Raw genomic sequence first — 72,089 nt, 5'->3', positions numbered from 1 at the left:
TTTCTTATGACAATTTAACTCTCAGTGCATAGGAACGAGAATAACATATCTGCTGAGCTTTACATTAGCATTCTTAAGTTATTTTTAATCAGTACTTTCCAAAGCAATTCGATTTTGACCCAAGAACCAATAAGGTACCAACCTTTTTTTACCTAACCCAAAGTATAAATGTCTAGTTCGCTCGTCTAGATCCCTAATAATATTATTAATAAATGAAATAAAATAATGTATTATTTAATCCCCTAGCCTTCTAGTACCATTCACTAATCAAATAGTAAAAGTTCATTTAGTTGAAGATCGAAATTTGGATATTTCTAAACCCCCTCATGCTTGAACCACCGAACAATCAGAATTCAGAACAGAGAGGCCTCTCGAGATTGAGCCGGTTTGGGCGACATACATTTTAAATATGGCCTTGTCTGAATTGAAATTAGGAGGCAAAAATCACAGAGTTTGTTGCATTATAAAATCCAAATAACCTCAGATAGGCTGAAACACTGTCTCCAGTATTCAAAAGTGGAGAGGATGGTTTCTAATTCAAAAGTGTCAAAACTTTCCCAAAACATTTAGATGTGTATTTCATTCAATTTTTGTTGTTTCAGTCACCATCTCTTCAAGAAAAATACAAAAAGAACAAAGAGGTAAATGATGTCAGACATCTTAATCAATTACTTCAAGAGGAAAACGCTGAATTGTTGTCAGAACGAGACCTTCTGTCAACAAAGAATCAACAACTTGATTCATCTGTACAAAAGCTTCGTAGGTGGACTTAAATTTGTTATAGATTTTAAGAATGAACTTAAAAAGTGTTGGCTCTAATTAAAGAAGGTACCTCAAAGGGGTGTTGATGATTTTAGAGTGAGTTATTTCTTATATTTTATTAGCTTATGAAAATTCCTTCATTCAAAGAAACCCATGTTGGATAACAGATTCGACAGATTAAACACATAAAACCACTTTGTTGACATGTCTAGAGGGTTGCTTTGTATTTTTACCTGTCTTTACTCATGTGATATTAGATACACTATTCTTAGCAAAAATAAACAAATTGTTTATTGTTGTATGTGCCATATTTTACAGAAATTCAGCTGAGCGAAAAAACGCAAGAAATTATTTCCTTAAAGGAAGAGTTGAAGCTGCATGAAGACAGAGGCACCACTCAAAATGCACTCAATAAAATTGAAAAACAGTTTAAAGAAGAAATTGATCAACTTCAAAAAGAATTAAAAGAAATGCAATCAGAGCATGAGCATTTGCAGAACGAAAAAGAAAAATACATTTGGCTGGTTAGTCGTGTAGTACATACTTTTATTTGTTATTTACTATTCTCACTGTTTATTTTCTTTACTTTACTTACTTACTTTACTTACTTTATTTGGTACTTTCCTGTTAAAGGGAACATTCATTATTATCTATGATTTTTTCGATATATCGATATTTTTGTTTTCCGATCCATTACAAATTGACAACTGATCTTGTTTCTAGGCTAAAATAGACTAGGTATTATATGGATTAATGAAACTGTTCCAAGCTAACCTAACATAACCAACCAAACTTGTTGTGCTATTTAAAAATTCCTTTTGATAACAAAAAAGGCAACTTAAACATGGATTTTTTAAATGTTACACAAGTTTGGTTAGTTATGTTAGGTTATTTATTTAGAACAGTTTCATTTTATTATTGTTTGTTGATACTGAACAATATTTATCGTAGTTGTCAGCTGATATGTTTCAATTTGTTAATATCGATCGATATATCGAGAAAAAAATCATTGATAATAATGAATGTTCCCTTTAACAGGAAAGTACCCTTTATTTTCTACAAACTTAAATTGTTTGTTAGCAATAAAAATAATTGTTTTTCTTAAATAATTTTAATACAAAGGGATTAACTATAATTGTTGTGAATTAATACTAAAACTATTGTTCAACAAAATAGGCTTATTAAAATTATTCACAACTTTCATCCACAAAATTAAGAATAAAAGTTATCTACACTTATGTAATATGTAACTCCTAAAATGTGTCAAATCATTTAAATCAATCCACCACTGAAAAAATAATCATAAAATGTTATTAATATAGTGAGTGGAAGAAAGCTAATGACTCTTTAACCTCAATCAACTTACTTTTCAAGATATTTTACATTTTAAAGTTTATTTTTATTTCAATTTTGATCATAACACGTAAGTTTGTATCCCAGTATTATTCATGGTGTCTACTCTCCAGGAAATTCTGGAAAACCGGAAAGCCTCCTGGAATTTGATCGTACCGTGGAATATCCTGGAAAACTCCAGGAATTAACTCAAACCTCCGGGAATCCGGAGCCAGGTCATCGTAAACGTCGGTTAAACGAAACCCTAACAAAACACTACCGCTGGTGTTGCCGCGATCGCGGAAAACAATTATCGGTGTTGCTGAAACCGAAAGATATGCTCACCGGAATTGCCACGATTGCGGGAAACGATTATCAGTGTTGCCAAAACCGTAAAATATGCTCACAGGTATTACCACAATCGCTGAAGAAGATTATCGGTGTCCCCGAAACCGCAAAACATGCTCCCGGTTGTTGCTGCGATGGCGGGAAACGATTACCTGTGTCGCAGAAACTGCAAAATATGCTCACGGATGTTGCCGTGATTGAGGTAGATGTTTATTGGTGTCAACGAAACCGCAAAATATGTAAATGTGAATGTTGTGTTGTGTAGTATTGCCACTATTGCGTGATACGGTTGCCAGTGTCGCCGAGACTACAAGATATGCTCACAAGTATTCCCATGATCGTGGGAGATGATAACTGGTGTTGCCTTACCTACCAGTTATACTGTTTTAATATGTTGTATAAAACGTTATTCTTTAGAAAAGTTTTTTTCTAAGTTATAGTGATTGATTACCAGTTATTGAAAAAATAAAATACAATTACTAACTTACTATTTCTGAAGTTTCCTTTTTAAATAAATTAGTTAAATGCATTAGGTACGGTATGTAATAAAAATTGTGATTTCTTTTTTAAATCTTTTAAAAGTTTTTACTTAATATAAAACGACATGATAAAGCTTAAAGTAGGATTCCGGTAGTAGTTCTTAAAATTTAGTAATTTCTCTTGAATTCTCCTGGAAAACTTGAATTTTTCAATCCAGATTTAGTAGACACCATGTTATTGTTTCTGTGTAACCTAAGGTGAAAATAAATTATTACCTAATTATTGACTAACTGGATACCATCCACACTGATATTTTCTCAAATGTGTCAGCAACTATGGTGCATTGAAGACTTATTTTTTAAATCATATGTCAATTTAAGTATGTTAATTTTTTAGAATAGTGACCTGAAACAAGCATTGAAGGAGAGAGAAGATGAACTTGTTGAAAACTTCAAACTAAATGATCAACTACAACTCAAGCTGGAAGATCTAGAATCAAAAAACAAAGCCCTTGAAACTTCAGTTAAAGTAAGATGAATTGTTATATATAGATTACTACGATATTTTAGGGGCAGTTTGGGAGCTTGTGTCCAGGTAGAACGTGCCCAGTGTTAGACGCGCCTCACTTTAGTACATGGATCAAAAACTAGGCTTGGGAGCTCGCGCCTAAGTTGTAATGGTCGTAGAGCAAGTATAATCATAGTACTGGCTACGATGGTATTCCTGTGGTTCTTTTTGAAAAAGCAAATTCAGTCCTAGCCTACTTAAACCAATAACCCATCTCACACACTGAATACACGGAACTGGAAATGTCCGGTTCTTAGATGCAGACTAGCGCTAATACCGAGCTCCCAAACCGCCTCTCAGTGTTTTGTGCCTGGTTATTGCAATTTCAGTTGTAAATTTCCCGTTATCTAGTTTGAATGTTAAGTGACTAAACAAAATACAACTTTATTTTTTTGGACATTATACAAGTCATTTGTTTATTATTACTGTAGACCTACTTTTAAATTCTTATTTTAATATTTAATTTTATTTCGGCTACATATGTTACGGTTTACTTAAATCATTACATTTTGGGTAAAAAGAACTTTTAATACCTATGCCTGCATAAAGCCTTGTAAAAATTTAATTTTTTTTTAAAATTAACTCATTAGGTCTATTTTAAAATTAAGTTTTATCATAAAATTAAGTCAGTGAAAGTATAATTTATGCACTGCCCAAACTATAATGCCTTCTAGAAACTTGAAAGAATTGCATAGGTTAAATGAACAATGCAGTATGAAAGAAATTTTCAAATGTTCCATAAGGCTCCGCCTCACATTTCACCCAAGTTTAATTTGCTAATATTATGAACATTTGTAATAGTGTTTCTTAACTATTCCAGGATCTCAACCAAATTATAGAACAGCTTGAAGAAAAGTCCCCTCTAAAGGCCTTGAATATTTCTGGTCCCAGGGTAGAAGAGAACCTTGGGCAGGTTCTATGTGATTTAGAGCTTAAAGAGAAAAAAGTAGAAATCGAACAACTTAAGAAAAAACTGGATTCGTTAGAACTTGAGTGCAGACAAAAGGTGAGCATTTTATCATTCAATCCTGATTCCTTGAATCACTATGAACAAAAGCCTTATATTTTATTGAGTCTTTAATAATGCAACTTGCTATAAAATTTAAGGTTATGTCAGCATATGTGTTTCAGCATAATGCATTGACTTCAATATTATGCCTTTAACGAGAAAGTTAATAGAAAATCCCCTTTCTGTAGACATTACTCATGGTGCCTATTGTTGGCACGGAAAGCTTAACAGTTTACAGTAGAACCCCTCATATCTGACCTCTGCATGACCGACGATTCACAATTTCACTGTGATTGCCAACAATGTTCTTGATTTTGTCATCACTCTGGAAGGAGTGGAAGGTGTTCACAATTTCACCGCGACCGGGGGAGTCGTTCTCATATTTGCTGTGACCACAGAAGACATGATTTTCTGTGACCAAAGACAATTTTTTAACAGAGTTGGGTTTCTCATATGCGATAGTGAACAGAGATTTGTGAATGTTTACGCAAGCAAATTCAGTACCTCGTTTGAGGCGAAAGAAATCCTTGTAAATTCGTCCTAAAACCATATTCCAACAAAATGGCACTAAAATCAAGTTTTCCCAGTTAAATTTCACGATTCACTCACAAGTCCAGGGAGTTTCTTACTTTTCTTGTTAAAGGAATTTTTTTTCTCCTCCTGATAGCTGACCTTTTGATTGTTCCGACTATAATGGTAGACAAGCTTATTTTGTGTTTGGTCTTTCATGGTCGGATATGAGGTGTTATACTGTATATAATATAAAATCAGTGATCCAAATTTCCATGTACCATACTATAAGTTTAAAAAATCTAACTTTCAAAATATCTTATAATTAAGTCATTGTCCAAAAACTTAATATATATTAATAATACATAAATTGGATGTTTCCTGAAATCTGGGGCACAGAAGGTATGCTAGACCTCTGTTCTGCATGTCCTGGATCAAATCCCGCCAATAACCAATTGTTTTGGCTTGGAGATAATGTGTTACTTATTATTATTAGTGGATTGGAGCCCACCTTAGTCAAAATGATGGTTATGGTTTGTGAAGAAACCCATATAAAGATCGCTCAGTAGAATCATTTCATTGGAGAACTCTTGTCTCTAAAGCCTGGTTTACACGGGTCGAGTACGGTGGGCGAGTCAGTGTGCGAGTTGCCACTCGCTCTTTAGCTCGCTTGGTGTAGACATGCAGGCGAGTCGAGCAACGGGCGAGTTGATAAAAAGAGGTCAGTTGAGAGCGAGTCGAGTGATTTAGTTGAAAACCGAGTTGCTCGGCCCAGTAGCTACCCCCACCACCACGATTTGCCCGCAAAACATCTGTTTACTGCTCTCAAGTGAGTCCAGCGACCACAGAATTAAAATATTTCTTTTTATTTTGTGGTCGCTGACAATGAGTCGATCACAACGATCAGTGTTTTTGGAGTTAGTCCAGTAGTGTATGCCTAATCACCCTCGATACTAAACGGTTCAGTTGAATAGTTGGCCCTGTGTTGCATTGTCTTGCTGTTCGTAAATCTACTCACTCTTATAAAATTCAGTTTTCAAAATGGTTTTACAACTTAAGATCCACAGTTCTACTGGAACGATTTTATTAATCAATGGGTTGTTAGATAGCTCACTCCCTAAAAATGTTTTCTATCAGAAATACATTGAAAACGGTGTTTTCACATTTTTTTATTTGGAGGCAACTTTTGGTTGCCGCCTATATATTTTATTTTAAAGAAAAGCAGTACCGGTATAGTAATTTGTAACAAATCTTATTCTTTTAGTATATCACCTTCCACTTTGGTCTATCGTATTTGCAAAAAAAACTTTTAAGCAACCCCTGAATTTAATGGATGATTCAGTTTTAATTCTAATAATCTAATTTAGTGATTTAACCAATTTATAAATTCAGCATTAAACTCTTGAAGTACCATTTTAAACTCAAACAACATTTAACACGAAAGCTACGATATACGGAATACCCTATACCACAGAACACAGAGAAATTATAAAAATTACTTCTCTGTGCCTACACTGTCGCTGTTCGAAATAGGAATTCGTGTAGACAGTCTAGTCAAGTACCGGGCGAGTTGAACAAATCAACAACTGGGCCGAATAACTCGTCTGACATACTCGACCCGTTTAAACCAGGCTTAAGAGTCCAAGCATACTTAATTGATAACTGAAATCCATATATATTTAACAGTATGAAAATCATTGAAATGGTCTTATTTGTTTTGTAGGATTTTTATTTTTGCACTATCGAAAAGATTCTGATTGAAAATAATATTACAATGAAAAATCTTAGATGGGAAATAAAAGAACGGTCAGCTACTATTGCACTGATGGATAAGAGTTGTGCTGAGTTGAATGAAAAACTGATCGAAGCTAAAATAATACGTGATGGCCATGTTCAAATGTTAGAAGAAAGTTTTATCTTAGAAAAAGAGAAATGTAGAATATTGGTAATTTTGTTGAATAATTAAAATAAAATTGGCTAAACTTTAAAAATGCTTGAGGAAATGTTACGCTGTTCTATTATAAAACAAAGTGCTAAGTTTTTTTTCTTCATAAATCAACTCACTTAAACTAACATGTTTTTATGTGACATCTTTAAATTTTAGTTCACTGTAGTCAAAATTAAGATACAAATTACAAATTGTTGAAATTAATAATCAAATCCAGTAATGAAACATGAAAAACTAAAATAGTAAGTCAGATGTCCTATTAACAAAGCATATTGTATTGCACGGGTATACAAAGAAAATATAAACAAGTGGTCACTTGTTATAAAGCTTTCACGATAGTAGTAATATAATTCAGAAAATGTTTTTATAATTAATTGTAAAGGTAATACTGTAAAACTCCAACAATTCAAATCACGAACTAACAGAATCCTGAACACCTCGCACAGTCATGTAGGCATCAGCATCATTTCCCATAGTCACGAAAACATCATCATCGTCTTCTGTGTTTGCATACAAATTCTGAACATCTCCAACGATCGTGTGGATATCATGGTCTCCCATAGTCATGAAAACATAACTATCGTCGTCTGTGATTGCAGAAACTACTGTATATTTATTGTGGTCAAGTGGACATCATTATCACCTCCTGCCGTCACGTATTGTCTACCGTGATTGCAGCAAAATCCTATCTCCTCCGGTCGCGTTGACATCATCATCATCTCCCATTGGCACAGAAATATAATCATTGTCTTCCATGATCGCGGAAAATCCTTAACATCTCCTGTGGTTGTGTAAACTAAAGTAAATAACTTCTTAATCAGCATCGTACATGTTATTAAACTACCTGAAAGTACAAAAAAAATATGTTAAATAATAACACGTATTACAAGGGTTTTTTTCAGTTTTTTGACATATTTTCTGTACTTTCAGGTAAACTACGTAGCCATTCTACCCACCATCACTCTCATACTTCATGCATACTTCGTTTGAAACAAACTTTCCTGCTTCATCAATTCAATAAGTGATAATATTTTGCGATAAAATTAAAATTGTATTTAAAAGTCCTCTGCTTTTATTTATACGTTTCCTGATTTTAGGAAGAAGAGGTTTCTCAACACGTAGAAACTGAGAAAAAACTCCAAGATGAACTCCAATCCAAGTGTGAGACAATCGATATTCTGACTTGCACCCTAAATGAATTGAGGGACCAACTAAAAGTTTGTGAAAAAGAACTACAAGACCAAACAAATATTGCTAAAGATCTGAGAACCAAAAGTGAAACAACGGAACGAGATCTATTAGCAATCCAAGCTAAATATAACGAGCTGGAAGTACAGCTGGCCGACTCTTTGAAAATTGCAACCCAACTAAATTGTGAAATTGCTAACAAAGATGAAAAGATTGAGCAAATGAAGATGTCGATGGAAACTCTGACTGAGGAGAACAATGATTGTCAAATGAAAAATACTGAACAGGTAAGGATTTTTATTCAATTTACTGTTGTTGTGACTGGTCTAGTGGGTAAAGCAGGGGAGTTATGTTTTGACCAATGGCTCTAGTTATGTGAGAATGAAGTGACCCAAACGTTTGGAGCTCACTCTGAAATGTAAGTCCACCCACATATAATAATAAAGAGAAGTTGGTCTGTTAGAAGAGATGTTTATGTTTTAGAGTTCTCATTCCACAAAAAAACTTATATTCTTATCTCATGAGAGGGGTCAACTTGAAATTCAATTTTAAAACGTTTTTATTAGCTCGCTTTCTTGTCCGGTACAAATTTTGCAATCGATTTTATACTAATTTCCCGATAAGCTAGAGACTTGAAACTTGAAACATAGCTCACAAATGGATGACAATGCAATATTATATAATTTAATTTTCATATTTCCCTTGGGCTACGCCTCAAGGGCTTGTTTCTATTATCTCGCTTTCTTGCAAATTTTGATACTTCCCGATGAGCTAGAGACTTGAAACTTGCAATATAGCTCACAAATAGATGACAATGCAATATTATGTTATTTAATTTTCATATTTCCCTTAGGCTACATCCCATGGGCTTGTTTTTATTAGCTCGCTAGTCGCTTTCCTACAAATTTTAATATCAATCTTAAACGAAGTTCCCGATGAGCTAGAGACTTGAAATTTGAAACATAGCTCACAAATGGATGACAATGCAATATTATATCATTTAATTTTCACATTTCCCTTGGGATACGCCCCATGGGCTTCCACATTTTCCATGTTTACATTTTGAAAGAATTTAAACATATCAATTAATTTAAGTCAGCTGTAAATACTTCAATTTGACAGTTCGAAGAGCAGAGGTTAAGAGGTACAAGTTCTGCTCCGGATATATTCTAAAAATATAAAACAAGCATTTTAAAGTCAAGATAAAACATCTGTTTAGAGATAATAATCAGGTTTTGGTTATATATTAACAGGCCATATAAAATATATTTAACATATTTAAACATTAAAGACTAAAAAGTTGAAAATAATTTATAAATAAAAGTTTTTTTTTAAAACGTTTTTAAACGCACTGAAAAGTAGAAAATTATTTTTAAATATGTTGAGAGTATAAATACTTGTAAGATTTAAAACAAAAAACGTTGGGTGCATGCAATTAATTGATAATAATAAATTAGTTCAATAGGTGAAGGTAATTGTAAATTATCAACTGCATGCACCCCACGTTTTTTGTTTTAAATCTTACAAGTATTTATACTCTCAAAATATTTAACAATTATTTTCTACTTTTTTTTAGTGCGTTTAAAAACGTTTTGTTTAAAAAAAAAGCTTTTTATCTATAAATTATTTATTAATATAAAGTATTGTGTTAACAAGCCTTGGATGATTGGCTAAATTAAAAGGTTTTGTAGCGACTGCCATATCTACAAATTTATCCTCTTCTACAATTGGTTGTACTAGTGGCTTGTAGGGGCAATAGCCCCTATATTATGGTAATTATTTTGTACAAATTATTAGTCTCATGAATTACCCTACCTTGAATTATCATTTAATATTTTTGTAAATTATGATATGTAGGTATAATAGTTATTACATACCTGCATAATGCATTTTGATGTCTTGTAACATTCGCAATTTTATTGCTACTTTCAAATAATACAGAGGTTGGCCCCCTCATGTATCCCAAGAATTTATTCAGCTGTAGTGCTAGCCTACAGTCTGCTTGAAACCCAATACAGTGCATTAGTGTTCACCTTTTGCCTACTGAAATTGAAGGAACCACAAAATCCCAATACCAGCCCAGCTTAGCAAGTTCAATTGAAAGCGACCATCAGCTGTTTGGATGACTCATCAGTGCCTGCATCATCCTGTTAGCTGATATCAGGTGGACTGGGGTTTAGGTTTGTCTTGTTCTGGCAGTCTTGGAAGCTTAAGCAAATTATTCACCCTTCAGGTTTCTGGATTAATTAAGGTAAGAGTTTAAATAATTTTCATTGCAAACAAATTTAAATAATGAAATATTAAAAAACCTCAACCAATCAAAACAGATTATTGCTAAAAATGTGTAATAAGTTGTTAGATTAATATTTTCTAGTTTATTTAGTTAAATTAAAGGAAATGGAAGTTTTCAAGCCTAGTAGTCACATGTTTTCAGAGCTTAACTAAATTTTATTTATTTATCATTGTACATTTTAAAGTTGCTGTATATATAAAATAATTTGTTTGTTGTAATTCAAGTGTACTAATTTCATCAAAATAATCATGGTAAATATTTGTGTGAAAATATTACTTTTGATGATTGCAAAGCAAGTGCTAAAAGTTGTTTTAACCTGCAAAAGTTCAGGAAATTTCAGGATAACTAGATTTAGGAAAAATGTAGATTCCCATGTGTTTGTAATTATTAAATATTTTTTGTGTTCTATAGTGTCAAGCTGTTTTATAGTAAATTAATTCTGTTAGGTAATGACAGGAAAATCTTAGTAGAGCAGAGAGTAAATTTTTATCGCTTATCTGTAAAGACAGCCAAATGTTAAATTTGTCCTTAATTAAAATACTTCAATTTAAAGTAGACTATTAATTGTTTATTGCTAAGAATTACTATTTTAATTATTGTCTATTAACTCAAAATATTATCTGTTGCCTTTATTGTTTAATGTTCACTGTGTTGTTCAAATTGTTCATTATTATTGCTGTAACTAAAACAAATATTTTCCTCTCTGTAATTAATGTTCAAAAATTAGGTTTGTCCTTTTTGTATTTAGTGATTGCATATCTGAAAACATATTTTAACTTGAAACAAATATTTAAAGTATGAAATTTGGAATCAAAGATTATTAAATAAATATATTTGTGTTAATGTAAGTTTAAGAATATGTTACATTCTTATGGAATATCCTAGGGTTTTACCGCTACCGCTATCGCTGGATTCTGGACCTGGACCTGGACTTCCTGGTGTCTCGTCCTACCTACTATCGCTGTATCGACTATCGTTTCAACCTACCGAGGATCTACATTGTTGAAGGACCTCGTGTGTGCCTTAGCCTATGGACTATCGTGGGTCGACCCATTCGTACCAAAAGTAAGAATTTTCCAATTTGTACGATATTTATCTTACTCTGAGACCAACATAACTGCTGCAAACCTACATCATTGAGGATTTCGGACACTTAGTTCTTGGTTGAACGATTATTTTTGCAGTGAATTTGCACTAGTACTAGTGAATTTTGATAGCATCAATAACACAGACAGTGAGTGTGAGATCTACCTTCACCTGGACAGGACTCCAACTGATTTTGCCAGAATATCTAGCTGTAATTTTGTTTAGCTTAAGTATTGTTATATTTGTTGGGTATTATATTGTTTTATATGTCATAGTGTATGTAAATGTTCTTATGTGATTTTGATTCTTAGCTGGTGGCCACCGAATTTATTGAATTATATTATTATACTTGTTCTTGATTTATCAGTTGAATATTACAATCAAAATAATTAATCGTTAGTTTGTGTTAATAATTTTTACATTTAGATCTGAAACTGAATCAATCATTAAACTTAAATAATTCTTGGGTTAGATAACAAATATTATCTTGTGGAATAACTACTGTTGTTGGACAGTCCCTTTGTTATCTTGCTATATCAACTGAAATACTTATCTCTGATAATACATTCCTTGTTTATTCATTCAGTGTTATTTATTTAGTTACCTATGATCTAGACAGTTGGTTCATTTACATTCTTAGAAAATATAATTCAACTTTTTATCAATTTTCACAAATCAATACAGAGTTTATTAAGATTAGAAATTTGACTATACTGCAATAGTTCTTAGTTTGTGTTAGATGTATGCAAATTTTTGTCTTCTATTTTGAATGGTCGAGGTTCAATTTAAATTATCAAATATTCCCTGAATATCAGCTACGGGTTCAACAACTCAAGAGTGGAGTTTGACCCTCGCTTCGACTCCAGGACTTCTCCTTTAGCGAGGTGGCGCCCTCAAACTTTGACCAAGAGGAATAGTAGGCCTAGATTGACTATTAAAAATTGCAGGACCACTCCCATCACTGAGTTAGCGGGTAAAAATCGTCGCAATGGCGCCTGCCAACGTGGGGCAAAGAAATTTGGCATAAGCCTACATAGGAAAAAAATAATAAAAATAAAAAAAATAAATAAAGAAAAAAAAACCTATATATTGTTTATAGAGGTGTTGCTGGCAAATCGTTTGAATTGATTCACATTCAAATATTTGTGGATCTTGTTTGTATTATTTGGTCTTTGAAAAAAAATATATATATTTAGCACTTATTCAACTTGTGTGTTTTGGACATTAGGCTACTTTAATGATTTTATGCTGATTTTGTTACCATTGTCTACTGAAGAGTTATTAATTGTTGTATGTCTTTTGCTGGTTTACTTGGTTATTTGATAAAAAAAAAAAAATGAATTCTCATCGGTTACGCAAAACTGAAGTTCAGTATGAGTTAAAGATAAGGGGACTACGTACTGACGGAACGGCTAATGAATTAAGGAAGCGACTAACACATTGTTTCTCAAATAATATTAAAGTGGATGAGGCTGTTGTACTAAAGCTGGATCCTGAAACAGAACTTGAAGAATGTGAGGAAAAATATTCTGATCTCTCTTCATTAGTTGATGAGTATGATGGAAATGGGAAAGATAGCGAAGGTCAACGACTTATTGCCCGACTGGGACATCTTACTCAACGCATTGATAGAATTCCCTTAAATGAGACTAATAAGGAGGAATTTGAGGATAAACTTGTAGAATTATTGGCAAAAAGTAAGAAATTACTTGACTTAGTCACGAGTAAAGAAGATAAATCAAATGTTGATCCATCTAGTGAAGAGGAAGATCGTGAGAAGGAAGAAAGTGTCTCCATGGTAACAACGAAGAAAGAGGATACTGCAATGAATAATGAATGTTGAGGAAGGTGGACATCGTACTGCTGTCAAGGCTATAGGTGTTGCTGGGGCTTCTACAGCACTGAACTTAGAGAATTCAACTAAAACCGTTCAACCTACTGTACCTACTTCTGTGCCTGGTAATGACAATCCCCGAACTTCACACCAGACGACAACGCCTTCATATTCATCATCTCAGAACAAAACAAAATCCGTTCCAGTCTACAAGTGGGGACTTCGCTTCAATAATGAACAAGAACAAAGTGTAGCAGCATTCCTTCAGCGAGTAGAGGAACTTAGAAGAGCTAGAGGAGTTAGCCATCAGGAACTTTTCGATTCAGCTGTCGATCTTTTTGCTGGACCCGCACTGGTTTGGTATAGGTCAACAATAGGAAGGATTAATTCTTGGGAATCGCTTTGTGCAGAGATGAGGATTGTTTTCCAATCAGCAGACCATGATGTAAGACTGCAACAGGAAATATTCAACCGAACTCAAGGGGGGAGAATGAATCAATTGATTTGTTCATTGCGTGTATGGAGGGACTGTATGCAAGACTAGCAACCAGTGTTCCAGAACAAAACCGTCTTGAACAAATTTTACACAATCTCCATCCTCAACTGCAAGACCGACTTGCCTTGTTTGAAGTGAACAGTATAGAGCAGCTTCGCTTACTTGGACGAAAGGCGGAGATGGGCCGCCGTAGGGCGAATACATCTCGTCCTATCACCTCTAACAAGACCAGCATAGAACCTGATTTAACATACCGTGACTCAAACTTTGCAAAGCGATATACAAATGTAAAATTAGCCAGTCTACAATCAAGACCTTTCCGTCAGAACACAATTAAGTGTTGGAACTGTATTAAAGAAGGGCATCGGTTTACCTCATGCCAAGAGCCAAGGACTCAATTCTGTTATGGATGTGGAGCTAGGGATGTAACAAAGTCTACCTGTAGCCACTGCAATCCGTCAAAAAACGTGTAGGTTTGGGGGTCATCTTGGATCAGGCTGACTCCCAAGTAAAGAATATAATGAAATCTTCTGAAGAAACTTTAAGGGAAAATATTAAATTAGATTACTTGTTGGAAACTGTGGATAATGATTGCCGACCTCATCTGGACGTGAGAGTTTTTGGAAGAAAAATTAGGGCTCTTTTGGACTCAGGTGCATCTCGAACTATTATTGGAAACAAAGGCCTTTGGATTCTTGAAGACTTTCCTACTAAATTGTTGAAAACATCACAGCATTTCATTGAAACTGCAGACTCCAGCCAACACCAATAAAATTATATTGGTCGCAACCTCAATAAAATTATACATGATTTTAAAATCTAAAGTGGTAAGGTCGTGAATTGACAATTAAATCTAGATATGTTAATATATTTGTATGAACCAGCTCGACATTTCTTTTTCAAGTAAAATAAATGATAACACAAAAATGTATGAAAACAAATTTATTTGCCCTCGAAAATGTTGACTTTTTGGGGATAGGCGCCGTGTTTCTCTCCAGGTTGTCTTATGTCTTTGGATATTTCCTGGAGCTTCCACAGCAGTTTCACGGATATGATTTTATTATATATATTTAATTATTTAAATATTTAAATATATAGATGTCCTATAAAGGTTTTTGTTTTGCCATTTTAAAAGTACACCAGGTTAAAACCACGAAACCACGTGAGATGCCTACGGGTGTTGCCGCGATCGCGGGAGACGATTATCGGTGTCGCCGAAACCACGTGAGATGCCTACGGGTGTTGCCGCGATCGCGGGAAACGATTATCGGTGTTGCTAAAACCGCAAGATATGCTCACGGGTATTGCCGCGATCGCGGGAGACGATTATCGGTGTCGCCGAAACCACGTGAGATGCCTACGGGCGTTGCCGCGATATGCGCACGGGTATTGCCGCGATCGCGGGAGACGATTATCGGTGTTGCTAAAGCCGCAAGATATGCTCACGGGTATTGCCGCGATCGCGGGAGACGATTATCGGTGTTGCCGAAACCGCAAGATATGCTCACGGGTATTGCCGCGATCGCCAGAGACGATTATCGGTGTCGCCGAAACCACGTGAGATGCCTACGGGCGTTGCCGCGATATGCGCACAGGTATTGCCGCGATCGCGGGAGACGATTATCGGTGTTGCTAAAGCCGCAAGATATGCTCACGGGTATTGCCGCGATCGCGGGAGACGATTATCGGTGTTGCCGAAACCGCAAGATATGCTCACGGGTATTGCCGCGATCGCGAGAGACGATTATCGGTGTCGCCGAAACCACGTGAGATGCCTACGGGCGTTGCCGCGATCGCGGGAAACGATCATCGGTGTTGCTAAAACCGCAAGATATGCGCACGGGTATTGCCGCGATCGCGGGAGACGATTATCGGTGTTGCTAAAGCCGCAAGATATGCTCACGGGTATTGCCGCGATCGCGGGAGACGATTATCGGTGTTGCCGAAACCGCAAGATATGCTCACGAGTATTGCCGCAATCGCGAGAGACGCGTGAGATGCCTACGGGTGTTGCCGCGATCGCGGGAAACGATTATCGGTGTTGCTAAAACCGCAAGATATGCTCACCACGGGTATTGCCGCGATCGCGAGAGACGATTATCGGTGTCGCCGAAACCACGAGATATGCCCACGGGTGTTGCCGCGATCACGGGAGACGATTATCGGTGTCGCCGAACCCGCGAGATTTCCTCACGGCTATTGCCGCGATCGCGGTAGGCGATTATCGGTGTTGCCGAAACCGCAAGATATGCCTACGGGAATTGCCGCGATCGCGAGAGACGGTTATCGGTGTCGCCCAAACCGCAAAATATGAATACGGGTGTTGCCGTGATCGTTGACGGTGCGACGTTTTGTCGCTGATGTTGAAGATACTGCAAGATATGCTCACTGATATTCCCACAATCGCGGGAGATGATAACTGGTGTCGCCTTACCTACCAGTTATACTGTTTTATTATGTTGTATAAAATATTATTCTTTGGAAATGTTTTGTTTCAAATAATAATAATCATTATTAATAATAATAATAGCCTAATAATAATCATTTTCATTTATTAGCTGGTTGCGATTAGTTAAACGGGTTCCGATAGTAGCTCCTTAAAATTCAGGAATTTGTCTTGAATTCTCCTGGAAAACTCCTTGAATTTTTCAAACCAGGTTTAGTAGACACCATGACAGTTACCAAGCTTATATTTGTAAATAAGTTTGATTTTATCATTATTCTATTTACATCAAAACGGTTCTTCCTTAGTTTTTATAATAATGTATATAAACTACTTGGGAATTACATAGTGTAAAACTATAACCAATTAATTGTATTTTTAAAGAGTTAAGTTTAGCATGTATGCGATCGAGCGACCACAATGCTTGGGCTCGGAGTAGTGCAAATGTATTCATGATTGCGGAGACTTCATCCCAGTCTCCTGCGGTCGCAGCTATAGCCTATTATCAATTTGATCTTGATCGAATCTTAGCAGACACTTTTGGTAATGAGAATAAAAGCTCAGTTTAAAAATCAAACTCCCTAACAGAAAATTCATTCTTCAAGAGTAAAAAATTTTCTTTGAGCCGAGGAGGCAAAGGCAACTGCCATGTCCACCGTTATAAAAATTTCATTTATACTACACCGGTGCCTATGAATCTGCAGTTTTAACTAACTTATTATTTTATGTTTTACAAGTGCTATAAATATACAGAATGGTGAGGAGTATCGGTATGTATCAAGTTTGTCAACAGTCAGTTGGACAAAAGCTCTTTCATAAAAAACCACAGTATGTTTTAAAATGTTCTCCACCACATATTTCTCCAACTAAACTCTAAATTGAATATAAATATAAATATCAATATAAATATGTTGTTTGTTCCAGAAGGAAGAAAAAGATGGAAAGAAAAAGGAAAGGCGTCCATTTGATCGCAACATAGACCTGCAAGTTCACAGATTTGATGAGGCGCAGAAGAAGGCTATATTTAAAAAAGCTCAGCTTCTTGACACAAGATTTTCAACTGGTGAAAGCAAATTCTTGTAAAATTGAACAAATTATTCATAATTGTGAGTATTAAATAATAAATTAAACGGATTAACAAAACAACATAAAGCGTTTAGTTTTAGTTTAAACACAATTGAATTTTTTTTAAACTAGGGTTTTTAATTTTAATTCTTAATGGAAATGTTCAAAAAAAATATATAGGTAGTTACTTCAATTTTAGCACCTAAATGAGAGGGCTTTTAATATATAGGTAATTAATTGAATTATTTCTAAATACTTATTGACCAATTTGCATCTGGGTATTTCTGCGGTTTTGATTTAAAATTGTGGTTTTTCAGTTTTTATGTATTTATTTACTGATTGAGACATCCATTTATAATTCTCAACTAGCTGGCACAAGACCCACCAAAGAATGCAGAACTATTAGACCCGCAATGAGTCATGAGAGGTTTCGGTTGGATGCCTTTTGAAAAATTCAGATACTACATTTAAACTGTTTATTTTAATTTTTATAAATAGTTCACAATGTGTCAATTAGCTGCTCTCAAGAAAAACACTTGCTCACATCTGCGAGACATGCAACAATTGGTTATTAACTGGGGCAAATAAACTTTACACAAGATTTTCCCTCATTAAATGGCGCAATACACAGTTAGATAAAACAAAATAGGTAAATGCAATTCATTATGGGTTTCATCTTAATTAGGCCTACTTGCACACCAAGAAGAAAACAGTTCATAGTTAAGTGTAAATATTGTTGCTTGGATTCATCTGCAATTATTTTGTCTTAGTACTCTAGGTTCTAGCCAGGGGTTGCTTTTCATACTACAGTACTCCATTACTCCAGACTATATCTAGGGGTTGCAGCATGATAAAATCCATTGGTGATTTGGCGGGATTTGAACCCTGGTCTGAACTGCCACTAGACCAGCTCACTCTTTCAATGAATGCTAATGGCTTTAATGAAACCTTCTTGGCCTAAGCCATAAATTATTTTGTGTATTACTATAACTACTTCCATAGAAACAGTTAATATTTGTCATTTTACTCGACAAATCCAGCAACAAGAACAGTAGATCAGATTACCTAAAGCTATAGCCTTTTCAAAACAGTATAGCCCTATTTACAGTGTTGTCAAATTGTTTTCTGGCATTCATCACCTTGGTGTTTTGTGTTTTAAGGTTGAAAATCTGGATTGTAATGAAATAAAAAGATAAAAGAACCAACGTGTTTAAACAGAAAGGGTGCAGAAATCAGCTATTTTGCTGTTGTATTAATTGATAAAATAGTAGTTTACAGTTAATTGTAGGGGAAATGTATTAAGCAATAATCTAAACTTTTAATTAGTGTATACTTTATTCAAGAGACAGTTTCTGCTTGGTCCTCGACATGTTTCTGTTGCGAGCTGACCAAGGGTGTTTTGTTGAGCAGATCCAAGATCTCCTGGAGTGTAAGACCTCGAGTGTCTGGTAGGACGAAGATTGTGAACAGCAGTGCTGCCACACAGCAGGCTGAGAAGATGAAGAATGCGAAGTGTGCACCCAGATGGTCAGAGACACTGTTGAAGAACTTGGTGATGACAAAGCCAAGCAGCCAACAGAAGGAGGCCGTTATCGCAGCCGCGAGAGCCTTCACATTGGAGGGAAACACTTCCGCCATCACCGCCCAGGGCAGTGGGCCGAACCCTATAATATAGGCAATTATTCGGATCATTATTCATCAAATAATTGTTAAGTAATTGAATACAGAATTCAAATTCTAAAACAAAACCACTTTGTGACCTAAATTTTGTAGATGTATTATAAAATAAATATTTTTGGTATAAAAGGTGTGTATAACTTACCCATTGTGTAGCAAAAAATAAAAAGCACCAAACTCGTAACTGGTACATATCCGTAAGCCGACATATCGTGGCTTGAACTCATCAAGTAGAAGTATACTCCCAGTATTGCCTGAAATATAAAAGCATGGCATTAAATTAAATAACACATAGCCTTCTCTTTTATGCCATTTAATTATCAGTAAATGTAAAAAACTTCTTGTAGGAAAGGAAAATTCATAAAAACCCTGCAAGTTTCTAGATTTATAGTAATTATGTTTTAAATCAATTGTTTTACGTGCTCATAATGCAAAAAATTACCTACAGCCACTTTGAACAAATCAAAATGGAATTTAACAGTGTACCCTACTCTTAAAAAATCAAAAAGTAATGTTATAACCATACCTGGAAAATTGCCATTCCAACAGCAGAAAAGATAAACATTTTTTTCATTCCAAAATAACGAGAGAATGGTATGGCAAAACCTCCAGCAACAAACAGCATGATACCAAGGATAAGAGTAGAGACACTAGAGGAGAAAGAGGTGCCAGCCATGATGAAGATACTCTGACCATAGAACAGCACAGCGTTGACACCAGAGATCTGTTGTCCAGCAACCATGCCACAGGCTAGCAACAGACCCATGCGGTTGCCTCTTGTGGCCACCAGGTCTGACAGATGTGCCCTCTCTTCCATAGATCTGCGCACCTCTGTCTGGACATAACCAAGCATTAATGGAGATATTCTACCTAGAACAGGACAGCGTTGACACCAGAGATCTGTTGTCCAGCATCCATACCACAGGCTAGCAACAGACCCATGCGGTTGCCTCTAGTAGCCACCAGGTCTGATAGATGAGCCTTTTCTTCCATAGATCTGCGCACCTCTGTCTGGACATAACCAAGCATTAATGGAGATATTCTATCTAGAACTGGACAGAGTTGACACCAGAGATCTGTTGTTATCCAGCAACCATGCCACAAGCTAGCAACAGACCCATGCGGTTGCCTCTAGTAGCCACCAGGTCAGACAGATGTGCCTACTCTTCCATAGATCTGCGCACCTCTGTCTGGACATAACCAAGCATTAATGGAGATATTCTATCTAGAACAGCACAGCGTTGACACCAGAGATCTGTTGTCCAGCAACCATGCCACAGGCTAGCAACAGACCCATGCGGTTGCCTCTAGTAGCCACCAGGTCTGACAGATGTGCCTACTCTTCCATAGATCTGCGCACCTCTGTCTGGACATAACCAAGCATTAATGGAGATATTCAAGCTAGAACAAGACAGCGTTGACACCAGAGATCTGTGTCCAGCAACCATGCCACAAGCTAGCAACAGACCCATGCGGTTGCCTCTTGTGGCCACCAGGTCTGACAGATGAGCCTTTTCTTCCATAGATATGCGCACCTCTGTCTGGACATAACCAAGCATTAATGGAGATATTCAAGCTAGAACAAGACAGCGTTGACACCAGAGATCTGTTGTCCAGCAACCATGCCACAAGCTAGCAACAGACCCATGCGGTTGCCTCTTGTGGCCACCAGGTCTGACAGATGTGCCCTCTCTTCCATAGATCTGCGCACCTCTGTCTGGACATAACCAAGCATTAATGGAAATATTCTACCTAGAACAGGCAAGCGTTGACACCAGAGATCTGTTGTCCAGCAACCATGCCACAAGCTAGCAACAGACCCATGCGGTTGCCTCTTGTGGCCACCAGGTCTGACAGATGAGCCTTTTCTTCCATAGATATGCGCACCTCTGTCTGGACATAACCAAGCATTAATGGAGATATTCAAGCTAGAACAAGACAGCGTTGACACCAGAGATCTGTTGTCCAGCAACCATGCCACAAGCTAGCAACAGACCCATGCGGTTGCCTCTTGTGGCCACCAGGTCTGACAGATGAGCCTTCTCTTCCATAGATAAGCGCACCTCTGTCTGGACATAACCAAGCATTAATGGAAATATTCTACCTAGAACAGGCAAGCGTTGACACCAGAGATCTGTTGTCCAGCAACCATGCCACAAGGTACAGAAGTAACAGACACATGTGGTTCCACGTGCATCCTGATAATCCTAGCAACCTTTACAAGTCCTTACGATGGTCTACTAGTTTGCCACCTAGTTATGTATACAGAACTGTACCACTACTAACAGAACAAAGAAAGCCCTTTATTCTGTTAACACGCACACTTCATTTAGTCCTGAATTTTTTCACCTATTTTGTTATGATACTATTATACATTAGAGTTAAGTTCTAAATAACAAATCTATAAGAATATAAATTGGTATTTTAATTACTATATAAAATTATTGATTGAAATTCTTTTTGATTCTAATTGTTGCAAAACTTTTTCAAATGGTTTTGCAAAGATTTGATGTTTGGTCTTCAATCTATTTCTGAAATAAAACAAAATTGTAATTGTTGAATCCTTATTTCTTATCTATTACCTATTAATTACATATATTCAACATAGTCGACATAGTATGACAGTCCTGGAGTTTAATTTTATTTCTAATCAAGCTCTGTGTAAGAAAATTTAATGATTAGAAAATTCAATGCAGTTTTGAAATTCATCATGGGACTTCACTGCCATTTGCATTCATTAAGGTTCACCAATTAGCTGTAAATTTAAGATAGGTTTTTCACCTGGATTTCATTTATTTCTTTCTGCACTTCCTCTTCTTTTCTGCCAGATCTCAGCCAAGTTAGACTGTCCGAGGCACTGGCATAGTCATTTTTTCGTAGAAAGTAGTAAGGAGATTCAGGAGTCAAGCTGAACAGAAGGAAGAAGAGAATCGCAGGAATAAAGTTCAACCAGATGAGGTTGAGTAGGTGACGTAAGACCAAAAGAGTACTCGATGAGATATCCTCCGACGAGGAAAAAGGCAAACATCGATCCCAGAGCTCCTCTTACATCTGGCTGAAAGATATTCAATTTTAGTTTAATTGAACTTTTATCTCAAATTGATAAACTTATTGTTATTTTTTGTTTAGATACTTAGAAGGAAAGAAACTGTATAACATAGGAAACAGAAATCACAAATAGGTAACTCCTAATTTCTTTTATTGAAAAGTTAAACAATTGCTTTATTCATTGGTGGCACATTTTCATGTTTTATATCTTAAGAATCTTGTGTTCTGAGCAGTAGTTTTGTAATATTCTAAAAGTGTAGAATCACTTACTTCAGCGATTTCTGCAACATACACAGGACACACCAGAAAGCGATTCCTCCACCAATCCCTCCAATGACCCTGCCTACGTACAGCTGCCATAGAGATTCTGCTGTCAGTAGAACCAGCCATGCCACCAGGCTGATCACAACCTGCAATCAACATTCAACTGACTAAATTACCTCTACAGTATTACACAGTATCTGGTAATTTATCGTCTAGCTGGCTTTAGATTAAAATTTTGTCTGCTGCGCGACATGATCTTCTGTAAAGCACTGTACTGTTACTTATTCTTAAATCCACAATTAATAGCTATCATAACTACATGTACTGACACTTAGCAGTGTCCTGCATTCTTTTGAATGCTAAATTATAAAAACCCAGATAGGTCAAAAATCTTAAACATTGTCAAATACTCTGTAACTTGTGAGACAAAGTGGTAATAGGTTTAATTGTGTTGAACCTTGAAACTCCATATGATTTAGTGAAAGGTGTTACTCACAGACAGTATGATGCTGCGTCTGCGGCCCACGTGGTCCATGAGCCAGCCGCCCAGGAAGGGCCCTGCTACCGTGCCCAGGGCCGTCAGAGAGCCAACCCACGAGGCTTCCTCATCATTCAGCAACAACCATGAGTCCGATGCCTGCAGCTTGGGAATAGTTGGGGAAGACAACTGTAGTGTGTGCCAACCGATGTGGATGCCAGATTGGCTGTAATTCCCAATTCTTTTCAGAACTTCACATGCAACTTCATTGTACCATAGATAAATCATACGTACTCTCATAAAAGCAGTCATGTAAAGTTATACCGTCTTCCGTATTGTGGATTGATGAGAGGGTAATGGATCTAAAGCTTAAATTGTATTTAAGACAGTTCTAATCACGTGGGCATTTGTTATAAATATTGGGCTTGTAACCCACGGTCATTGTAACTTCTAGAGTAGACAGCACGAATATGGTTTGATTATATATTCAATACTGTAATGCAGAATTTATACAGCTAATACACAATAACCAGCTAATGCTGTAACAATTTCTGTCAGACCATTTTGTGTGGCTTACTACTGTTGCATTCCCATAATAAGTTCAGATGCAATTAATTACCTTGCAAGTTTATCATTCAAAGAAGTTCCCAATTTGTTAGAAGTTTTATAAAAATAATATTAAAATAAAAGCTCATGGCAAATTTTCATGTACCTATATAAGTGTTTGTCCAACCATTATTGATATATTTAAAACTTTTTTATCACTATTTTTACTTTATGGCACATGTACCATAATTTGACAACAAATCAATAATCCACTTGTGTCTGGACCAAACACACATTTGAAGTAATTGTTGCCAGTTTAATTGAAAGAAAGTAGCCCGATTGCCCCATTGGTCAGGGTTTTTTCCCACCCCACACTATACTATTGTGCTGACAGCCCTTTCCACCCTTTTTTTATCGCCCAATGGTCAGTTCATTCTCATTCCTTAAACGGAAGTTGGCTTTTTCAGTAACTAGCATTAATGAGCTACAAATTTAACTAGCATATTTTAATTTATTTATTACTCGCATACTCTAGTAAAAAATTAATACGGTAGTTGACTGGACAGTGGACGAGGTCAGAAGTGGAGATGTGTGAAGAAAAAGTGTAACGCTAAATTATTCTTAAATATAACTATTAATCGTTTAATAATGATGTATTGCCCGTTGTTTTTCCCCTGCTATTGTTAAATGAACCATGGTCTGATGAAAGATAGTATCGTGTTTCCTAAATGCTACTTAAAAATTTAATATTTAGCAATTGTTAAATATATTATATTCATTTGTGTTAATGGCTAAGTGATGAATTGTTTTCTCGTATTTATCTATTTCATTTAAAATACTGTGATGTGGCCTCACACCCAATTGATTTAACAATCCTAGGTTTCCAATCAGACCAGCCACCCTTAAACTATACTATAAATCATCCTTCTACCTAAATTTACTATGTGGTTCTAGTATCTTAGTTATACTGTACAAATATTTACAACAGTAAATAAAGATGTTCAGTCAAATCCAAGTGTGTTTAATTTCTCTAATCCTGATAATCAGATAAATTAGAAGTGTTTATTAGTGATCTATGATAACCTTTCAATTGATAATCCTCAGCTTAAGAGTCTTTGTAATCAAAATTTCAACAAGTACATTGTAGTGTTCAATTGTAAAATAAAAGGAGAGTGATTGGAAATTTATCTTTTTTAGTTTTAAGTTGATTGATACTGTTTTCCAATCCCATTATTAAACTAGGATGTATTCTGTATTTTTATTGTCAGTGTAGATTGCAGAGCACTAAACTAACCATATCATGTCTTAAATAAACAAGATTTTGTATAGCACCTTGTATAAACAAGGCATTGTATAGATGTTAAAATGTGATTTCTTATTTGAAAATTTATTTCTCTGTTCGTTATTAAAAAAAGATCTATTTTCCCTTTATTGTTCTAATTTCTGCACATTTCTAGCTAGTGTAGTTAAAAATAGGCATGTGTAAATCAACATGTTTGATTCACCATAATTTCAGTAATTTGTGGTGGAATCCTAAAAAATGTCTGCCAGGAACCAAAATAAACCAACATTGCATTGATATGTGTAATATGGTGTGATAAAATTATTGTCATACAAATCGCCAACTTGTTGATTGAAAAGTCCTTTTATAGCAATGCACAACATAACTCACTCTATTTAAGTCCCGCAAAGATAGCAAAACTCAGGTAGAATTAAAGATAGTTTGTTAACGAATAGTGATAAAATTCAAGGCCAGGCGGTTTGCCATTTAAAATGAACTTATTCCATGTATGGCTTTATGTGACAGGAAAAATGTCTTGAAACCTGAAGGTTGTTACTTTCTGTCCTGAGGATTAATTCTATAGCCAAGCCACTTTTGTTTGTCAATGGGTTTCTAACACGGCTCCTATCTTACAATAATATTGTATTGTATAATCAACTTTGTAATTTATTTCAATCAACTTTAATTTAATCTTACTAATATTATAAACTAGCTGGCCCGACAGACGTCGTCCTGTCCTATTGTGGTTTTATGTCACATGCTCGTTCATTTTCAAGATGAGCTCGTTCGCATGGCTCAATCACGTCCTGGTTGAAGTTCGTTCGCTACGCTCACTCACCTTTAGGTTGGAGCTCGTTCGCTGCGCTCACTTGCCTTCAGGTTAGCTCGTTTGCTAAACCTAAATCGTTCGGTAAACCTATTAACTTTTTAATGTTATTGAACATCACAGAATCAAATTGTTTAGTTGCACCAGTAGTCCAATCATATAAGGAATTTCCCGGGAAAAAATTCCCGAAGTTTTTTTCTCAGTGGTTTCTTATGTATTTTTTGACGCTGAATCCGATTTTAAGCTTTGCCACCTCGCCAGAGGTGAGCTAACTTCAGAAATCGCAAAAAACTAAATAAATACTGTACATCTTTTACTTTTTTACGCATAACTCACAAACGGAGTATTTTTTTGCAATAACTGTCATTTACTAAATTAAAGTACACTAAATTCCCTACAATATACATACTATAACTTTATTTCTACGATGTTCCAAACTGACGATAGAGCGCGCTCAACATTCATAGTTTTCTTTTACCTATTGGAAAACGTAGGAAACACCATTATAAATCCTTGGATTAGACACCCAACAAACTCTATTTGATGAATATTGATTATTTTATAATTATATGGTACCATTAGGTCACATTTAGTGTTAAAAAAATGTAAGTGATGTTTATAGTCGGTAACCATAGCAATAAATAAATAACAAAACAATTTTCAATTTAAACTAGAGGACCCATGCTGATCCGCAGCGTTAAAATAAATATAATATCCGAAAATAAATAAAATTTATGATTTTTTATTGAACAATACAGTATTCTTAATCGCTTAAATAGAAGCCGGCATTTCACTGAAAGTTCTTAGAAAATATATAGGATTATATAATTATAACTGGTGAAATACATCTTGAATTGATGTAAGAATTCGAAAATAATCAAATTATGTTTTTTGTCGATTAATACAGTAGGTAAATATATGCCGATGCTTGATGTGAAATATTTGCGTGCATGACATCAATTTGCGACCTAAATCATTAAAATCATTAAAACATGGGGAGCAAATTTCATTTACGTTTAACCTGAGTGGGATTATAGATAAATACATGCCGATGCTTGATGGCAAATCTGTGCGTGCATACCTTCAATTTGAGACCTCAATCATGTTAATCGGCTGGGTAGAAGAGCCAAACGTAGTCGGAAAAGAAAAACAATTTTTTTATATATAAGATACCTGTGAAAGTTATTATTATAAACCAATGTGCCAATTATAAATATAGTTTAATATGCTGGGGCTGCAGTATATATTCCATTTTCCCCATATATGTACATTATATAGATAGTATGTTTATAAAATGTACACACTATATACAGAAAATAGACAGAGATGTTGACTGATATGCTATAGACGAGCTTCTATTTACTAAATTAACATGTACAACTATAACTTTTATTTTTTTATTTTCTCCTCACTTTTCGTTTTTATTTTCTTGACTGGCTAGGGGTCCAGTCTAGTTTCAAGAGAGCATCTGGGGCAGGGCTTCATAAGGTAGTAATAGGAACAAATGAGTTTGCAGTCTTTCTCCAGCCCCAATCCTCGGGTGACAACTTCTTTCTTAAACTTGGTTCTGGGAGTGTTGTTCAGCTGCAGCTTCAGTTGGTGTAGAAGAGATAATATATTACCATTCATCTTATAAGCTGATGTAATACAACTCTTGAATCGCAGCTTATTCAGCTTGTTAGTTATATGGTTACCACCATACAAGGCCACCAAGAGTCTCTCCCCTGCCTCGGTAATTTCGTTTGTTGTTGAATTGGGATTAGAAAACCGGCAATGATAGGTATAGAGGTCGTTATGTCTTATGACTCGACGTCCGATCTATTCCAACAAGGTAAAGTAAAGACACTAAAGATAGTCAAGAAAATAAAGACGGCAAGTGAGGTGAAAATAGGAAAATAAAAGTTATAGTTGTACATGTTAATTTAATAAATAGAAGCTCGTCTACAGCATTTCAGTCAACATCCCTGTCTATGTTTTTTATATAGCGTGTACATTCATAATTATACCATTTATATAATGTACATATATGGGGAAAATGGTATCCATACTGCAGCCCCACCATATTAAACTATATTTTTAATCGAGCCTGTGATTTATAATAATAATTTTTAAATGTTTTTTAATTGAAAATTGTTTTCTAATTTTTTTTAAGCTATGGTTACCGACTATAAACTTCACTTACATTTTTTTACCACTAATGTGACCTAATGATACCATGTAATTATAAAATAATCAATATTCATCAAATAGAGTTCGTTGGGTGTCTAATCCAAGGATTTATAATGGTGTTTCCTACGTTTTCCAATAGGTAAAAGAAAATGGTGAATTTTGAGCGCGCTCTAGTGTCAGTTTGGAACATCGTAAAAATAAATATATTATACGTATATTGTAGGGAATTTAGTGTACTTTAATTTAGTAAATGACAGTTATTGCAAAAAATACTCCGTTTGTAAGTTATACGCAAAAAAGTAAAACAAGTACAGTATTTTATTAGTTTTTTTTGCGATTTCTGAAGTTAGCTCACCTCTGGCGAGGTGGCAAAGTTTAAAATCGGATTCAGCGCCCAAAAATACATAAGAAACCACTGAGAAAAAGACTTCGGGAATTTTTTCCTGAAAACATCATCTTTTTCCCTCATATGCTTGGACTACAGCTGTTAAGATTCTTTAATTCCATTCAAATATGAGTACTCATAAGGTTAACATGGGAAACTCCAGAGCCACTGGGGCGGAGCCCTATTGACGGATCTGCACCAAACTTCACACAAACCATCCTTGAATGCTTAATAATGCCTGAAAGTTTCATTACAATCTGTCGAGCGGTTTTGGAGTCCATAAATGACAAACATACAAATATACAAACATACAAATATACAAACATACAAACATACATTGGATTTTATATATAGATGTGAAAGTTTGAGTGTTTGTTTGTTTGTTTGAAGTTCAATCACGCATTAACTACTGGACGGATTGGGCTGAATTTTGGCATGATGATAGCTCACATTCCCGATTAACATTTAGGCATCATTACATATTACCTCAAAAATCCTTTCGGGCTCCGCCCCATTGGCTCCGTAGTTCCCCATGTTAACCTTATGAGTATTCATATTTAAAGGGAATTAAAGAATTTAGTCAGCTGTTTCAACTAAAAACGTTGGTTCTATGATATGGAAAAGCATTAAAAAGTTATAAGATTTACTAACAGGGTGCGGTGCAGCACTATATTTTTTTGCATTTATGAAAACAGCTAATTTGAACTAAAAAACTGTGATTCGCAATGAGGACTGCCGAAGTAGGATTGTTTACAGTTAGGTATGTTTATGTTTTTAATTTCATAAATAATTTATGATATTTTGGGAATTGTTGATAATTTATTTTTCTCTATTGTTTAGGTGAAGTGGTAACAATTATGACTATGGTAGATGTACACATATAGGCCTAAATACTATAGAATACTGTAAATTTAAAAAAGCAAATCTTATCAAACTGTGTTCTCCCTTATTGCAAACGCAAAGCTTGAGTATAACTGCAATAAGCATTTTATACTTATATTCAACCCCGTACGAAGGACGGATACTCTGCTAGTATTTTTATAATTATTTGTTTCCAAGAGTAATAAAAATGTATTTTATAATTATTGAAAGAAAACATTATCTTTAAGCATTTTTATGTATTTTAACTATAAGTTTCAATAATTCAGATCAAAAAAGAGAACCTAATGTAGTGAAAGAATTCAAGCCAGTTAGAAAGACCATTGTTGGGAAGTGAGTGCCAACGCTGAAAGAATGTTGGCATCAGCGCTCTTGGAAGTGGAACGGTCAGTTCGGGCTGAGGAGTCAGAACAGATACATTATTGTAAGTATGGTGGTATGCTAACTAATATTCAAATATGTAACTTTTTAAATTTTCCTTTTTTTATAAATTTCGGCCCTTGCGTCAAAGTTACTCTTATTTATTTTGTTGTGATTGCCCATCAAATAATATACCAATTGATTATTTTGTTTCCAAATAAACTAAGTGATTAAGTTTAACATGCGATCCTTTATTAATTCATTCCCATTAATTCATATCAGGTGGTGCCAGCGGTTTAGCTACTAGTTAAAAGACCATTAGCTCAGTAGGTCGTACCTAAATACAATTACATAACAATTATTACCTAAATGAGACTTAGCACCTACGTACAACACAAAATATATTATGTACAGAACCCTACTAATGCACCATAAATTTTTCTGTGTATTAGTGTACCAAAATAATTATTCTAGGTGGCAATTATAAAACGTAAATTCCAACTCAGCTTTTACGCAATAAAAAAACGCATTTACTATTTTGTGATAGTCTCTAAGACAAAATATGAAAACCGATGATATTAATAATGAATCTTCTAAAAATAATGATGAAAATGGTGGTCAAGTACATTAGTACGTACCGCTTGATTTTTACCAGCAAACTTTGAATATCAATTTTAAAACAACTAATTAACCTACCTATTGTTGAGATTGAACATTAATAAAGTTTTCTTCATGATATTTTTTTTCACTACACCACTGTAGGTATATGTGTAGTAAGTGGTATTACACTAATTAATTATCAATTGGCTCAAAATAATTGTCACGACATTGTTATTTCGCATGGTAGGTACTTAAATTAGTAAAGGTTATATTGAAAACAATTTAGCCTTCTACTTAACTCACCTGCAAATGCAGAGAAGTAAAGGTTCCCTTTAGGTCCAGGCAATGAGATCTTCATGGTAACAGTTCAGTTGAGACTGGGGCTTTGTAGAGTTGTTAGTCCACTTGACAGATAGGCCTAATGCTGTTTACTGTTAGCACTTTAAGTAGCCAATGTGGTGGTTTCAAAGTAAAAACAGCTTACGAACTTATCATAATTTTAAAATTTGCTCCATTAATTAATTTTCAAACATGAATTTTAGTTTTAGGGCATTAGTATTGCTCTAGATATTTCTTACTTGTTTGAAGTATAATTTTTACTCAAAACTTGTATTAAAACCCGCATTTGAGTCCTAAATAAAACAATGATTACCACATTATGTCTTTTTGTGACCACTGATTTTCACATTGTATTAAATGGTAACTGTATTAAAAATATATAGTTTCTAGGTCAAGAATAAGTGTAAGTAATCCACAATACAACCTGACTTTGAATCTGTCTTCTACAAGTTATGTGATAACTGTAGTGAAAGTTTGTCAGAGCCGGTCTGACTGCCAGTCAACACAACACTGACACTGCCACAGGATGTGTAGGTCTAGCCACATTATTGTGTGCAAATCATCATTCTCACCACACACATCCAACTGACCGATAGAGATGAAATCTAAAGTTATGAATAGTGCATTGAGCACGTGACTACGCATACAAATTGAAAGACAGCTTTAAGCATCCTCGCTCAATGACATCTTTGTGTACAGTTTGATAACGTGTGAATGGTTATGATCTGTTTACAGTTTAACTGATTTGTTTGTAGCACATATGAATATTTTAAATGTTTTGTTAGATATTTTGTTATGTATTTAATTTTTTATTTTGAAGCATGGACAAATGGGTTTTAGTCTGTTTAGCCAAGTTCGGTTCTGGTAGTTGACCACAATTTTTTTACACAAACAGATAAAAAGCTATTTCATCACTTGTAAACGAAAATGGCTGATGTCAGCTGAGCTTTACAAAAACCAACTTTTTCCATTCTATCAAATTTGATTTTGCCTGTCTCAAAAAAACGTTGGCCGTTGGCCTGTCACAAACAAATTAGGTTTTTACTCGTCACAACAGGAGTGCTAGTGTATGTATTCTTTTATTACAGAACTGAAAATATCTGACAGCTGACACTTAAAGAATTTGTATAACTATGATATGAAACCAGTAGACAATGAATTTATGTTTCATTGGTGAATTAATTAAACAGAGAAGCTTTGTGTAATCATTTGCATTGTGATAAAAAAAAAGTTTTATTCACCACTTGTTACAAAAGATCCATTTTGGGCTCGATAGTTGTTTCCGCACTCGGCTTCGCTACGCTCATAAACCACTATCTTTCCCTGAAATGTGCGGTTTTTGGTACCTACTACTAGTAGTGAAATATACCAATAAACCATGTAGAAATCAGAAAAACTAATTCAGCAAAACTCTAAAACCAAACACATGCAACTATACCAAACTTTAAAAACCAATCAAATATTAGGTTAAAAAAGTTAACACTCATTCAATTTAAATCACATATATTTAATTGAAAACCAATATGAAAACATCAATGATATAAAAATACAACTACAGTATTTATAAAACCAAAAGCTAACCCAATAAAATGATGATTTCAAACAGAAATTTAACTAAAAACCTGTAAAACCATGTTAGTTAATTATTAAACCACAATAAATAAAATGATACTTATGTTGTATGTTCGGTGGAAAAATGGAAGTCTTCTGAAATAATGTAGGCCTAAAGGATATTTACAAACAGAACTTAAAACTTATATTTATTTACACACGCCCCTCAAATCAACATTTCAAATTTCAAGTTCTGGAAATGATTTGCAGTAATAATAACATTTATAACCAAACTTCAGCTTTTCTTTGTCAACTTGTATAACTTAATTGTTGTTTGTTAATATACAAAAATGTGGTATAGTTATTTGTGCAACTAGTGAGAAAAGTGAGCAAATGACTCACTAGAGAGACATCCTTACTCACGAGCCGTAGGCGAGTGAGGCAATTGTACTTTGAACTCGAGTTGCACATTATACTTTTCCTACAGTTACCACAAAACAAATAAATTGGTGAAGAAACATAACCTATTGTTACACAGAAGTGAGCTTTTAATATAACATTTAATGTGAAGTGACAAATACAACAGTACAACAGCTGACCAGCTGATTTACAGCCAGTGCTGCCAACGTATTTCGCGCGCATACGACGTTGCCTGCATGTTACGCGCCCACTATTTCGTGCCTTCACGTTGCAAATCTGGAGTGAGACAAAGTAATTAGAGTGAGACAATGTTAACATTGTCTCACTGATGAGCGAATTGGCCACTTTGCTTTCTCAAATCAGTGAGAGAACATGTACATTGTTAGGTAACTGTAGGAAATAGAATTTTAATGAGTGTTTCAGTTGTAGTTGTAACCAAAGAGTTGACAGATAGTGATGGCAGAAGGTCTTTCTTTAGTTATTTTGTTAAATTAATGTTAACAATTTCAATCTCAATCAAAAAGGATAATCATACTCAGGGCCAAGAGAATCAAACATTTGCCTGTGTTTCATCAAGGCAGTATAAAAATATGAAATATAGAACAAAATGTTGAAAACAAACACAAAAAACTGTTGGGTTATTTCCATTCCGATACAGGAGTCTTTCAATTTCATCTTGATAAGAGATATCATAGACAAAAGATTAAATATAGACTGTAGCTGTGCTGCGGTTACCATAGGTTCTGGCGCACACCGTTGGGAGTGCCGTATGTTATGCAGCGCATACCCCGTAACTGCTTTTTTTGCCTAACTAGGCTACTAAGTTTTTCCATGTTTAAAATTTGTTGAAAGGAAACTGTCATGCAAGTAATAATTCAATTTAATTAATATTTTAAAGTTGCATAGCTCATTTTATGTTTTTGATTCAACATGAATCTTGGGCTAAATTTTAGCTTGGTGATTCGTCATGGCAGTAATCGTTACACCCTAAAATCATTAGGGTTGAGTGATTCTGGCACAAACAGTTTTAGGACTGATTCAAGTATATTCTACAATGATTTACAAAATCATACTAGGATTTGATCAGTTTTGTTTAACTGGGATACTCTCTATCCAAGATTGCACAGACATCCTTTGCTATATTTCTCTGATCCCTAGATCATGAATAAGATTACATTGCTTGTTTTTGAGCTTGAATTATTTCCTGGAAAATTTTAGTGATTTCTCTTTGATGATAAAAATGCCAAGATTTGGATAAAAATGATATACTACCTGTATCAATAAATACATAAAAGATTTGTGAACTTTAGAATGACTGAGCTAGCTCTATTATTCTAAAATCCACAATTACATTTTAGTTTGTCAACCAAAATTGTAACTTGTTACAGATAAATACTTATCATAAATAAAAAAAAAATAATTTCACCACTGTATTATTTGATCAAACCCATTTTCAAATGCTTTATTTACCCTTTCAGCATTTGAACACAGAGCACTCCAGCGAACCCACCTGCCATAGTAAGTCATTTTTCAACGGTAAAGGAGAACTTGATACATTAAATACCTTTTCAAAAAAAAGGCACTAAAAGAACTAAAAATTCGAGGTAACATAAAATATTTAATTTAACCTAAAAACACTACAAAATAATATCTTAATTCTTGCATTAAGAACATCTACACTTTATCACCACACAAAACAAAATCCTTCCTTGGTTTTAAACTCTTAGCACACAACTGGTAAAGTTTAATGGCAATTAATGCCAATTTGCCAACTAATAGGCCTTATAAACTACATAGTCATAAGCACAGCCTAAAACTCCCATAACACTACAAGTCCTTCACTAACTCAATTATAATGTGTCTTTATAGTAAATAAAAGACATCATGTCCTTCATGCGAATACAACAGGATAGGAATTGAAAATAATAATTTGAAAATGATAAAACACAAAAACACAGGTACTTAATTTATCTATGATAAAAATAAACCAAAGTAAAATATCATTGTAAATCTAGGGTAAAACCGGATTTTTTATAAAATGATACATTACCTATCGATAGTAAATAAAAAACTAAAAATAATATTCAGAATGGCACGTTAAATGAAAATTTACAAATGAAAAATCTTTTGCTCCATCCTTACCATATGATATTAGAACAAAAAAGTGAAATGTGTGCCTAAATATAATAATTGAGTACAGCTATGAAACCCGATGCTCAAAAATTAAACTGAATATAATACTTAAAATGATTCCCTGAATGATCAATATATATTTACAAAAAAGTCCAGTAATCTACACCGTACACTCTAAAGATAAAAACCTAAACAATTTAACAATGATGACGCATTGATAACAACTATAATACAGTTTTAGTAAAAAATAAATAACACCACCTCCTTGACTAAAATTGTCTACTAAATTACAATGACTAAGGGTTGCGGCTGGTAGCCAGGGTCAAACGCACGAACGCTTGCGCAGCTTTGCCTTGACTTCATTCAGCAGTAGATCGAAGGAATCATTAGAACGTGGCTGCATGGCAGGAGGAGGACCATAACGGCATTGCATGTTAGTCGCCATTCCATCTGTGCAAACAATACTGGTCAGAAAAACTACACAAATCATTACTTTATTAAGTTTACTAATGGCTCTAATATCATTGTTATCACATAAGCAATTTGTATGGATTAATATCTGATCAAGGTCAAACTTGTATATGACTGTGCAGAAATTCTAAACGGACCAACAGTCAAAACAATAACAGAGATAATGACTAGGCCTAATGTTAGGGTAAGTAAAATACAACCCATAGGTGAAAGCCTAAGAAGCCTACATACAATCACAACATTGTTTCTTACTTAAGGGGAGCAGTGTGCGAAAATGCCCAAAAAATAAATTTTTCCTACAGTCACCCGACAAAGTTGGCTTCCTTGTACTGTTTATAGTACAGAAAGCTGCTAATTGCTGCATATTTATACTTTGCCGTACGGTTTATACTTTGCCGCACATCAGGATTCCAACGAAACAACACAAAACAGCGTGGTTCTATTATGCACGTAATCCGTGTACGCTTGGAAATAGGTTGGCAACACTTAAAGATAATAATACTATGAGCAGCTGATTGACTATTATAACTACGATTTAACCTGTCATTTCGTGTTTGTAGTTTCGGTATTTCTGAACTTACTGGACTTTTCTTTTAAACGTTTTTAAAACATTCCTACGATCTTAATAAACAAGAAAATACCTTTAAAGCATTTTTTTAGGCACGGAAACCACTTCAAATTACAAAAACATACGGAACTATATTCTCAAAACGCGGAGCACATTTCTTGCCGAGGAAAAATAGCGGAGTGATACGGACCGCGGGTACTACTTTCTCTAGGGCACCATTTGTGTTGCCAGCTGAACCTAAAAACGTGTTGTATAGTGTTTGAAAGACTAATTATTTATATACTTTAAAGTGACTGTAGGAAAAATATAATGTGTAACACGAGTGAAAAAGGCCTTTGCTGCACTCGAGATCATTCCGCACTCGCCTGCGGCTCGTGCGTAAACATTGCTCTCGTGTGCAGCAAAGTGCCACTTTCACCACTAGTTACACAAATAACTATTTAATAAATGATGACAAAATATTGTGTATTTTGTGCTGTTTAAGAAAATAGCCTATATAACACTTAATACTTTGGATACTTTTTATATAAGAAGGAATCATTAATTCTGCATTAAGATACATAAAGGAAACTACCCATTTTTCCGGTTTTTCCTGATTTACTAAGCTTGCAATAGTCTAATCTTAAATCAAACTGCATATTTGCATTTAGGAAAAAAAACTGAACAATTTGAGTACAATTAGTCTAATATAGTATATAAAAACAATTTTCCCGGATTTTTGAAAGAGGGCCCTCTGGATTCTACTGAGCCTGCCCTTCAAGGGTTCAAATGTGAATATCCGAAAGTTAGTTTTTATAAATTTAGGTACCATTCTAAAGAAAACTACTTAACTCATCAAGCCCAAATTTGACACAATACTTCCTATTACCATGGTGAATAGTTTCATGCATTTTTAGAATGTTACCATTAATTTTACTTTAAAAATAAATTGTTTATTATAAAAAAAAACACAATAAAATATTAGTAATTTTTTTTATTTTTTATTTTAAAAACTAGACCTAATTTCTTGTTTATATAGCATGAAATCATAGAAAACAATCTAAGGAATGAATAAAAAAAATTTAAGTCAATATCTCTAACAGTTTTAAAAATAAATGTACCTATCTAATCACATGTTTTCCCATAAGAATAACATGGGAGTGGTATTCGCGCACTGCTCCCCTTAAACCATATGCTTGTGTAGCGGGGCAAAAAATACAAATATTTGTATCACATGCTCAGAATTACGTCCCTTGTTATAATCAATTTTGTTCATAATATGAAAGTATTCATCATAGCATGTATCAAATTAAATGATGAACTAGAGACTAACATTTAAATTATTATAAATCTTTTCACCATATCTTTATCTTCCTTCTATAGTTCGGCCGCTTAAAAAGCGACCTCCTCCAGCATTGGTTTAGCATTAGCGCGCATGTCGTTTTCTAAGCGGCCGAACTATAATAGCCATTAGAAACTTCAGAATTGAGTTTATTCCATTTTGTTAGTCAGGGTCTACATAAAAATTGTGTTACTGGCAAAAAACAAGTTTCATAAAATGATTTACAATTCCAAAAGGCAAAATGGTGTTTTGTTCAGGAAGGACTGTAACATTAATCTGCTTATGCACAGTGTAAATACAAGGTGGCTGGAAAATAAGTTGCCTGCATCCTCCTTTCAAACGTTTTAACATAGAAAATTAATATCTGCATATCGTAATTAGTAACCACAAATGTACTTTCCTATTATACTTGTATTACAATGATGACTATGGTTCCTAAAACTGGTTTGTTGCTTTTTGTAAGAATATTATTGGAAACGTCTTTGAGTAGCAACTAATTTAAAGGCTTTCAAAAGAGAAAATCAAATAACACAAATTTTACATGCTCAGAATTACGTCCCTTGTTATAATCATATTTTTTCATAATAAAATTAATGTTGTTCATCATAGCATGTATGAAGCTTTATGGAGGATGAATTAGACATTACCTAGATCAGCATATCGTTGTTTGCAGAATGCACGGCGGCCACCAAAACACAGGTCGTAGCGAGGCAGTTTAGGGTCGTCATTGCCATGCTCCACCGCCTTGTATGCATCTGCTTTGTACGCAAATGTTACAAAGCCATAGTTATCTCTGTAATTAAAATTAAATGTTTAAAACAAAGGACAGCAAGTGTAGATAATAAATGTAAACACGATTGTGGTAACTAACATATTTTTTGTAGTGTTGAACCAGTTGCAATTGTATATCAGTTGGGTTTCAGTTCAGTTTTTGTAATATCGGTTGTTATTTTAGGATTTAAATAGAAAAAAAATTAAATTAAACTTACTATCAGTTTATTTCTTTAGTATTGTTTTTGGTAAAGATGTTACAGGAATTGTTGCAGGTAAAGCTAGAGTTTTACTAATAACCAGTGGAAAATGTTTGCAGCCAAATTATTACATTACAATCAATAAACCAAAACTGACATTTTTCATCAAATTCTTGATTTAGATTTTTTTGCAAAAAAAAGCGATACATCCGAAAATAGACTGTAAAAACCTAACCGTACTTTTGAGCCATACTTCTAAATACAAATGAAATGGGGGAATTAAAAACACGACAGTGCCTAAAATGCTCTTGGATGAGATCACACTCGAAAATTTTTCTTGATTGGTAAACACTGGAAAGAAAAGAATAATAAATTAAATTCAACATATTTAATTCAACATATTTTATAACAGTAGGGCCTACCAATAAGAGAACCAACTTAAAAAATACTTGTTTGACAAAATTCAAACTGGGATTAGAAGAAACGGGTACCCGGCAGGCATTAAACTTACCCTCTCTCACGGAAATGAACACTGATGTCCACTATTGGCCCAAACTGTTGGAACCTCTTCCGGAGATCTGCCTTGGTAGTGCCCTCGTCAATGCGTCCCACATATATGACTCTTCTCTCCTCCACCTGCTTCGTCTTCTCCTGGGTGGGGAATTCCTGACTGCGAGAAGAGGTTGATCTCACAGGAGAATGGTTCCTGTAAATACATGTACTATCTGTGAAATGATCTTTCATTTGGTGGAAAAATGTCTACCACAGGATACAAAAGACCTTGCATTCCAAGGACGAAAAGACTAAAATATCTCCGCCGCAGTAAACCTGCAGACTAAGCAAATTTCCATTTATCTGGCTGGATTTCCACAAATTAAAGCACATTAAAACCAAAAAGTAAATCGGTCCCGGGTATAGTTTTACCATGAGACCTACGTTAAAAGCTTATTTCCTATAAGGGAAATTTGCTGAAAAAACAAAGCCGATTACAACTTTAAAGTAAATTTGTACATTAAATAGGGGACAAGATAAGCAATAATGTAATACATTACATGAACAATTTCACATGCTCAGAATTACGTCCCATGTTATAATCAATTGAGTTCATACTACATTATTCATCATAGCATGGTATCAAGATCAAATGTATTACTATCTTCTGATTGGTAACAACTAACACAGGATGGATATGCACTCAAGATGTGTAAAAGGCTTAAAATTTAAATTTTAAAATGAAAATGTTTTTGAAGTGCATAAAAGGATTTTAAGTAGGGATAACCTACTGTGCAAAAGTATGATTACTGCTTTTCTATGAGCAATAATTTTTATAATACAATTTCAAGACTCACATATATGCTCAGAATTACGTCCCATGTTTTAATCAATGCAATTCATCGAACATGATTCATCATAGCATTAGTGATATCTAAATATTAGTGATATCAAAACCGTGTGAGCAACTGTTTGACCATTTCATAAATTATTGGAATTGTATCGTCTGAAAACATACGGGATCTATTTGTCAAAAGCGTATGTTGTTTTTATTGTGTTGAAAAAAAAAATGCATACCTACATTTTTTTCTTTCTGCGAGAAGAAGTTAATTATATGTCATTTACAATTATTAGCATATTTTTTCTGGAAAGGGTAGATCAACTCGTGGGAATATCCCCTTGGAATAGTTAGTTATAGCAACAGTGATTCTAATTACACAATCTAAAAGAAAGGTGGCTTCATTAAATTTTTTTTATTCACTCATTGTCAAAAAGTTCTAGCACAATGATAAATAACCTATCGAAAAAGATTTAATTTTACCATTTTAGCTAAATTTAAAAGTAATTACAAGACTACATCAAAACATTCACTGTATGTGTTTGATGAAAGTTTTATTATATCTTTTAAGTTTTTATGGTGAAACAGAAACAACAATAGGAAAATTGTAAATACATTTTATGTTAGTTAGCTTACAGTGTAAATATTGAGTAATGACTAAAACTCACCCTGTATACAAATTTTTTATGTACAAGTTGATATACAAATTTTTGCATGCACAAATCATTTTTATAATACACTTTCAAGACTTACATACATGCTCAGAATTACGTCCCATGTTTTAATCAATGTTAATTCATACAACATGATTCATCATAGCATATATTAGCAGTATCAAAATCGTGAGGGTAACCATGTTAAATATTGGTATTGTATTGTCTGAAATCATACTGAATCTATGTCAAGAGTGTGTATTGTTTTTCTTGTGTTGGAAAGAACGCATGGCTACATTGTTTACTTTATGTATTTACTACCATTCTAGCTAGACCAAGCCTTAAAGTGATAAAAACATTAACAAGAATCGTTATTTGATTTTTATGGTTTTAGTCTCCATTTCCAGATTTGAAATTTTTTGTTTTGACCTTCATACGTTTAATGAATGAATTCAGCAATTTAATCACAAGGTTCCTATACACAAACAAACAAGACAATTCATATTTGTTTCTGTGCCGTGTTGACCTACCTTTGCCACGATCTGTCTCTCTCCATAGCTCTGTCTCTGTCAATCCTGTAGTTCCTGGAAGACTCATGATGATGGCTTCGTCTTGGAGAACGACTCCTCCACTTCTGTCTTCTGTAGCCATCCCGAGATCTAGATCTTGATCTGCTACGACTGGAAAAAGATTCTTGGTTTAGAATCAGTTTGCAGACAACATGTAAAATTACCACATAGCTTTTGATGGGGGGAGGGGGGAGAACTCCAGTAAATAACCCTTCTCTTCACAAAAGAGAATAAAAAAAAGTAAAATAACATCGACAAGAGGGCTCTGTTTGCTCAGAACCACAAGGCCTGGCATTATGACATTGAAATCTTTTGTCGATTGATGCAAGCCTGAACCTCCAAAAAGTTTCAGATTCTAAGACTAGACCAGGTGTTCTCCGGCCAAAATAACTAAGACAACAAGCAATAATCTCACCCCAGTTCACTTAATTTGATGCAGGTTAATTATTTATCCTAAATTGCTTGTTCTTTGGTAAAACAAATTTTAACCAAACATTGAAATATTCATACTGCAAGAAAAAAGAAAATCTATTCTAATAACTTTTAAAGTTCATATCGTGGGGTTTTTTTTATCTACAAGTCCAAAGCAAATAGAGATGTGCGGATAGTGAAATTTCATTTCGGATCGGATTCGGATCGGATAGTTGAGGCTCGGTTCGGATCGGATATTGGGAGGTTCGGATTCGGATATTTTCAGATTCGGATAGTTCGGTGCGGTTAATAATAAGCTGCATATGCATTTTTTACATATAAAACACTGTAAAGCTGTGTAAATAAACATAAATGGTGATTTTGAATCATAAAATTTCAAATTAGCCACGTCCACAGTTTTTCTCTCTTGAAAATCACAATTCACAACATCTATTTTCAAAAGTTGGTTGCTTGAATTAAGTACACTTGCAGCCGAAATCTTCACACAACACCTTAGCTCAGCAGGACTGATGTCAAAACGTTTGGGTTTGTTTACTTGAGGTTATGTTTTATGTTGTTTCCTGGTTCTCACAAGACAAGGATTTCTATCTCAATTTTATTTTCACATTGTATTTCCTTACGTTTATGGAACAGATTATTGGCCTTAAGTGGCATTCTTGGGGTTTGCCAAGTTTAGAAAACATCACTAATACACTAAACTGGGCTCTAGATTTGATGTTGTGGCAAGTTAATTAGAGCAATTAGGCTTTATAACTCTGTAAAAGGTGTGTATCCCTGAATTTATAAATTTCATTCTACACTTATTCACTGCCAAACATAATTCAGTAGATCCTTGATGAACCAAGAATTACACTAGCCTACATAACTTCATTACCCCAAGTAAAATACCAAGATAAGTTTTAAAAGTTAAAAAGTTATAAGTTTGTTAAAAATGGATTTTAAATTCAACAATTATTGCAGTCCATTATTGTTATGCAGTATGGTCCCAAGTTATTTGCTTTTGATTTTGAAACATCACAGTTCATTTGAAAAAATTAAAGTTGAAGCAGCCCAAGGTCAACAAGTCACCCGCATGTACAACAATAGTTTTTTTACAAGCTTTCTCCAGACCTCTGGGAGGGTCGGGTCTGATAAGCCGTCTATTGTTCACTTCAACCCTCATTAGTGCCGCTCGGCTGCACTCAGTGGGGAACCCAATACCACAAATCAATCTTTTAAATGAATAAACATATTTGGTAATAATTGTTTTATTGATATTCACCTTGAAATTCCAATAAATTTGGTGTAAAATTTGACAAAAACCGGCCAATTTATTAATACATTACCAATCAAGTACATTGGTAATTAAATAATAGGTAAAAATTAACCGATTTTTGTCAAGTTTTACCCCCTGCTGTGCTATGTCACAAAAGCTGATAACGACATGGGCAACTAGGCAACTTGTTGAATGCGTGATGAAAGGGAAACCCAAGAAATAGAAGAACAAAGAGAAAGTATAATGACGTTGTTATCTTTAAATGCCCTTTTTACAATTGCTGTTATTGTTATTATCTTTATGTAAGATTTTATGATTTTGTTTTATAGGTTTATAAAATAATTCTTTTTAACCACGGGAATATCAATTTATAATTTATCAACGTGTTTCTCCTGAAACAGCAATACCGGATGTATAATAAAGGTCAATGACCTAAAATATCTTGATTGTGCAATATTGTATTTTGATGTTGAAATTCAAATCATGACAACAGTTTGTATATTTCCCCTGGTCCCTATCATTTAATCATTTTATATAGGCTACACAATCAATACTAAATAATCGTGGTTAGTTCTAATTTTATTTTTGATTATTCAAAGTTTCAACACAATAAGACAATCCAAAGTCAAACCGGGCAATGAATACTCGAAAAACAACGTATCTTGTCCTGTGATTGGAATACCACTCGCCAGTACTTTAGATTTAGGGAAGTAGTGCAAGTCTACATATAGCTTCAAGGTCGTACCCACCCCTTCCCCCCTCACGGCCTACTCGACTCACTGTTGCTACCCGTTACCCAGGCTCCTTTCGAGGTCATTGCCCAACCCCTCCCACCCTTCTATTGTGTTGCCTTTCTATTGTTTCTATTCTGACTTTTTTCGGGAAACATTAAACCTATTGTTTACGTAACAGCACATAAGTAGGCTAGATTTTTATGATTTAAAACAGTACTGTAAAAAAAAACTATTACGCATAGCGCCCCTAGTATCAGGAGACAAGCACGAGTTGACCATGGAAGTTCTTTTCTGCTTTATGTATGTTCATTCCAGACGAATCTAATCGTAAAGCAAAACAACTGATAACGTTCCAGACGAATCTAATCATAAAGCAAAACAGCTGATAACGACTAAACTAGACATCGGTATTGCATCATACGGCTTCTTTGTCCTTTGCTGTTACGTCGTCGTCATTGGAAACGTATTGCCGTAATTTTGTCCAGGGAAACTAATGATGGTTATGAAGATTTAGTTTTCTGTCCAAGACGTCAAAATATGTTGTCTATCCGAAAAAGTCGGATATATAACAGATAGTATCGGATATCAAATTTAGGCTCGGTTCGGATACGGATATCCGAACCGAACCGAATCCGACCCGATTTTTCGGATAACCGCACACCTCTAAAAGCAAAATATAAATAATCATTTAGCACGAAAACTGAATGTATTTAGCTAGATATTTTGCAAACCTTGATGAGTCAGAGCTAGATCCTGAAGATGAGCGTGAAGGAGATCTGGACCACATTCGAGACACACTTGACTTGCGTCTGCTCCTGCTCCTGAAACCAACAAAACTGGACTTTGGTATGTGGAAAACAAAATTATCATAGCCAAAAAATAATTTAAGGAATAATATCATTAACACAATTAAGAGTTGTGATGAAATTACAATCATCACTTAGAAAACATAATTATATCAGTTAGTTGTTTCAACACTTCCAACACAATTCTTTCTAGACTTTACCTTTTCCTCCTACTTGTTTTCCGCCTGTGAGAGCGGTGGCGGTCAGACTCAGCACTACAAGAAGAACTAGACGAGCTTGCATGCCTGGATTGGTAACTTCTATGTTTGAGATCATTCCTACGAAATGAGCAAAATTTGAATTAGCTTCATCATCTAAATATTTGTACTGAATAAAAATTTAATTAATTTAGACAACAATCTTTAGTCTTAAAAAGTAGATTCAATATGATTGAGAGTCATGGGAGCATTTCCTTCAGTACATTTTATCAAGGAAATAGATTATACTGCACACAATCCTTACATTATAAACAATTTATAGTATAAATTGGTTTGGCTGCTACTAACATTCCAGATCAGATACTATCTAGCGATTAAATAAGTAATCCTCATAAATTCTAGGAAATACCCAATAAAGTTTACATCATTTCTGGAATAGTTTTCAGATCAGCCTTATTTCTCAATATAAAAACATATATTTGAGATTACAAAATACTTAAAACTGCTATCACAGATTTGTTTAAACACCCTGAAAAAAATTTAAGAAAAGAAATATGTTTGTAAAGGTGTCTATTACTACATCATAAACATAAATGTTTAAACTTGGTACTACAGTAAAACAAAATTAAACAATAATCGTAATTTATCATTGTGCGGCTGTGGAACTCCTAACTGGACCTGTCTTGTAGCATAAGCAGTCGTAGCATAAAAACTCTTCAATACTGTAGTCAATAATTTCAACAAATTACTTAAGTACTAAATGTTATCTAAATTACAATTTTTGCATCTCTGATCAGAACTACTATCTAGCTTTACAGGTTTCATCACTTGTTGCAGATATACCCACAATGTCATCACCTCAGAGATGTTAAATGAAGTTTATATTCATGTATTGTATGTAGACATGTTTCTATAATCCTAACAATATTAAATTCCAATACTAGATTAGATTGCATCACTTTTCAGGTAAGCGTTAAAATAGCTTTAATCATAGGCTAATTGTAGATAAGTAATACAATTTTATAGGCATTTATTTAAAAGAGTATTAACTACCAAGGAAATTTTGAATAAAGAATTTATAACACCAATTACTACTACAGTAGAATCTTCGGCCCTCGGGTAATTCGGCCCTCAATACTCTCAACACTCCAGTAAAGACTGAACTCAATTCCTTCCCTAAAGAATCATAATTTAAAAGGAATTTTGGCGGTCAAAAAGTCACTCTAGTTTAATTTAGTTTTTATTTACGGTAGGCAATTATCTTTGGTCTTAAAAATTTAGATTCAACATGATTGTACTTGGTAGTATATCCTTCAATACATTTAATCTACAAACAATCATAATGCACACAATCCTTAAATTATTGGGACAATGACAATATAAACATTATAATAATTGGTTTGGCTGTGACTAACATTTCCAGATCAGATACTATCTAGCGATTAAATTAGTAATCCTCACAAAGTGTAGGAAATATCCAATAAGTTTACATCATTTCTGGAAAAAATTTCAACAATCTTTAAAAAATGTGGACTTTACTTAAACCTGGCTTAAGCCCTACCGGCCAACTGTTATCAAGGTTCTACTTACTTAATAACTATCCGCTAAAAATGGATTGATAATAAATTATTAACTAAATTTAAATTAAATTAATAAATATCATAAAATCCATGTTAAAAGTTTAACTGAATTTGTCTGAAAATATGCACCAGATCAGATACTATCTAGCGATTGAACATGTTAATCCTCATTGTTGTAGGAAAACTCTATTATTCTCCATCACATCTGGATACATTTTCAGCAAATAAAGTACCCTATACTTGGATTTTTGATGAAGTGGGCTGCTTGGTATTTTATTTACACATTAATTTTTAAAATATTATAGTTCAGTACTTAGGGATATACAGGGTGTCCCACGTAGGGGTTTAGACATTTGATTTTATATTACTTGGCCACTTATGTTCTTAAGGTTTTAAGTTCACATATAAAGTGAAATTTTCAGCTTTATAACATTCATATAAACAAAATGGTGGCACAATTCCAATTTTTTTTATTACTCGATTTGTTTACTGCGTTGCAGTTGAAGCGTATTTATTTTCAATGAAAACTGAAATAAGTAGGCCTACTGTCAAAGCTGCAGGATTTAAAGTATTGCTTGATCCGCAAAAATATAGCTTAATCTTCTCGAAGGCAGTTTTACGAACTTTAACAAACGCAATATCTTAAACACACATAAAGAAAATTCTTAGAATTCCAGTTTTAGTAAAACTTCATCTAAGGAGGTAAGGTTATGTTTTTATGGCTTAAGCAATACTTTTAAATTATATCATGGCTATCCGAAAAATGTGTCAAAACTACAACGTTAAAAATCAGGAAATAACGTAAAATTTCATTTGCATAGGAATAAAATTGCTAAAATTTTCAATACACTACCATTTTGTTTAAATAGTTACGAAACCTACTTGATAAATTGTGTTAAGTTTCAAAACTGTTGGTACCGGTACATAGGCGGATAAGAAATATAAAATCAAATGTCTAAACCCTCAGTTTTTTGTCTATAGTTTAATTTAGTAGCCTAGGTATAGAAATATAATACTGTATGTATATAATGAAAAACCACCTGAACTAATTGTCTTGAGGTGTGTTTAGCCCCCTAGGCCCTACATCCAACTTATTTTACTTAGCCTATAAGAGACATTTTACATTTAAACTTGACAGAACATTTATCTAATTTGATTCCCTAAACCTTATTAGGGAAATTTTTTGCACCCTTTTTTATGTTGAAGTACAGCTGCCTACCTCAACTGCCCTCAAATGACTCCTAGAAGATACTGTTCTCAATTTTAAACCAATTGAACTCAATATTACAAAACACTATTTATGAAAGTTGTAAAATCTTTTTTGGGTATTCAACACTGGATTTTATTCAGTGAAGGGCAGATTAAGAGGGTATAACCAAAAACATTCAGTGGACCTACATAACAAACATTTGGTAGGTTAACATCATACACCCAACTCAGTCAACAAAAAGGTATAGTGACAGTACCTTTTGTCTTTACTGTCCATCCTCGATTTCTCCTGATCCTTAGAGGAGTTTGAAGAAGTGAGGTCAATGAAGTCACAAGTTTGAGTTTGGACTTCTACGCTGTGCATTAATGGTTTTTCCTTAGGTACACCTGAGTAAATACAGTTCTAATAATAATACCTTATATGAGACTCAGACTATTCTATATAACAGGAAAAAGATCATTTACCACTTAAAGCACATATGTATAAACAGAAACTGCATGTAACCTAAGATTTACACTTTTTTGGCAGTACCTACCTTTATTCCCTACATTTTTAAGTAGAAAATATAGGATATAAAACCAGGTAAATTAAAAACAGATATACCTCAAAATACAGGATAAAAATCAGTAATAGAATCTGGCAATACTACTGCCAATCTTCATATTGTTTCATCCATCGCTGAAAGTATTCTTGGAAGCTAGGAAATTGACACAAGGTGGTTCCACAAAAGAAATTAAGTTACAGGGTTTTTTATAATGCAATCCAAATTACAAGATGTAGGCCTACCATAAGACTCTTTTTAACGACAAAACAAGCTCACATTTTGGTATCACCAGCTCACATATTGGTATCCCTGTTTACTGTACTTTGTTACCAATCAGCTGAGAGCTGATATGCATTGTTGCGAGGTTATCTATATAGATGAGTTTTAGTGTAATTGGGAATTTAATATGAAAAGACCCAACATGGTATTTTTGCAAACTCGAAGAGTTGTACATTAAAAGAAAATCATTGGTTATGCTAAGAAAGGTTTGAAATAAAGTTTCTAGGCGTAATTCCAGTAGGCCTACCTAAGAAATCAATTTAGCCTATATTTATCCTTACGTGTTCTGTAGTTATGATTGACACCTTGTTTACTAGCAGAAAGAAGCCAAGTCTAAACACAATAATACAGTACCACAGGTTGTTTTAATGTAAGTGGTAATAACTGGAATTAATAGTGAAGCTGCATCGAACTTAGACGGGTACTCTTCCCCCCCATCTAAACTGTTTTCTGTTAAAGGATTAGGTACATTAGTGAAACTGATCCTCACCCTCTTGAGAAGTGGAGTCTGGTTGAGCAGGGGGTGTAGGACAGGGAACAGGAGAGTTGGCTCTACTGCTTTCTTGACTGCGGATTCTCTCCCTCTCTTCTCTCCTCACTCTATATTCTTCTAGGTTCAGCTTCTTTTTCTTCCTAACGATTTCCTGTTTGTCCATTTCACACTGAGTGCTTGCCACATCACTATATACAACCGGTGAAGCACACTGATTAGATATTTCACTAGAATTTAAAGCGTCTTTTTCTACTTTGATGTTCTTTTTAAGAACCGAAACCATAGGTATATTTTTACGAAGCAATGAGTTCTTATTTCCTGTCACCCGAGTCTCATTCACTAAACTAATACTTTTTTGTCCTATACCGTTTTTGAAAACTATCTTGCTTTTTGTTTCATTGACTAAAGGAACTTCTTCTTCACTGTTTTCGCCGGATTCTAAACCCGAATCTTTTCTAGACCCTGTGTCACAAACTCTTCCAGAGTCTTTAGAAATCTTGAAATCTGGAAGACGTGAGGATGTGTCAGGAGTGGAGCTCTGGCTAGGATACTCGGAGCTGTCAGACATGTAGTAGCTGCGTGAACTGCTAGCTGTGGAGTCGCCTCCGTTTGTACAGTAGTCGTGGTCCAACTGAACTGATTCTCCACTCGACCCTCCTGTTATCTGGACAAATAAATCACAATCTTATAAAAATCTTCTTCAAGATTAAGTTACATAAATTTAGACAACTTTATTTTACAATTAAGAAAAACATCTGCTCAAAAAAATAGCTATATTCAGTTATTAACTACTCTAATACAATTTTGACAGTAACCATTTGGCTACTGTATTTTCTAAGACAAAAAGGAACTTGACAATATGTGGCTTTGAGGCACATGAATCGTAAATAAAAAACTGTACTGACGTCTTAGTTTTCCTCAGGATTAAATCTCAATGAAATGATTAAAACTATGTACACGTCAGCAGCTTTTGATAGTTTGGGTAGGCTAATTTACCAATTTAAGAAGTTTATTTCTTGAGAGAGTAGCTCCAGCATCCTGCATTCTAGTGGCAGCTTTGCCTGGACGTTTGTTAGGCATGGCAGGTATGACTGGTATAACCTTCTTGTGGTTCTCACGAGAAGCCTGAAACAAACCACATGAACAATAGCAATCATTTCATTATCTTTAATCAAATAATTTGGCACCAATGGGTGTCTCAATGAAACAATCATACTATATTTAAGTTTATCTAGATGACTACCTAACAACATTATGCTTATCTTTTGTTAATATTCCAATGAAAATGCAAGTCTAAAACAAAACAAACAGAATCTACATGTGTAATGGAACAGAACATAATATACATTACTATTACATAGTAAGTGGTATAAATTGATAATGTTTTAAGAAGGCCAAATTTTTCTTTGCAATACAGCAAATCCCAAAAAAATTAAACCATAAAAGTGTACTGACAGGTTGGGCACCTTTCTATATGGGTCACTGAAATGACTACTGACATTTCCTTAACGATAATATTTTGTACATAGGTGTTAATATTTAAACTGTGTTTCAGAAGTAAATGTTACTTGTGCAAACAGGTTAAGTTGCTTCTAATGCTCCTGAAGATGTAACTATTTTCAAGCGATTTCTCGTAATGAATCATTCAATTACGAGTATGTCATAAATCAAGAAATCATCTAAGTTAATGCAAAAGCTATCACCTTGATTCTCTGTATAACCTCCATTGGAAGAGCGTCCCGGATGGTCTGACTTGAAGGTCTGGGAGGTGAAGGGGGTGTCTGAACTGCATTCACCTTCTCTGTAGCCTCAAACTGCTCCAGCAGACTTGTCAGATCTCCAGCCATCAGTAAAGGGACTTCCTCACTCTCTACAGTTTCCACATCTACTTCTTTTTCTGGTTCCTCTTCAACTTCTTTCTTCAGAAAGATATGGGGTTTTTGTTGCAAATTATCATTACTTGCCGCGGTCTTCACACCTAATTTTGTTACATTTGACGATAACTCCAATTCTTCCTGAAAGGTTCCAGTAGGTTCTGGTTCTTTTTTGATGATTTTCCTCAACTCTGTAGTAACGGCAAACGCCTCCCTGTGAAGAACATTATTTTATATCAATGTGAAAAAAAAAGAAAAATGACAAAGAAATCGCATTTCACAACTTGGATATTATTCAATTTGCTGAAGCCTGATCAAAATACTTATTTACTTACCTATATTTCAATGTCGCCTCTGTATTCACAGGTGGATTGGTCTTTGGTGTTTCCAGAGGGAACAGTTCATCTATACTCGGGTCAACAGCCGGGGCTGGAGTAGGTCTGGCACAAGATGTGTCTGAGCTTGGGAACATTTCAGGAACTTCCTCTGTGGTGTTGTTTCCAAGGGGAACTTTTTGCCTGATGGCTTCAGGCTCCTGTATTAACAGCTAATTAGTAAAAACTTCCAATCCAACACTTTCATAAAACATTAAATGTAGCCTATTCAAACAATTGTCTAAAGGTATTGTACCTCAATTTAATATTGTTAGCATTTTATATGCCAAGTAGAAGAAAATATACATGTATGAACACTTTACAAGTAAATACCTAAGAGAAGTTTTTGAATGTGGTGTAGCTTGTGTTATTCGCGGAAGCACTGACCATGTGCTCTGGATGCAAGCCAACTCTCCCTACTCTTGTTGGCACCGGACAAAGTACTCAAAAGTTTATTGGAGACAAATTAAAACATGTTTCAATGTTATGTTAATTATTACTTCAGACATTAGGTTGTCGCATTAATGCATATTTACTTAAGGATTTCATGTTTCTAAAAAAATAAAATTGAAACCAGCATTTCACTAACATAAAATAATATTTATAATTGGAAATTCTTATGGTAACAGGTACTATTTAACAAAAGAATTAAAATAAATCAAGCCCAAGTTTTAATGAATGCCTAGACTCAGACTACTAAAAATTGCAAAAAACTGTCACAAAATTCAATTAACTTGATTTAACTAACAATTTCTGTGAGTAAGTTCTGGTTAAAAAGTTTAAAACAAATTAAACATTAACAAACTTCAACACATTAAATCAATTTACTCACTAGTAGGTATAATGGCAATTTACCCACAGTTTGGATTTTAATGTGTGCTACCAATTTTGGAAAAAGACCCGGAAATATTTTGAAAACATTTAACGCGAAGACCCTAAATGATTATTCAAAGAATTTGAGTTGCCTAATAGTTTAATAATAAATGTGCATTACAAAGGATAAGACCAACGATTCTCTGATCAGAACTACTATATAGCATGCTTATATCATCATAGGTAGGCAGATGGCCCTTGCAGTGTCATCATTTGAGAGATTTGTTGGCTACTTCCTTTCACACAGTAAATTAGTAGGCATAAGGTAATCAATGGTAAAAATAACAGTTACTTCTTTGAATGCAATTCTGTAACCATTACAACTGAGTGAAATTCCGACAACTTCTCTCAATGTCTAGGTACGACAGGGACTATCAGTTGCCTAGGTCCTCTCACATGAGAACATCACTGCAGAGAACATTCAAAGTAGATTGTAGATGCATATTATTTTTATGAAGCATAACAATGCATTTAACTATTTTTTACTTTCTAAAGCACTATTACACAGGAAAATTTTCTGAACCTCTCACTCCTGAAAACTAAACAATGATCTAATTTTAAACCTGCATAGTAAAATTTTTACCAAATTATACACATAATCTATAACAGGGTGTCTAGTTTATTTCAATTTTAAAATTCAAGACTAATTCCAGACTTTTTAAGACTAATTAATTCCAGATTTTTCAAGACTAGTTTCGATTCTCAATTCTTGATACCGATACCAATTTTTATAGTTCAACCAAATGTTCTAAATCTACACCCTGTCTTTATGTCATTGGTCATTGTAAAAGGTAACGTCATCGTCGTTGTCTGCGACCGCGGCTAAATCATAACATCTCCTCCCGACTTTCCCGCTTTTCCCAACTACTAGACACCCTAGCTATAATATCAAAATTTTTTACCTCACCTGACCTATTCATCTCATATAGAGATTTAGATGGGAGTTGTCAAAGGAACATCAAGATGGAAAGGTGTCAGAATTGCATTTAGGCTATGACTCAAAGCATTCTAAACATTTATACTTAATGTAGATCATTAGTGTACCTGCATATAGTCAAGATGATTTTGCCATTCATGAAGCATTTTTTGAAATTCTTCTTTTTGTGCTTGATCCTCTTCTCCGACTTCACTGAAATATGTGTCGAATGATAAATTGATTGTAAGCTAGCTAAATCCTAAACATAAATTTTCAAACTTAGTTACTTTATTTTAAAATAGCGTACAGATTTACTTTTAAAATTTAATTTTTGATGCTTTGAGCATTAGAAATTGTATTGCTTCAAATAAAATCAGGGCATGTGATTAAATTTTAAAACAAACACCTATTTCACACTCAAAATCGTGGTTGAAAACAGTGCGAAACGCTGAAAATCAACACATCTGTTTTGGGACAAATCTTTTTGTTCAAATGCATGATTTAGTCTATTAGGCCTTTACACATTATTTTCCCATACGGCACTTTTTTGGCAAGTAACGCTGTTTTCTCCCCGAAAATCTGTTTTGAAAAATAAAAAAAAAATTTTTTAGTGACAAATGTTTAGATAAACTAAAATAGCATATTCTCCCCCAAATTGTTATTTTACTGAAATATATTAAACTAACTGCTTACAGTACAGTTACTCTTAACTTAAACTAACCCTAACCTAGACCCAGGTTAGCATTTTAGTTAATCTTCATTTAAAAATAGTTTAGGCTATTTGAAACAGTTAGGTTAGGTTGGTTTAGTTACTCTAACTTAACTTAATTCAAGCTAGGCTGAGTTTAGGATTTTTATATCTCTTTATCGTTATAAATCCATTTGGAGAATAAGATTAGGTTAGTTTGTGTTCAAACCCCTTTAAGCGATTTTCAATGGAAATTTTAGGGTGAAATAGGCATTCCCGCCAAAAGTGCCAAAGGAGAAAAAAAGTTCAAAATGGGCCAAATAATAATAATAAGAAAATAGGCTATTATAAAAACAAAGTACAAATTTTCTAAAAAAATTCTGATTTTCAGCCCTTTTAAACTGTGATTTTTAGGGAGAAATAGGCGTTCCCTCCAAAAGTGTCAGAGTAATATGTGTTCTAAATAAGAAGTCAAAATAATAAAGTTAAAAATATTTTTTACTTTGTTTTGAGACCCTAAACTAATCAAATACAGAGGCATTGACAATACACTCGATTACATGGTTCTTTTAAATTTGTAAACAAATAAAAGCAGACGGGAGTCCAGAGTGTTACTGACCCTGAGATAAGCAGCTTAGATTTGCAATACATACGCGGCAAAAAACACCAATAATTGTGAGCAGCACTTGTACAACTACGTCAATAAACAAATTTTATCACACACTTTGACCTTGAGATAACACAGTCTGCTATGACCCTGCTTGATTCATACTACTTGGTATGTTTCTCTACTGTGTACAGTAACAGCTAATTGTTGACTCAAAATAAAGTGAATCAATAGTAAATCTGAAGCTCACTTAACGTTTCAGTTATCAGGAATGTTTATGGTTATTGAGTGGTGTGTGATAGCTGTGGGCCTACTAAGATAGCGTACTGTGATTCATATAGTTTCCAATCCAGTAATACTAAACATTACAAATTAAATTTGAAACATTTTTACCCTTTGAATGCATTGATCTCTTTTTGGTGAATTTCCCATATAGGGAATAAGCTATTGCCGTAGGTCTCGTGGTAAGACCTAGACCTGGGACCGATTTTCATTTTGAGGACCCCAGAAGCTAAAAACGCCATCCGGTCAAATTTATATATATATGTCCGTTAGCACGATAACACAAGCAAAAATGATACGATTTTTATGAAATTTAGTATAAATTTGTCAACTTATTCAAACAAGTTCGAGAACCAGCATGATTGGACTGTGGGAACGGGGGTTTATAGAGTAAAAATGGGTTAATTTGCAATTTGTTTCCAAACCATTTTGTAGAGCATAAAAAATAATAATTTAGGCATGTATATTGAAGCACTTTCATGCACTTATTAAGAGTCCTTGGAGGCTAGTGGCCATCTTGGGTTAATTTCAAACAGCTGCTTACAAGTTATTTACCATTCCAAATTTTTTCCCATAGTGATTATAATTTAAATATCTAGGGCACTGTGGGATTAGAAATTGTCTTTGTAGTTTTGTAATTGTTTTTTGAGTTAGAACGTATAGGCTCCATCGACTCTTTAAGGAAAAAATAAAAAACTGTAAAGGTAGGCCTACTTTGGTATTATAAGGAGGTCACTTATTTTACAGCGCGCTGCTGTCGTTATGTTGGGTTATCATAAATATGTTTGTAGGCATTTCCTTGTTTCATTATGATACCAGATGAGTCATACTTTCTATTTAAGATAACCCAACCTAACATAACCGCTGCAGCACACTGTATAAGGGTGGCTTAAACTTATGTTATTTAAAAAGGGAATAAATATTACATTTTCAAGGAGATATTTTAACGAAACTCCAATCAGTCAAATGGAAATTTGCTTAGTCTGCAGGTTTGCTGTGGCGGGTTAAAAATGTTGAAAAACCTAAAAGTGAAAACTCAGTTGTCCTATTCAATAGGCCTACTGTTTATTATATTGAAAATCTTGTAGGCCCTAATGAAGAATTTAACTTATTACAAAACACTAATAATACTTATTTGTTAATTTGTTAAATTATCCCTGTTAAATAAAATATGACACCAGATTAATGTCATATTTGACCTGCATAGCCTGAATATGCTCAAAGCAAGATTTCTAATTGCAAACTTAAAAATTAATTTTTAAATATATATACTTTTAACCTAAATAAAATAAGAGGTGTTTCAAACTAAATAATATCAGATAGAACATAATTTAAAGAGTTTTGTTTTTAATAAAAATAAAATCAACATAGGATGTGCATTCTACCAGACATGTATCGTTGTGTCCTTAACCAAAAATAAACTCTTCATGCTTGCCAATTGGGTTCAAGCTTTAAGTAACATCTCTGACCGGTGGTAACCTCGTTTTAACTAGGCCTAATGATTTACTGTACCTTCTTGCACAAAGTGATAAAAGGTGTAATAATAAAAAGTCAAAAATGTAAACTAATATAAAAATGAGTGTCATGTTTGATCAATTCGTATGATTAAATTTAACAATGAATAACATGAAAATGTCAAAGTACATATTACTGACATGTTGACTAAAGAATTCCTAGACAAAATCAGTTTCAGGTCAGATACTATCTAGCAAATGAAGGAATCATCACAGAATTTAAGATGTATCCCAAAATTTTTCATCATTCCTGAAACATTTTGTTGCATGAAAATTAATGGTTCCTTTTAATAATACAAGATTTACTTACGTGTCATCGTTTGAAGGCCACAGACTATCATAATCAATAATTTCGGGTACTATCATCTCCCCAAAAAGTATGTGTTCGTTGGCGTCAAGTTCATGACCCTGAAATTTCATAAAATAATTTATGAAACATCATATTATTAAATTGCCTATAATTAAAAATATTTCTAAAAACAATAAATGAGAAAAACAAATACATTTTATTTTCAGATCTTATCAAATTTTTATTTTATTAGGCCTATATTTTTTTGACTTGTAGGCCTAATCCTTTAAGATTTGAAAAAATTCCTTCCCAGTTTAAATTTTTTAAGGGGAAACCGCAACTGGATTGATTATTTTAGCATACAAATAAGCATAAAATATAAATAAGTGATTCTTTATAGCCAATACTGTAAAAGGGTTTGATGCATTGCAAAGCCACAAATTGATGGTATTGTTGAGATTACAGCACTAACAAAAACAATATCTTCTAGTCCTTTATAAATAACATTTAAAATAAGCAGACAGATATTTAAAATTAAATCAAACACAAGTTAGGTTATAGGCTAAGTTATAACAAGTTGTTATAGTTATAACAAGTAGGTAAGAAAATACTCTTTAATCATAGAAAATTTGGTTATTTTCATTTAAACACAATAATCAACACTGTGATACATTTTGCTTATCAGCAAGGGTGCTTAAAACATTGTAGCATTCCAAAACTAATAACTGACACTGTGAATAAAATATTGTGTGCCTAACCATTGTTTTATCTACCAGAAAGGCAGTAATGTAACTTATCAATTAACATTATAGTAAATATGAAATTAAAATGAATACCTGATTGTAAAAAGGAGAAGAGAAATGTTCTTCATCATGAATGGGGTTTAGGAAACCAGTTTCCATGTTGACTGGATATACAGTTGAAACTGCAAAAAATAGGAATATCATAGCAAAATATTTTATAAATTCTACTTAGTGACCAATGGAATGTTTGAATATAAAGCATAGGCCCACTTTTTGTAAAATAAATATAACAAATTATTGTAAGGTAATGTTGTGTGTCATAAGGACATGAATCACCATGCCAGATTAGAATTAAATAAAATACCCCCGCCGCAGAAAACCTGCAGACTAAGCGAATTTCCATTTGCCAGATTGGATTTAATAAAAATGTCTACTTAAAAATATGACATTTATTTCCTATTTAAATAGAATTAGTTTTACAAGTACCTACTTAGGTTTGCTGCATCAGGGAGGATAAAACTGTTTTTTTTTTTTTTTTTTGTAAAATGTTAATAGTTAGTCTATATATATAAAATCCAATGTATGTTTGTATGTTTGTATATTTGTATATTTGTATGTTTGTCCTTTATGGACTCCAAAACCGCTCGACAGATTGTAATGAAACTTTCAGGCATTATTAAGCATTATTCAAGGATGGTTTGTGTGAAGTTTGGTGCAGATCCGTCGATAGGGCTCCGCCCCAGTGGCTCTGGAGTTTCCCATGTTAACCTTATGAGTACGATATTTAAATGGAATTAAAGAATCTTAACAGCTGGTGCAACTAAACAATTTGATTCTGTGATGTTCAATAGCATTAAAAAGTTAATAGGTTTACCAACAGGGTGCAGCACTATATTTATTTTTAATTTATGAGAACAGTTAATTTGCAACCAAAAGGTGAGTGAGCGTACCGAACGAACTTCAACCTGGAGGCGAGTTAGCGTAGCGAACGAGCTAACCTGAAGGCAAGTGAGCGCAGCGAACGAGCTCCAACCTAAAGGTGAGTGAGCGTAGCGAACGAACTTCAACCAGGACGTGATTGAGCCATGCGAACGAGCACATCTTGAAAATGAACGAGCATGTGACATAAAACCACAATAGGACAGGACGACGTCTGTCGGGCCAGCTAGTAAGATATAGGCCTAAAAATATTTTCCAAATTTGATCAAAATATGTTCATAAACAAGCAAACTACAACAGTTTACTTGTTCTCCATGAGAATAACATGGGAATTTTAAATTAACATTTTTTTTTTTTTAATTTTCTCCGTAACCATTAGGCGCATAGTAACGCTTCAATATAATAAGTTATTTGTTTTTTTGAGCTCTACAAAATGGTTTGGAAAGAAATTGCAAAATTTATGGTTTTTTGGTCAAAAATGGGAAAAACCTATTTTTACCCCACAAAACCCCCCCGTAAACCCCCGTTCCCATAGTCCGATCATGCTGGTTCGCGAACTCGTTCAAAGAAATGTAGGTTTACACGTTCATACCAAATTTCATCAAAATTAGATCATTTTTGCTCGAGTTATCGTGCTAAACGACACACACACACACACATATATATATATGTATATATATGTATATATATATATATATATATATATGAATTTGAACGGATGGTGTTTTTGGCCTCTAGGGACCTCAAAACAAAAAAGTAAATCGGTCCCGTGTCCAGGTCTTACCATGAGTACTACGGTAATAGCTTATTCCCTATATGGGAAATTCGCTAAAAATACAGCCTAGGCCTATCTTTCATTGTTGTGTCTGTACCACACTAATTTTTAATTAAAACAATCATATGGTTTATTTGCTTAACATAAAATATTAATTAGCTATAACAAAACCCCAAAAAATGAGAATCAACAAGCCTGCAGAACATTGAAACGAGACACAGCAATTATAAGAGCTTGAGTTGAAATCATAAAAAACCCTAAAAATGAGAATCAACAAGTGGGGTAGCGGATTTTTATCCCCCTGGAATTTTACCCCCTGGGCAAACGTGACGTCACAAACCAGGGGGTAAAATTCCGGCCGCGAACTTTTTAGTTTCGCGACATCAGCTCGATGGATTAAACGCGCAATTAAACATATATTTTCACGGTTGTGAATTTAATCAGAACACATCAAATTATAAAAACCTAGAGTGTACGGCCCGGATTTTTACCCCCCGGAATTTAACCCCCCGGAATTTTACCCCCGGAATTTTACCCCCCGGAATTTTACCCCCTGGCTAGATATAAAAATTAGTGAGAATGATTACTTATCTTCATTCTGTTTTAATTTAATAGTAAACATTTTATTATTAAGTAGCCTATCTTAATATAGGTTATCTTTATCATTACAAACTATAAATAGCACATGGTTTGTGCCTGAAAAAACAAGAAGGTTGTTGTACAACTGAAACTAAATACATTGTTTTTCATACTTATTAACATGGCCTATTACTTATTTACATACTTATTAACCAACAGTTTGCCCCAAAGGCAAATCCCGAACATCAAAATTAAACAGCGAATTTGTTTGACTTAGTTTAGATTACAAAATAAATAAATAAAAATAGGCCACTAAATAATGAAATGTTTACAATTAATTAAAAACAGAAATAAGAAAAGCAATTATTCAATTTCTAAAATCGGCCAGGGGGTAAAATTCCGGGGGTGGGGGGTAAAATTCCGGGGGGGGGTAAAAATCCGGCCCGTACATTTCAGTTGTCTAAACACTAGTTATATGGACAGGGGGTAAAATTCCGGTTTTTATCGCTAATTGAATTAATCACGCTCTGACTATTTTCATTAGACTTCGAAATCCGTGGGGGTAAAATTCCGGCCGCGAACAAACTTTTGGCCACTCAGGTTACTACGTCATAGTGACGTCAGCTTTGCCCAGGGGGTAAAATTCCAGGGGGGTAAAATTCCGGCGACCCCAACAAGTCTGCAGAACATTAAAATGAGACACAGTAAAAATTATAAGAGCTTGAATTGAAATCATAAATACGCCGCAGCAAACCTCCTGACTAAGTGAATTCCCATGTGCTTGATTTGATTTTCAATTTAAAATCTATTTCAATGACATGAGGTTTAACGAGTACCTAGGTTTGCTACTACAAAGAAGGGTAATAAAGTGTGGTTTTTTTTAGTAAAACAAGTTAGTATAAAAGAAATAGATTACTTCAATATACTAAATTATTTGTTTTTTTAAGCCCTTCGAAATGGCCTACAGAGAAATTGGGAAATTGTATGTTTTGAGAGTGAAAAACAAGAAAAACCTATTTTTACCCCATTAAATCCCGTTCCCATGGTCCGACCATGCTGTTGCACGAACTCGTTCAAAAAAATATAGGGCCTAGGTTTACAGGTTTGTACCAAATTTCATCAAAATCGGATCATTTTTGCTCGAGTTATCGTGCTAACGGATACACACATGCTAACGGATTTGAGCATTACATGTTCCGCTCCCATCGGCTTAACTCGGTCTACGCGTCATTAGTTTAGGTGACAGGTTGTGATTATTGATTCTTAATTGATTTTCATTGTATAATGTGTATTTTGGTCGGGCTTATGAAAACGTATTGCCATTAGGCACCTTTATCCGTGAAATTTATGGATGGCTCTCGGCTTATTTTTACTTTACCATATTACAGTTGTATGTTTATGAGGAAGTCTGCTGAGGCCATGACCGCCACTGCCATAGTTGAAATAATAAAACATATTTTTTAAATGTAGGCCTACTCATGTTTACAGCAAGTGTATCTTATTGTAACCTATCAAAATATAAAGAAAAACACTAATTATGTTTCACAAATCAGAGGTGATTGAACAAAGCTCTATAGGCCCCTACTTCACTCTAGCTTTTCATGTACAAATACCGTAACTTACAAATCCATGTTTTTTACACAAAGGAGGTGCCAATCTTGGGTGACTTATGCCTACAATTGATTCATCCTACCGTAAGTTAATTGGCAAATGGCTATTACAAATAAGTTACGATTGATGAAAGCCGCATCTACACTGGCGTTTGTAAAAATGTTCAAAACTTGTTGTTAACAAAAATCAAACATTTGATGTCCAAATCCAGTGAAGTCATTCAAGATTGTCTCCACCCAAGTTCCCCCAACCACTGCTGTTTGTAACAATGTTCAAAACTTGTTGTTAACAAAAATCAAACATTCAGACAGCCCAAGATTGGTAATAAAAATTTAGCATAAGCTTGGCCTCAGGGATTGTCTTACATCCAAACAGATTATTAGGCACTCAGATCTCTAAATTTAACTTATTAGGCTACTGTTGGGCAAAAAGGGCACTTTTCAAACTATATCTCTTGATCAATCACCTGATTGTGTTAAAACAAAAATAATAAACGGTATCAGCATTCTGACACATACTTTCTCCCATAAGTTTGTCAACAACCTTTATCATGTGTAAGCGGGGAGAGTAAATATACGGAAATGGGATTTGTAAGATTTTCTTCAGAATTTAAAGGACTATAACATACTAAATTTTTATCAAAATCGTTCGAGCCAATATTGGGAAAATATGATTTTCCGTTATTTTATGGGGTTTTTATGGGGAAATAACATAATTTACAATAACTTTTGAACAGTAATTTTTACAGAGATGGGATTTGTACCATTTTGTTCAGAATATAAAGGACCATAACATACTAAATTTTTATCAAAATCGTTCCTAAGGCCATTTTTGGGAAAATCTTTTTTTCCGTCATTTTATGGGGTTTTATCGGAAAATACCCATTAAAAATAAAATATCTAAGAAATGAGAAAAACTATCAAAATTGTAAGGATCATAACATACTATGTTAAATAAAAACGGATCACGTTTTAGCTATTGTTATGTAAAAACCACAAAATGTTCAGTAATCCGAACTATTTAATAGTCCAAACTACCCTCGGTCCCAATTAGTTGCGATTAGGCTTAAGTTGGTTCTACTATAGACCTAGTTTTTTTTATAATTACCCTCGACATTTTACGTGGTAACAATAACAAAATTGTAGACCTAAGTTACGTCAAAAAATGTGAGTATAGGCCTAAATAATTTATAAATAAAAAGCTTTTTTAAAACAAAACGTTTTTAAACGCACTAAAAAGTAGAAAATAATTTATAAATATGTTGAGAGTATAAATACTTGTAAGATTTAAAACGAAAAACGTGGGGTGCATGCAATAGATAATTTACAATTACCTTTACCTATTGAACTAATGTATTATTATCAATTAATTGCATGCACCCAAAGTTTTTCGTTTTAAGTCTTACAAAGTGTTTACACTCTCAACATATTTATAAATTATTTTCTACTTTTTAGTGCGTTTAAAAACGTTTTGTTTTAAAAAAGCTTTTTATTTATAAATAATATTTTCTACTTTTTAGTTTTTAATGTGTGTGGATGCTAAATATATTTCAAGCATCTATATCAGATTAGGACAGAGGCATGTGGGAAATCTAAGGTTTATTTGAGTTTCTTTTCATATCATTATGTATTGGATTGGATGTACGGCCTACCTACTAACTATAAATATATCAATCTTTTTAATTATTGTTTACTTTATAGAATATTAAATAAATAACAAATGACATTATTAACAAACACCTTTATTTCTGCAATCAGATTGTTTATCTTTATTTTGAAATATTTGTTTGTACAGGGTGATTACCGAGAAACGCATGTTTTTCAAATAACGAGTACTCAGGTAATTCAGAGCAAAAAATGTATTTATGAGTGGAAAAACAGTGTGCACAATATGCAATTTCAGAATAAATTAATTACAATTTAGCATTTAAAAATTACATTTCTAACGTGGTGGTTAGAGAACATTGATAATTTTACGGGTCGCCTTCTGCTTTGATACAGCGTTGAAGGCGTTCCTTAAAACTTTCTACGGAATTTGCTAACATATCTCTAAGAATGGCGTTGATTTCCTGGCGAATAGCTTCTTTAAGTTCCTGTATTGTTTTTGGTTTGTTTATGTAAACACTAGATTTTAAAAATCCCCATAGAAAGAAATCCGGAATTTTAAGATCTGGTTAGCGCTCGGCCAAGTGACACCACCAAAACGTGGAATAACTCTTTTAGGTAATGTTCGCCGAAGGAATTCCATTCTAATGCGAGCTGTAAGGACTGTTGCCCCATCTTGTTGGAACCATACGTCATTACGTATCTCGACACGTTGATGGCACAGTTCCGGCAAGAAATATTCTTCCAACATGTCTAGGTACCGTTGTGGATTCACTGTCACTGCTCTGCCGTCGCGGCTAGGGAGCTGTTGCAAGGCGCACTCTTTCAACTGTTTCAGGGGTACTAACTGTCCTTGCCAGTCCAGGAGGTTTTCTCTTAAGCAGAGATCTAATTGAGTTTTACATTATGTATCCAACGCAATATCGTGTTATGATCAGGGGTAGCGCCATGCCTTGCAATGTTAAATGTGTATTAAAGTCTCGCTGAGTCTGAGTGACTGATTCACCATTTGCGTAATATCGTCGCATGACAAACATACGATGCTCCAGGTCCCACATCTTGGCAAAAATTGAAACTGCACACTTCCCCCTACACATCGCAACAACTTCTGGCCGTAGCCGAACGTTATTCCTTGTGTACTACGAAAGTCAAAAACATGCGTTTCCCAGTAATTACCCTGTATAAAGAATCTCTTGGGAGCAGAACCTGTACCTCTTAACCTCTGCTTTTTGAACTGTAAAATTTAAGTATTTACAGCTGACTTTAATTAATTGATATATTTACATTCTTTCAAAATGTAAACATGAAAAATTTGGAAGCCAGTGGGGCGTAGCCCAAGGGAAATATGAAAATTAAATTATATAATATTGCATTGTTATCCATTTGTGAGCTATGTTTCAAGTTTCAAGTCTCTAGCTCATCGGGAAGTATCAAAATTTTCAAGAAGGCGAGTTAATAAAAACAAGCCTGTGGGGCGTAGCCCAAGGGAAATATAAAAATTAAATGATATAATATTGCATTGTCTTCCATTTGTGAGCTATGTTTCAAGTTTCAAGTCTCTAGTTCATCGGGAAGTTAGTATAAAATTGATTGCAAAATTTGTACCGGACAAGAAAGCGAGCTAATAAAAACGTTTTAAAAAAGAAAGACTATCAACAAAAAGTAGCCTAGCCTACTTAGCCAAAGTATGTCTAAAGGATTGTAAAAATAGTAGTAATAACTTAGGCCCTAAGTAATTGTTTCATAAAAAAATTGTTCATGAAAAATTAATTTGAAATTCGCTTTTGATAAGGAATTTTCGAAGTGATTACTATAAGGCTATCCAAGTTAAGATAAACCGGCTAGTTTGATTCTAGTCATCATTCTATTGGGTCACATAAAATAGGTCTACTGCACGTAATAATAAAGGGGAAACTTGTGCCTGTGAATTACATGAGTCATTGATTATCCTGCCAAACTCAACCCTCACCGGAGAGAGTTTACAACTCCCGATTATAAGTGGGAGATATTTCAATGGATAATTCCAATAAGTTTTACTAAGGGAACTATTTGAGGCATTGAAAAAAAAGTTAGTCAAAAGAATAGGCTAGCCAAACTTAGGTACTTAGGCGTTTGTTTGTAAGGTTATTATTTTTCAATACATTTAAAGTAAACTTACCTGACTAACAAAATAAATTATTTAAGTTACTAATTCCCCTTTATTTAAATATTATTAGCCTAAGTTAATTTATTATATTATGCCATAGATTAGGGAAGTTAAAGTTTAAGTTGGGTTATAATGAACTGACTCATTAATTTACGTTACCTCCAGACTGTTTTATAAAATAACAATATAAAATACCCCCACCGCAGCAGACCTGCAGACTAAGCAAATTTCAACTTGTCTCATACATTTTTACTAAAATATTTCCAAAAATAAGACATATTTATTCCCAATTTAAATAACATTAGATTTAACGAGTGCTTAGGTTTGCTACTACGAGGAAGGTATTTTTTGACCATATGTCAAATAGGATGAAATAAATAAATTTGCCAAATTTTATCAATATACATCCATAAACAAGTAAACTACAACAGTTTTCATTTTCTCCAACATGGGAAATTTAAATTACACTATTTTTGAATTTTCTCGTGACCGTTGGGCATACAAGAGCACTTCAATATATACTTAATAAACTATTTCTTTTTTTAAGCTCTACAAAACGGTTAAAAAAAATTGCAAAAATTTTTGTTTTTAGGGGGGAAAATAAGAAAACCCCATTTTTACCCCATAAATCCCTGTTCCCATGGTCCGATAATGCTGGTTCGCGAACTCGTTCGAATAAACGTAAGTTTACACGTTTGTACCAAATTTCATCAAAATCGGATCATTTTTGCTCGAGTTATCGCACTAACGGACATATATATATTTATGTCCTTTTTCATATATATATAGGTATATGAATTTGAACGGATAGTGTTTTTGGCCTCTAGGGACCTCAAAACGAAAAAGTAAATCGGTCCCGGGTCCAGGTCTTACCATGAGTACTACGGTAATAGCTTAATCCCTATATGGGAAATTCACTAAAATGTTATTTATTGTGTTTATTGTGTTATGTTTTGTGTCCCAGATTTCAATTGTGCAAAAACATTCTGGTGGTAGCGAGGTAGCATTAATGAGTCGGTTCATTATAACCTTAATTTTACCTTCCTAAGTTATAATCTAACCTAGCATTAAAACAGAAAAGGCTACTAACTTAGGCTTACAGTCAAGAATCCGTAAAAAACCCGACATACTTTCGCCACACGCCTAAATAAGAGCTGATTAAGTTAAGTTATTTAAGTTAGTTTCAAAACGAATTGATAGTTCTATTATTTGCATTAGCCTACTATATATTGTTGCTGCCTAGAATGGAAAAACTCACTGTTTCTGTTTGCTTAGATCTTGATACATGATACATGATACATGATCTCTCCGTCCGTAGTCCTTTGCCTTAAGGAATTGGACAGGTCAGGGTTAATAGAAAGAATAACCAGCTTAATACTAATTTTTGTCACCGTCTAGGTAACTGTCTATGTCCTCTAAACTTAACTCTACTAGATATTTTTTTAATTCTGATTTGAATTTTGTTAAGCTCTGAATTTCAAGTAATTTTTTCGGTAGGGCCTGGTACAATTTTTCATTCCCATGTAATCTGGTTTGTGTTCAAATTTTGTGAGCTTATGTTGGACTGCATGTGTGCCCTTTGTTCGTGTGTTGTAAGTGTGATTTGTAAAAGTTGGTTTAATGTTCTGTGATTTTATATAGCAAACTGATTCATAGATATAAAGTGAAGGGACTGTGAGAAAGCAAAGTTCTTTATAAACATTTTTGCAGCTGGTCCGAGGCGGCATGCCCAAGATTGCTCTTACTGCCATATTCTGCCAAACAAAGATCTGGTCAAAACCCCATTGTTAGTTAGTGTTTATTGTCGTTGGGGGCCTCAATCCCGGGATTGGTGACTTTTAATCCCGGGATTAATGGGATGGCAAAACCTATGTTTATATTAATTTTTTTGTGAATTTGAGGACTTTTACTTGTACAAAAAATAAATAAAAATAGTCCAATAACACTTGAAACACATATAAGGCCTACTCTTTATTTTTAAGACGTTAAATATATATGAAATGGTATAAGTAATGATCTTTTTTGATTGGAAAATTTAATTATCATTAAACTCAATAGGCGAACGAATGTAGGCCTAAATATATGTTTCAGTTTTTATACGATTTGGATTTACTTTCTGTAAATGTTAGGCTAACTGTATTACATTAATTAGAACTTAATTACAGTGCCTACAAGTTATTTTGAGTTTTACTTTTGACATTAAACGTAAACAGCGCAATTCGTGTAGCAAACATAACATTGCAATCGGAAATTGAAGTAGGTCTATTATTTATGATTGAGCCATAAAATATAACTATAAACACACGATTTATAATCTCATTATTAAGATCGCTTATATTTGGGTCTATAAATTTATCTTCATATTTGGTTATTAGTGTGGTGATTAATTGCTTACAATCTAAAATTACATTTTTCATACCCACACTACTACCAAGCAGATAGTTTATTGTTTTACAGTACCTTAAATTGTTTTATTGCTGTCAGTCAAAATAACATTTTAATGCTGCTACTCGTGATTCTTGGACCATTTTATCTTTTTCTCTTAGCTATCTTTAATCTATCTATTAGTGTGACGTATAGCCTACGTGCGAGTGCGGTTGCTCGTGATTTTTTTTAAATGTAAGTTATTTATTATATTCTAAAGTGTGACATTTCAACATTTATACACTGTAGGAAGAAATACGGGCGATGAAAGTTCCGCGTGGTAATATTTATTTACTTAGAAAACAGAAACATTGTGCAATGTACCTACCAATGGTAAGGCCAGTTTATAACACTTAAGTACTCAACGAGGGGACTTCTCGCTCATTTAAAATGGCTACAAAGTTAATTTAAATATCATAATATTATATAGGCTAATCCCGGGATCGGCTGAGACGAATCCCGAAATCCCGGGATTGAGACCCCTAGTTATCGTAGGTATTGTAAATTAATTTATTGTAATTTACTGCTCTGTTTTTGTTCTTGTTTCAATATTTTACATTGTTATTGAATGTAGCCTGGTATTTCTTGTTGACTGATCTGTTATCGTATCGTTTCTTGTTGTATTGTTAAACATATTGTTCGTTGCTTTTGCTTGTGAATTTTGTTGTACTTACAGTTCTAACTTATTTTGAATTGTCAATGTATAAATTGGCAATTTTGCCGTTGAAATAAATTAAAATGAAATTTCATTCAGCATTAATTCGAGTAAACAGCTGTTTGCTCCCCTCACTCAGTCCTCAGCCCACATACGGACCCGTACAGACCACACCATATTAGCCTACCAACAGTACCGCTCAAAACGCTTCGTTTTCCAGCCACTTAGGAATATCTCCGACAAAAACTGTTTGCATTTTTGGATTCAGTGTGAAAAAAAAAACTGTAAATAGACATATAGGCCTAAGTTTAACAAAATTACATCTTTCCCCAATGTAGACATACGGAATGATTGCCATAAGTTTAACTTTAACTTCTGCATTGTTTCTTATTCTTTAAAAGCGAAAATTTTGAGACGTAAAATTATCAAGGCTATGAGCTCTAACCCTCCGAGTGTCACGCGTCATAAAAATGACGCACAACACACTTTGTGTAGGGTCACGCGTCACTTTTATGACGCACAAACATCGTTTACGGCGAAGGCTCTATGACTGACTGAATCGGATTGAACTGGATCGAGTTAGGTATCGTTCTTTCCGTAATATTCTAAGCTTTCTCCAGAGGTCTGTCTCTAAGCGCTATTCATTTTAGTTCCGAAAATATTGTAGCAGACAGCTGACGTGCGTGTATTTGTAAACAGCTAGGTTCCCCCGGACCGATGACTGATGTGTTTTATTACGTTTATCATTGTTTTAGTGTTAAAAATCAAAAGTAGTGATATACGTGGTGCATTATAAGAAGATTTAAGTGGTTTTGAAGTGCTGGTTGATGATCCTGAAGAAGTAGGTAGTGATATTGATGTAAATTATCAGCCAGATTCCTAGCTATGGTTAGGCTATGCATTCTTAGCTAAACGCTATGTACTGAAATCCGTTTTTCGCTCATAACTTATTTATTTGATAACTTACCTCGCTATATGATTATATATTTGTAATCCTCATTAAATTTAGAACAAAGGGCAATTCCACGGTGTCGGACGTAGATTTCAGACACATTTTTCTGCTATTTTAATGCTTTAAAATTACTTTTTGTAAAAAACCTTAATCTTTAGTATTTTTATTTGAAAGAACAGTTCTTTAAGAACATTTTCATATGTAACATTTTTAAATTTTAAAATCTTTAATGGCTAAAAAAATTTTTTTCTGCGGTGTCGGACGTAGAGTGCACAAAATCGATATTTCTTTTTTCCTTATTTGACTTTAAAAATCTGTGAATTTTAAAGAGATAAAACAACAGAAAAAATCATGGATGTAAAGAAACTTATTAGCTTTAAAAAGAGCCTAGGTTCAAGTTTTTTGGTTCAATAGTTTTGACACAAAAAAAAATCTCCTACGGTGTCGGACGTAGAATTTTTGGTGTCGGACGTAGGTTGTGTGATTTTTTTTAGATTTACAAATAATAGGTAGTAATTAAATGTAAAAAAACGTTCACAATTTTATATGAACCCTTTTAAACATTTATTCATGCATTTAAATGAGCCTGAGCAAATAAAATTACTAAAATCCTCTATACCTGGGTTTAAAATATTTAAATTTCGAACATTTACGTTGCACAATATGGTTTGACATTTTACCTTCAGGGAAAAAGTAAAAGACTGATAAACACTTTACATCTTTTATTAGATATTTTGCTTATTTAACTTAAAAAAGTTACAGCTTCTTAATTCCTACAAATTACCCATTCTCTACAAATTAGTCTCTTTAAAAAAAATAATGAAATGAAAAATTCATGGGCACTTTGGGTTATATGCAAAAGTAAGACATGAGAAAATGTGTTCAAGGGAGCACATCTGGAAGTGGACCGATGATACTTTTAAATTTATAGTGGTCTCTTGTTCCTCCGTAAGGTTCAGGAGGCTCAATTTTCTTCACAATGTCTTTGGCTTTGTACATAATACAGTCTTCATCAGTTGGCCAGAAATAGTATGCACCTGACTTGGAGCAATGCATTACTTTCACTTTGGCTTCATTTTGTTCAACACACTGTACTTCACCTGGATAGTAATCATTATCGTATTTAACCACAACCCAGTCTTTTTGAGGCATTAAATCCTGAAGGTTTAGGTCATTTCTCTCTATTTCGAAACGCTCGCCATACTCCTGTTCTGAGTCATCACTGTCCGAAGACTCCGGATTTTGAACAATTTTTACTTTTCTTTTTACTACATCGTCGCTTGTGTCGCCTACAATTAAGAAATCTTTTGATCCAGCTGCCGTCACATAATGCACTTTGTGAGTGTTAGGTACTGGTACGGAACACTCCCATATTTGCAGACCCTCAATCACTGCTTCTTGAATATCCTTACTTGAAATGAACTTAACTAACATAACCTCAACTTTACACACCAGTGTGCTGTGAACTTTCCCTCCAATTTAAAGATGTTTTTTTCTTGCTGTAAATGTAGTGTGCAGAGAAACAATGTTGCCAAATTGCGAACTTTCTGGCATGCTGTTATATTTTCATAGGTAATGTGTACACTTGAAACGTTTATTGGTTTCCCATCATGTTAGCCTATATGGGTTTTGTTTAAATACTTTAAAACACAGTTTAGGAGATTTAATAACCAACAGTTGTAGCAAATGTTATATATTTTTTTTTACTTTTGAAGCTTACAAAAACTTATAAATTTGGGTGATATGTTTTTATTTATGTTTAACAATGGGGGTGTGGGATAAATTTTACATCTAACTAAACTGAAAGGTTCCTTAGTGCAGGTTAATTGAGTACTATGATAAAAACTCAACTTAGGGTTTTATAGTATATGCAGCATGTTACGGTATTTAACATACACTACCCAATTTTAGTACTTTGGTGTCGGACGTAGGAAATATTTTCTACGTCCGACACCATGATTAAAAAAAAACCATACATGATAGATTTTTTTCCAAACATGGATCATTTAGACCTATGTAAACTTGCTTTGCATACTAGTTTTCAAGCTTTAAAAAAATCCCTCTAGCCACAGTAAAACTAAACATACATTTTTGGTGTCGGACGTAGAATTTAATCTTTCTTAATGTTAAACATCTGTAGGGTGGACAGAAAACCTTTTTCTTAATTCTAAATTGCATTAATATTTAGCTTTACTCTTAAACTATCAAAAAAATAATTCATAAGGCTTATTTGAGTAAATTTTGTTTGTTGGTTATGAAAATAACCAACATGGTTGTAAATCGGAGTGAAAAAAAAAACGGTAGTCTATAAAAAAACATGTATATATTTTTTATTTATTTTTTTTTTTGTAACCAATGTTATGAGTGGAAAGCTACACTAACGAGCTTTCCAAAAATGTATAACAGTAATGGGTTTGATAAAGTTGACAAGAAAGTATAGAGGTTGACCATTTTATGGAATTGCCCCAAAGTGGCTATTTTCAAATATTTATAGGCCTATAATTTATACAATTTCATTGAGCGCGAACTTATTTTTTTTTTGAAAATTTTCGAAATTAGGATATTTTTTTTTACCTAAAGATTTTTTTTTTTTTAAATGTTCCTTATGTTTTATATATAATATTGAAGCCCATGATTTTCCAAACAAAATGGTATATAGAACATTAGAATTAACATTGTTTTAAGCTTCTCAGATCCGTTTTAATAAAACCTTGCAAAGGGGCCAAAAATAGGTGGACATTAAGGCCTAAACTATGGACACTCGGAGGGCTAACTTAGCACTTAGGTTCATGGTCACCTATGCTATTTTACATAGAAATAGCCAATAAGTTAAGTGCTAAATTTACAATATTTAACATCTAAAGTAGAAGTTTTTAAAACCGGATAAGGTTAAATTATATAAGTTAGGCCAAGGCCTGGAAGACTATGATTGAGGATCAAGGCTAGGCCTATCTTATTAGGATAAAACAGTAATTTAAACTAGATTAATTTAATTTAAAAACATAAAATGTCCTAACAACAAAACCATAAAACCAAAATAATAGAATAGCGTACATGTAAATAAACAGTTTGAGTAGTTTTAAACTAATTGGCCTAGGTTACCCACTTCTCAAGGTGAAAGTTAATCGATGAAGCATGCCAATGAATTACATACCAAATTTAAGATAGTAAGTATCCTTTTAAAATTACTACCAGTGAATGAGGGAGGACGATAAGATGATGCATAAGCTTACGATTACTGATTCATTAGATATTCATTAGATATTATATCAATACAAACAATACACTAAAAATAGAAATTTGTACAATCCAATCCGCCGAGTTGGAAAACGTGGTCTGGGTAACGACCATGTAAAACATAGTTTTTCACTGTATATCCTAATTTTATACACCAGAGAACTATAAACTACAGTTAACATATACAGTGTTGGTAATACTTAGTATAAATTACAATAAATATTGATATACTTACAATTATAATTATCTTAAGAACAACACCATGTGGTGTGAAAACCGCGGCCGACTGTCCTAACCTAACCTTAACTTAACAAAAATATTTTCCGTGGTCACGTGGGATGCGAGCTGTATCTAGATTACAGGAAATTAGCATTAGCTCTAAACGTTACTATATAAGTTGTTTAATTTTTGAATGTCTGCTTTTTAATTCGGAAAGTGGTCGATGTATGAAGTTTATATTTTACAACCAGTGATACATAGCTTACTGGGTAGGTTAATAGTGGATATAGTTAAAAAATGTAATAACAATTTTAATCAAACACATGCTTACTGTACTTACTTGATACTTGAATACTGAATCGGTGACCGACAAAGTCGGAAAAGATTGCATCAATTGTAAATTAATAACAACTAACAACGATGGCAGCAGGACAAAAGGTGGGTGGTATGTCCTCTAGCTCATTTATATTATAAAATACAGAGGTCTGCACACCAAATAGTCCGTCAGTGTGACTTTTAAAAGCCCTATGTCCAGTTTGTGGACTTCAGCTGGCAGTGTGTTACAGAGCTTGCTGATAGCCATTTTGGGCCCAGAAAAGACGGCATCTAGGCAGGTCAAGGTCAAGGAGATGGCCAACTGTATGAGTATGGTTCCTATTTTCCATTTTAGCTTCCTTTCAACAAAAGTACGAATGTATACACTTTACTCCCAATAGAAAAAATGATTTTGGCATTTTAAGATCATGCTGGCACCTGCTTTGTTTACCTCTTGAGTAGGCTTGATAAAATCTAACTTAGTTCGAAGATTACGCCTCAAGAACAAAAATGCAGATGTGTTTGTCCATATTGCAATGTGAGGCGTAGCTCGATAGTGAAATAAAAAAAGTTCTCACCTATGCACCCACAACTTCTCATAACATACCCATATAAGACACCGAAACCGTTACTACCACTCAAGTTTACCATTGAATGTGTCTCTATGTACTGTACCTTCTTCTCTGTGTGTCATTAGTTTTGCCAATAACTTTATTATAGTAATGATTTTGTTTATCATAAT

The 72,089-nt window shown here is 34.0% G+C and overlaps 3 protein-coding genes across 4 annotated transcripts in view; 1 reads left to right on the top strand and 2 right to left on the bottom strand.

Moving 5' to 3' along the window:
* The window catches only part of LOC128982475 (myosin-11-like), a gene marked incomplete at its 5' end in the record, with an annotated part of 21,413 nt that extends 4,034 nt beyond the window's left edge, over positions 1–17,379 (top strand). Inside the window, 9 exons of the mRNA XM_054401437.1 lie at positions 603–759; positions 1,081–1,286; positions 3,319–3,450; positions 4,310–4,495; positions 8,054–8,477; positions 11,323–11,502; positions 13,026–13,321; positions 13,512–13,712; positions 17,221–17,379. Coding sequence (XP_054257412.1) covers positions 603–759; positions 1,081–1,286; positions 3,319–3,450; positions 4,310–4,495; positions 8,054–8,477; positions 11,323–11,502; positions 13,026–13,321; positions 13,512–13,712; positions 17,221–17,379 — 1,941 coding nt within the window. The remainder of the gene's footprint in view (positions 1–602; positions 760–1,080; positions 1,287–3,318; positions 3,451–4,309; positions 4,496–8,053; positions 8,478–11,322; positions 11,503–13,025; positions 13,322–13,511; positions 13,713–17,220) is intronic.
* Positions 17,380–18,668: 1,289 nt separating this feature from the next.
* Positions 18,669–23,017, bottom strand: LOC128982474 (facilitated trehalose transporter Tret1-like; the record flags this gene model as incomplete). The annotated part of the gene is made up of 12 exons (XM_054401435.1): positions 18,669–19,025; positions 19,184–19,292; positions 19,565–19,873; positions 19,921–20,049; positions 20,379–20,579; positions 20,627–20,755; positions 20,812–20,931; positions 20,979–21,107; positions 21,820–21,946; positions 22,029–22,082; positions 22,357–22,496; positions 22,847–23,017. Coding segments are annotated over 12 exons (1,944 nt in total), but the record flags the coding sequence as incomplete, so codon positions are not given.
* Positions 23,018–33,783: 10,766 nt separating this feature from the next.
* LOC128982476 (serine/arginine repetitive matrix protein 2-like) lies at positions 33,784–71,109 on the bottom strand. Of its 2 annotated transcripts, XM_054401438.1 has the most exons (15): positions 71,049–71,109; positions 55,985–56,073; positions 55,170–55,267; positions 51,897–51,981; positions 49,941–50,140; positions 49,435–49,819; positions 48,728–48,856; positions 47,729–48,395; positions 46,672–46,801; positions 43,629–43,745; positions 43,354–43,443; positions 40,163–40,312; positions 38,161–38,355; positions 37,326–37,471; positions 33,784–34,768 (listed from the first exon to the last, which is right to left on the bottom strand). In XM_054401438.1, exons 2-15 carry the CDS (start codon positions 56,048–56,050, stop codon positions 34,641–34,643), a joined length of 2,586 nt encoding a protein of 861 aa, XP_054257413.1. In that variant the 5' UTR covers positions 56,051–56,073; positions 71,049–71,109; the 3' UTR covers positions 33,784–34,640. The 2 variants fall into 2 exon arrangements, with proteins under 2 accessions (XP_054257413.1, XP_054257414.1); XM_054401439.1 differs by lacking the exons at positions 51,897–51,981; positions 55,170–55,267; positions 55,985–56,073; positions 71,049–71,109 and adding an exon at positions 50,313–50,337.
* Between the last annotated feature and the right edge of the window lie 980 nt (positions 71,110–72,089).

The sequence above is a fragment of the Macrosteles quadrilineatus genome, unplaced genomic scaffold (genome assembly GCF_028750875.1).
Source record: "Macrosteles quadrilineatus isolate MER2022 unplaced genomic scaffold, UCM_ALF_1.0 Scaffold_371__1_contigs__length_84190, whole genome shotgun sequence".
Taxonomy (NCBI): Eukaryota; Metazoa; Arthropoda; class Insecta; order Hemiptera; family Cicadellidae; genus Macrosteles; species Macrosteles quadrilineatus.
The sequence above is the reverse complement of the archived record's forward strand: the minus strand, read 5'-3'. Positions and strand labels throughout refer to the sequence as shown.

What these genes read in the sequence shown, in the direction of transcription:
- LOC128982476 (XM_054401438.1), bottom strand. Translation starts at nt 56,050, where the DNA reads ATGGAAACTGGTTTCCTAAACCCCATTCATGATGAAGAACATTTCTCT. An exon ending in GAAATAAACTTCTTAAATTG is followed by an intron (nt 48,396 to 48,727) that starts GTAAATTAGCCT and finishes TTATTTGTCCAG; the next exon opens with ATAACAGGAGGGTCGAGTGG. An exon ending in GTTCATTTCCGTGAGAGAGG is followed by an intron (nt 37,472 to 38,160) that starts GTAAGTTTAATG and finishes TTTTAATTACAG; the next exon opens with AGATAACTATGGCTTTGTAA.